The sequence below is a fragment of the Erpetoichthys calabaricus genome, chromosome 8, assembly GCF_900747795.2.
Source record: "Erpetoichthys calabaricus chromosome 8, fErpCal1.3, whole genome shotgun sequence".
NCBI classification, from domain to species: Eukaryota; Metazoa; Chordata; class Cladistia; order Polypteriformes; family Polypteridae; genus Erpetoichthys; species Erpetoichthys calabaricus.
Window position 1 is genome coordinate 83,611,140 of NC_041401.2, and position 72,089 is coordinate 83,683,228.

Here is a 72,089-nt window from a genome sequence, read left to right on the forward strand (position 1 = left end):
GGTTTATTAATCTCAAAATTGGAGAGGGGAATCTTCTGACTCAGAGACTATCAACAATAATCTTTGTAACTAATGTTTTGTAAGTACCCAAGAGGACTGATGGGGATCCCGGCCAGGATGCCAGAATAGAAAGACACATTAACTTGCTAGCTGGAGGAGGAAATAGCTTCATGCCTGGCTGGAGTAATATAATGGATGTACCAGCAGAAGTTGGAGGCTGGGAGAAGTTCCATCCCCCACTTGGCAGGTGGCAGTGGTCCTCTGGTAGCATCCCAATTTGGACACCCGCAGGGGTGCTTGGGAGTTGGAGTCCAGAAATGCCACCCTTTCGGGGTCTCTGCGTACCCGTAGAGGGTGCTCTTCAGGGAGAACCTCCCTGCTTTCCATATAACCTGGAAGTGCTTCCTAGAGGATAAGCTGGGGCACCGGAAGCATTCCGGGTTCTGGCTTAAAAAGAAGCCTGCTGCTTCAAATTGGGGAGTCAAGAGGGCAGTGGGCAACACTGAAATAAATAAATAAATAAATGTCTTTTATTTGAATACAGAATTACGTTGAGCATTACTGTCGCAGAGGTTTGGGGCTCAATGGCACCCCTTGCTGGTTGCAGTTTATTAATATGAAGAATTGAAAAGGTCAGCATACAAATGGTTGTCTCAATGGGAAAATTTAAAATGGAACAGAATCTGTTTTCAGGATGCAAAGAACAATATTTTAAATGAGCAGACAGTCCAAAATCCAGAATATTAAAACAACAATTTATACAATCCAAACAGAGCAAAGGGAATTCAAAAACTGGGAGATGAACAGCACAAGCATTATTATTATATTTTATTTAATATTATATATTATTAGACATAGCAAATGTTGGTACATCAATAACAGAGACTGATAACTAATGTTTGCAGAATGCACACTCAAAGCCAATATTAAATCTAGCCAAAGCCAGGCTCCATTTCCTATTTTTTTTTTCATTAAAAGCTCGGTCTCTTACAAAGACTTCCCTTTATGTTAAACAAAGATTTTTCACCACTTTAATTGCATGGTCATCCTTTATGTTAGGGCTGCTATAATGTCACAGATCAGATGGCATGTATATTACATCTTAGCAACCATGAAGATTACACTGACCAGATACATAAAATGACAGTACCCATGAAAATCACAGATATAAATTGGCAATACTCATACAAAAAATACAAAGTCATGATGCAAATTAAAAAATAACTGCTGGTGCCAACAGTGACTTCACCATCATAACCGTAATATGTACAGTCCTGACTAGTTGTGAAGGATACTTTAAATTAAAAACTGGCAGAGGAAAAATATCTTTGGCTGGTATCCTAGAGGGTTCTGCCTGTCCATAGGCACACCAGCACACTGATGGTCAAGAATTGATAGTCTTTTGGATTTCATCCTCAAGTTCCCAATCAACTATAATGGGAAAGGAAGTAGCACTTCATCGAACAAAGGTGGGAAAAAAATTGTTTCAAATGTAAAGCATGAAAAGGGAGGTGGATCTTAAATAGTGCAGACAGGGCTAATGTATACGAAACTGATCCAACCTACTGATGTATTTAATAAGGACCTGTTTATTTGAGGCTTCATTTTTGGAAAAGAACCGTTAACTGGGTATCCTCCATAGCAGGCCACACCTTCATTCCCACCTAATATTTGGGCAATTGGTGAATCTTTTGACGGAGGCACCATGTTCTCCAAGTTCTCTCAAACCTTACTCCAAACCCTAATGATGTCATCATTGACAACACTGGCAATATGGGAATTTTATAATTATAGAAATTGGTCATTTCTTTTGAATGTGACTTGTGGACAATTCAGAAATCTTCTACTAATGTAAAGTGGCTTTCTAGTTAGATTGGAATTCATCCATATTTCACCACAAATATTTTTTGCAAGTTTTCACTTATGCTGTGATTCTGACCATTTGCCTGATGTTAAATTGACTTTAATACCTAGTTTAGACCTAAAGATATACTGAGGACTACAATCAGAAATTATGGATGTTAGGAAACTATATAAATGGAAAATGTTGATGACAAATATTTCTGTTAAGTCTTGAACAGATGGAAACTATTGTAGTGGAACAAATGGTTGTCTTTAGAGGGGTCCAGATCTAAATGCATTGGAGCTGACTTGTCATAAATCTTTTAGGGGAAGAAAATCAAATATTACAATATAATCATTTTATGTGCCCACATTCAACAGCCTACCGTTGACACACTTACTGGTTGAGTTTAGAGATATGTCATTGATACTGAAAGATTCAGCAGCGGAGGAATGAAGTAATGTTTTTATTTAAATGAAGTATTAAAAACTCTGGTGTGTTTGAGGAGGCTTGTTTTGATACACAATGGAGAAGAAGTTTTAAATACTTGTTGAAAGGAATTTTGGCTACATTTTTTTTTTATTGATTTTTAATTTATATGGAACATTTGTTCTATTTGGAATCAGAAAAAGATGTTTTTGCTTGAAACCATGCATTAGTATTGTTGTTTATTTTAGATTTAGTGCTGTCAGGTGGTCTTACTCAGCAAGTGGGTAAAGATGCCACTCAGCCCCATTCTGATCAGTGTAATGTCTTGTACTCAATACATGTCTATTATGGTCTACTTTTTCTCTTTTAAATAACGGTGGCTACTTTTCTGGGAGCAAATGGTACTATATTTTCTGTGCCTCTTTGGTGGCCTATGCTACTTAGCCTAACTGGAAAAAGCTTGAACCAGATGTGTAAATGTGCAAAAAAAAAAAAAAAAAAAAAAGTTCCTGATTGTTTTGCAGAGAATAAAGGATTGTTGCCTTTAGATTGTACATGCCCACATACTCAAAGGGTAAACTTAAAACACCACAGGGCCAATGGAACTAGCCTCTCCAGCCAGAAACAGGCTTGAACGACCCAGCACAAACGCAATCTCTCATACTACAAAAAGCAAGATTTTTCTACATAAGAAAATGCAGGTATATGATGAAAAACTGCAAATCAATTGCTTAGGGAGAAAAAGTTGAGTTCTGTTATAAAAATTTAATAACAATTTAAATTACTGAAGGAAGCTTATACTCACCCGCCTCTTAATTAGGTACACCTTGCTAGTATTGGGTTGGACTCCCTTTTGCCTACAGAACTGATGGAAGCATCCCTCAGGGATTTTGGTCCATATTGACATGGTAGCATCATGCAGGTGCTGCACATTTGTGGGCTGCACACCCATGATGCAAATCTCCCATTCTACCAAATCCCAGAGGTGCTCTATTGGATGGCGGTCTGGTGACTGTGAAGGCCATTTGAGTACAGTGGACTCATTGTCATGTTCAAGAAGTCAGTCTGAGATTATTTGAGTTTAGTGATATAGCTGGAAGTAGCCATCACAAGATGGGTACACTCCAATCATAAAAGGATGGATATGGACAGCAACAATACTTGGATAGGCTATGGCATTTAAACAATGCTCAGTTGGTAATAAGGGGCCCAAAGTGTGCCAAGAAAATATCCCCCACACCATTACACCACCAGCAGCAGCCTAAATTGTTAATATAATGCAGGAGGAATCCATGCTTTCAAGTTGTTGATGACAAATTCTGACCTTACCATCTGAATATCACAGAAGAAATCGAGACTCATCAGACCAGGCAACGTTTTTCTGTTCTTTTATTGTCCAATTTTCGTGAGCCTGTGCGAATTGTAGTCTCAGTTGCCTGTTCTTAGCTAACAGGAGTGGCACCTGGTGTGTTACTGTTGCCTTTCTATCAGCTCAAATCAGTCTGGCCATTTTCCTCTGACCTCTGGCATCAACAAGGCATTTTCGCGCAGAGAACTGCAACTCACTGGATATTTTTACCTCTTTTGGACCATTCTCTGTAAACCAGAGAGATTGTTGTAATAAAAGTCCCAATAGAATATTTTCTGAAATACTCAGACTAGCCCATCTGGCACCGACAATCAGGCCACGTTCAAAGTCACTTAAATCATCTTACTTCCCCATTTTGATGTTCAGTTTGAACTTATCTTGACAATGACAACATGCGTAAATGAATTTAGTTGTTGCCATGTGATTGACTAATTAGATATTTCCCTGCTCATCCAAAACCTATCTTTTGGAAGTGAATATAACCTGAAACCACTTAAGGAGCTTGTTGTAGTGGTCTTGAGCCCACCTGGGCAAAAATTGGGAATTCCTACAGTATATATGAGTTTTTTTGTTCTACTCTTACCTGCAGGGAACAAGCCACTCCATTCCAGGAGGGAAACATGAACTCAGTTTTGGAAGAGATACCTCTCACCCCAACTGCATCACGCTGAGCTGCAAACTGTTCCAGGGAGTACCAAAAAAGTTAATATTCTTCAACCTCTTGCAAGAATTCTGGCTACTTAACCGCCACGTTTCACATCTAATGTGTCACATTTCTTCTCAAAGTTCTAGTATGCCTAGGTTGATCCAACTCTTGCATGTCATCGGACCAACCCCCAACCTTCCCCTTGTGGGTAGATAGTCTGCAACGTGGTTCCACATAGCTTTTCAGGCAAATCTGGATATATTTATATTCCGGTGCTCAAGATTGATATTTATATTCCGGTGCTCAAGATTGAGTAAAGGGTTCCAGTTCTACACAAGGTTGTCTTTACTTCAGTGATAACATTCAATGAGGGTAGGTTATTGACTGTATCTTGGTTGGACCCTTCCTTTAGACCATTTTGCTGTGTGTATTCCTTACATTAACCTTACCTCTTGACAAAATAGCCCTGAGGATCATTGAGGCACACAACTGATCCACCACACCAGGATCATAATCCTAGAAGAGTGTCAATAAAAATATAAAGAAATATTTATATTATACCAATCTATATTAATTGCAAATGTTATATAAAAATATCAAATAATATCCTCTCACCCTGGAAACGTTACACAGGGTTTATTATAATTTAAACTGATGTTTAATTTTTCCTACTAGTTTAACTTAAACTAGGCACCCGTCGCTGTTGTACCAATGTATCATTGATCAGATTACACAATAAAACACGAGCATATAACAAATTACTGACCACCCTCACACAACGAGTGTCTGCCATAACTGAATTATTGCTGGAAAAGGCTCGAGCTATCTGTAGATCGGATTTAGATAAGAGCATTAAATGAAATTATATTTAATTAAACACCTGGGTTAAAGACTGAACCAGAAAAGGACTGGAAATACTTTTTTAACAATAAAGCATTGAGCATGGTGGTGCAATTTCTTTTCTTCACTAAAATTCTATTATGCGGGAATTGTAGTTTTCAGGCAGGGGCGTTTACTCTCTCCTTTCTTTCTTTTACAATGCAGTAGTTCCCATAAATTACTACATTTCCCAGAAATCCATCCTCCTGTTCAATCCTAATGGTGAACACAGTCGGAAAGCTCACTCTGATTCGCTACATTGTCTCCATGCAGGAAGTCCGGGCTTCCCTTATAAGGATTGCTGCGTCATGCTCCGTGACACGCCTTTTAAGGATGATGACATAATCTTAGAGAATTGTAAGAGGGAGGGGTTAGGGGTGTCCCATCGGCACGCGCAGACAGCGGAGAGCAGCTGCAGTAGTGGGGAGCTCGGCTTGCATTTTACTGCATTGCAAGTGACATTTTCACAGTTCCTCTCAGATTTTCAGCGAAGCTACTAGTACTAAGAGAAATAAAAATGGTAGATCGCGAGCAGCTGGTGCAGAAAGCCAGGTTGGCTGAGCAAGCTGAAAGATACGACGATATGGCGGCTGCCATGAAATCGGTGAGTCGTTTCGTTGAAATTAGCGTTTCTTTTATCCTTAGCCACCCCCACAATCAGGTTTGGACTGCAGAGTACTCTTGGTTATACTTCAGTTACCGGACTCTCCGATGTAGTGAACATTGCAGCATGTAAGCTAATAGCACCTCGTGTCATGTATTCGGGCGCGAAATGTCAAGCCTGTCTCTCTCTAGTTCTCTCACAGTCAGTGCTTTCCGACCTACTCAACGGTAATGGTTCTTTGTGCACGGTGGGGACCAAAAATGAAGTGGTGGTTGCTAAGTGTATACATTTTTTGGTTTAACCCTAAAATTTGGGGCGTAGATGGGATAAGTGCTGAATAATGGGGAACGTGGCGCTTGCGGGAGGGGCACCCGGTTGCGGGCGCTGTTTGATGTCGGGGCGGTGCCTCCTAGTTCTACTGAGCTCAGCACGACTCCCCCCGCCCACCCTTTAACTTGGAATAATCAATCGATGTTTGCTTCATATACCTCATGTGGTCATTGCGTTGAATTAATACTAAGGATACTTTTATGAGTGAAAGTGTGTCGATTCAGGCTCTTGTCATTTAGGTGAAATACTGTGGTGTAATAAACTTATACTGCAGGATTTATGCCTCGTATTATTTTTTTTAATTCATTATTGTTACGATAGTGTTCGTACTGTGCTTATCCAGAATGCATGCCGAGTAATATTCTGTTGTGCGTGGCTTTGGGATTATTTTGTTGAGTACAGCGAATTATTGCATGGAATCTACTAATATAATCGAAATTTTATCACCCTAATCTATCCCTGTATTTATTTCTAAAAGTCAATAAACGAACGTTTCGGGTTCTCTGCACAAAAACGTGGGAGGCACCGCGCCAGCTCTTCTAGAAGCTTCTGCGGCTGTCATATTGCAGAGGAAGGAAAAAAGGCAGGGTTCACGAGCGGGTTCGTGTTGGGCCGCTTGTTTGTGCGTTTGAAATGAAGCGAGGCGTGGCGTGCCTACGCTCCGGTGGCATTGTCGCATATGTACCCGGTCGATGAATGAAAGTACACAAAAAATCAGAAAGACAAGGAGAACACAATTTGGAAAGAGTCCGAGCCGTACCACTCTAACGGAAAATGTGAGCACATGTAGGCAAATCATAAATGGTGCCAAGCGAAGCCGCATGCAGCGAGGCACCACCCATGGTCATGGGCACTCAGTCAAAGGAGCGGAATCAACTTCAGTATTACTTGACATTTGACTAAATGTACGACTTGAGGTCCCTTTTGATAGGATCCATAGGCCTCTGAAGCGGCAGATTTAATTTCTCAAATTACCTCGTCAAAGAAGGGTTGGGTACAGATGGACCTTACTGGCATGGGCAAGACATATTCTGCAGGGGTGCAAAATAAGACTTCTGGCCTGTTGTATCCTTCATTTTCAGTTCTTATAATATATAAGAATAGTCCTCACAGTGTAGCAAGTAATCCTGTGACCTGCTTCTGCTGTTATAAACGCAAAGCATTTTATTGTCACTACAAAGGCACACAAAGCTGTAGGGGAGAGAGATGTTTCGGCATGTGCTATAAACTAAGGAAACGGGCCGCAGAGGTTACATGTTTTTTCTCCGCCCACTCTGATGGTTTTTATGCCTGGTTTTGCTTAATTTGTTTTCCGACCATCTACACCGGTTTATCTTTCTTAGGTTAGCGATCACTTTTTATTCAGTTTCAGTCAGTCCACATTTTCCTGGGAGGAATCAGTAAAGAAAGTGGCACATTTCTAGTACACACATACCACTGTGTATTAATTTTTTAAATCCATTTCATTAAACCGCTGTCCAGTAATTGAAAGTGGGCAATCTTTCAGCAGATAAGTTTTATGTAACCTAACTAGAGAGCTAAATAGACGTAAAGAAATCGCTGTGATATTTGCCACAATGTAAACATTTCAGTAAGTTTCATTTATGTACTGAAATAATTTTACCTTGAGGAAAATTACTGCTAATTGTCACTTTATGTTCAGTTATAAACCACTGGTCAATGCAGCTCTCCAGAAATGAATTTGTCAGACTAGACAAATGGGTTGGAAGTGCATTTCTGTATACAAAATATTAGGACAAGACAGGGCTTGAATTTAGTTTTTTTTGGGTATTTAATGTAGTAACAAATGGGTGGATTTTATGGGGTGGTGGGTGTGGGTTTAGTGTGAGTTCAGTAAATAATTATGATGATCATGGGATGCACTGTTTAGATTAGTATAGTATTTATTCACCGATTTTCTTTTGTTTGGTAAATGCTAAATAATTGCCGCTTAAAATCACTAAACATGAATCACTAAACATGAATTAGTAAATACCAATGTTATTTATTTAATTTTTTAAGTCATCTAATTTACAAAAATCCACATGGATGCAATGTCCATGGTGTTAATCATGCACACAGATGTCTGTTTGGAGCGTGCATATCTTCCCCATGTCTGTGGGTTTTCCTCTGGGTATTCTGGATTTTCTCCCACATCCCCAAACACCAGCTACCTAGGGGAATTAGCAATAACAAATTGGCCCCTATGTGAATGTGAGTGTTCACTTGAGTAGGCCTTGCAATGGGTTGGCACCTTTTCCATTGCTGTACCCTGCACTGCCAAGCAGGCTGCAGTATCCTCGAAACCCTGCACTGGATTAAGTGCATGTGAAAATGTTCTGATTTATAAAAGATGTTTAAAACTTCGTTTGTAACAGCATGTTTTTCAGAAATTGTCAGCATGGCACTCTGTCAGTATTATACTACTGAAACATGCATTTAATGAATGTGTCAAATTCATTAAAATTTTAACTGTTGCAAACAATTCATACTTTAATTTTTCAAATGCCTCTATCCCTTATTATTTGTATGGTTTTTAAAACTACATTTTGTGAAATCAAATTTCCCAAGTTGAAGATTAACTGTTCTTGCTAGTGCCTGTGGACTCAACCAGAATTAGCAAGAAGTGGTCCTAACTGCAGTTATCTATCTTACTAAACCACAGTTAATATATGCACGGTGGACGCACTGAAGCTCATGCGCACTGCGGCCTTGGCGCCCGCACCAGAGTCAAACGCAGCGGCTTTCCAAAACGCGGCAGATTCCCAGAGTCAGTAGGTGGCGCCCGAACAACACAACCTCTGAGCGCCCAAACAATACAACCTGTACAGTCAAACGCAGCGGCTTCCTAAAACGCGGCAGATTCCCAGAGTCAGTAGGTGGCGCCCAAACAAAACAACCTGTAAACTAGACTTGCTCTAATCAACTGTGCCAGTAATGTAGATCACATGACGGTCATTCAGTTTGGCGCCCGCCCCAGAGTCAAACGCAGCGGCGTCCCAAAATGCGGCGGCGCCCGCCCCAGAATCAAACGCAGCAACTTCCCAAAACGCGGCGGCTTCCCAGAGTCAGTAGGTGGCGCCCAAACAACACAACCTGTGAGCTACACTTGCTCTAATCTACTGTGCCAGTAATATAGATCACATAACAGTCACAGACTCTAACCCAGCGGCTTCCCAGACTCAGTGGCTGGCACACGAATACCACAACCTGTAAACTAAACTTGCTGTGATCCACTCTGCCAGCAGTCGGTATCAGCAAAGGCAACGGAATCACGTCTCCACAAAACGAAACCGCTTTAGTACAGATATGCTTATGTAATTAAATGACATTTCCCCAGACGCACCCACCCTCCATGATATGTCATCCATCCAAATATCGGACGGAACAGAAACTGATTGCCATTCTTGGATTTCTGATTCGCTAGAGAATCCCGGGCTTACTTGTGTACTAGAGATTGGATTTCTGATTCGCTAGAGAATCCCGGGCTTACTTGTGTACTAGAGATTGGACAGAGGCAGTTACAGCTATACAAACTAGGATTCAGTCTCAAAGTTTCCAAAATTCTGCAGCTGCAGCTTACTTAAGATAATGATTCGGGTAATGGTGACACACATGCAAATAACTCCACAATCCAAGTATCTTTGTTTTAAAATTTTAGCTAAATTCATAGCAAAAACAGTTGACAAAAATGGAGAAAAAATGATCTTACAAAGCAAAGGAAAGTTCTTTTATATGATGTTTAAGGCATAGGTATCTTGTTACATTTTTTTTATGTTCCTAATCTGTACTTACAGGTCATAGGCCAGGGCATACCTTCATATGTTCATACAATTATCAGAAAATTGTATGGCACAGCAAAATGGCTCAAATAAAACATTCTTTTATTGCATTTCTGAGAAGGCTATATTGCATGTTAGCGTACAGGGGGTTAAAAAAAAAAAAAAACATTATCTTAGTAATTATATGAAACTTGTATTCAATTCAATTTAAACAAACAGTTATTTGAATTTTAACATCAGTTTGTCACATTTTAGTTATAATAATTTAGTATGTAACAGTTCATTTTCAGCAAAGAAGTGTTCTTTCTAAAGATCCCCACAACCGCTCATCCCTGCCTTGCTCGTAATGCAATAGATATTGAATCACAGAGTGTTCTGCCCTGTGCTTCAAAGCAGCAGTACGAAGAGAGGCATACTAATGTCAGTCTAATATAAAAAGTCAGAAACACACACTCCTTATTTTTATCTTAGAGTGAACATATAGAGCTGTTTTCTTTTTATTAACTTTTGAAGACTTACAGCAGGTACAAAAATTGCCATCTAGTTTGAAATGCACCTCAGTTTTTACTTGTTACAACTGTAGCTGGCACAACATGTGCAATGGTTTTCCTTCCACATCCCAAAGATGAGCAGGTTACATTTAACTGAGTAATCTAAATTCTCTCTGTATGAATAAGTGTTGGAGAGTGTGTGACTATACCCTGCAGTGGAGTGACACCCTGTCTCTCTTTGGTTTGTACTTCAAACCTAGAGGTGCCCAGGGTAGGCCCTGGCTCCTCATTAAGCCAAGAAGTGGTTTAGCTGGTTAGAGTATGAATAGATGAACAACTGTAGCCACTTTTGTTGCATTCAGAAGATGAATGCTGTTTTTGCTTATTGGGGCAATGTATGGTGTTTAAAAAACCTGCAGTACAATTCTCAGTCATGTCTAATTCTCTTGTTCATCTGCAGGATGCTACAAATTGAAACAGCTGAAACTTGTAGCTGATTGATCACATGATCATGCTCTGCAGGAATGCACAAATAATGTGTTTTTATTTCTGAACTTGAACCATAGTAGGGTAAAACTAACAATACAGAAAGTCAAGTGGCTGTATCTTCAGATGTGTGACTCATGTACAAGGGCAAAAAATCCTCATTCTTTGAACATTCTGAAAACAACTGTATTCACTTTTTCTTCTATTTCATTTGCTAATCGTAGCTGGAACATTGCTTTCATTATCTGAGCTTTGGACGTCCGACATCTTGGGTTGAAACCTCTGAGCTTATTTTGATTGACACTAATCCTCAGAGAGCATAAGGTATTCTTTTGAGGTTAGTATTACAGCACTGAAGTGTTCTTGTTATAAACTTTATGTATAACTTTTCATTTTTGCCCTTCTGAAATTAGAAATGTGGGTAACACATCAATCTAACATCACAAATATAGCAAAAATGATGTATATTATAAACCTTTGTGTTTATTGATAAATAGATAGTGCTTTGTTTGCCAAAGTGGTAGACAGTGCTAGTCTACAAAGAGCTGTCTATGGAGATACAATGCCATTGTGGTTTACATGCAGCAACCAACTGTGAAATATGGATACCAGCAAATTGGACAGGGTGAATGGGTTGGGGGCAGTTGTACTTTAGCTATGGTATAGCTATTGATGCAAAATATGTGCACTACTTATAGGTTTTATTCAGAAAAGCAGAATCTTGTTTTATGTGTCTTCTAGGAGCTCTTGTGGTTTGTGGAGTCATGCTCTGTATATCTGACCAGTCTTGCTATTGCCCGTCAGTAGTTGTTAGTCACTGCATTAAAGTGTTTATTATTTGAGAGCAGTTGGCCAGCGGTGAAGCGTGTAGTGTAGGCATTTCAGACAGTGTTCAGAATATAGCGCTGGGGCTAATAAGTTTACTTTTGAGCGTGATGTTGCATTTTTGGATCTACATAAAACTTTCCCAAGAACAAAACATGTTTAAATTTTGTTAGTGGAAAAAGACAAACTGAACACTTGCTGTTTGTACTATGTAGTTTAGTCTTGACATATATGATGTATATGCATTATGTGATTTATAGCACCATGGTTCAATTACCCCCTTTGCTTCAACCTCGTGTTTCTCGTAATTTAAACTTAATGCTATATATAACCTTTCCCTTTTTATGAATTTAGCAATAAGCAGCTTGACGTGCTAAGAAATATACAGTTGAGTAACTGAAGAGTCATTTAAGGACAAACCACATAATTTTTGAAGCACAAAGTCTATAATTATCTGTATTTATAGAAACTGAAGCTGTCACTTTAAAAATGGTGATCACAGGAAAACTAGTAAAACTGTCACCTCTTCAGTTCATATTGTTGTCTCCTCTCAAAATAGTGAAAAAGAACAGATAATCTTGTCCGATTGTAAGTTAAAAATGTTAGATGAAAGGTTCTGTCACACTTCATGGATATGCGAAATACGAATTTACATCTGCCTCTTCCTGTTTACTGATTTTACATCAAAAGACAACATCATGTAAATATTAATTAATTAGTTAATTTGTTTGATTCATATTGGTTTTGATTTGGTTTTTACTGGAAGTAAACCCATTTTGTTTTAAATTTTTCTTACTATAATATGATTTGTAATGTAAGTAGTATGCTGTTGCATTACATTTTGTTCAGATTTAGATGGTACCTGTGGTGATTCTCATTAATTCATTCTCAAATTGTATTGTATTCATGCCTAACAGTGTGCAAGTTATCAAAAGACCACTTTGATAGTTTGTCCTAAATACAAACATTGCCATGGTAATGTTTGCTTTTTGTTGCTGTACATGACCGCCCCTGCTTAATTAGAATATATGAAATTTAAAAAGATCAAACTATTTCGAACGCCAATGGCTAAGTTGTTGCAATATTTCACATGGAGCTTTTCAAACAGCTGATATGGATACTAAACCTATGGATCTTGTTGGTTTGTTTCAGGTTTTCTTTGCACACTGTGTTCAAATTATGTTTTAATTTCTTTCTGGGTCACTGATTATATGTTTCACTAACTATAAAAGGTCTGTTGGAACAGATTAATCGATATCATTGAGAACTTCAAACACCTGAAATGAGAACTACAATATGCCGCTCAACTCGCCTTATGCACTGAACACTGAAGGGGACTAAATCACTTTGCATTTTGGGTGTGACATGCATTTTAGTTTAGGACTACTCTTGATTGTTCTTCCCTGGAGAGTTTGTAGCTTTCCCATATTTTTATTACATTAATTGCACATGTAATTCTTCATGGATATACAAGCACATTTTAGAGTTTGACTATAACAACCCCTGATTTGTATTTAAGGTAGTTTTTGATACAGACCATCAGTTCATTAGCCTTTGTACATGCTTCCATTTATTGCCTGGAGCATGAGAGTGTTGTATTAATATAAATGTCCAAGTCCTTTTTAGCCTTCTTGCTCATTTTATATTTATAATTCATGACACATATGTAACACTATGGTACAGCTGATGTGTGAACATTATTTTCTGAGAAACTGCTATTGACAGCATAAATGTACAGTATGAGCTATAACAAGCTTAGCTTTAAACCAGTGATTACCAAGTACCAGGGGAATCCAATCAGTGAAATAATAGAGCAGTGATTTGGAAAACTGTCCAGAGAGGAGCTTGTCCTAGTTTTCTCGAGGATGTTGGCATCTTTAGATTGTAGTCTCCTGATTCACTCTCAGGTGGCACCACATGGTAGATATCAAATGTGTGTTTTTTTTAAAAAAATTTTTTAATGAATATTAAAAAAATAAAAAAACTCTTACCGTAACTATTGTTTTATTTCATAAGAATTAATTTAAAATTTAAAAAAAGGGAGGAAAATTAATGCTTACGAAATAATACAATAGTTACGATTAGAGTTTTTTTGTTTTTTTTCTTGTATATGTAGTTCCAGTTCTTTAACTGAATACTGGCCTTTTTATGTTGTTAGAGAGAAGACCTTGATTGCTTACAATACTTTTGATTGATACTGTAGATAACACTGACGGAGAGAAAACAAAACTTTTCACAAATCTTGTTAGATTTTACTGTGTTAAATCCAAGAGCCTTTCACTTATAGTTGGTTATTTTATACAGTAACTGTCAAAGCGAAACACAGTGCTTTAAGTACATTTGTCAATTTTATGTTGTAAACTTTCATGGTAGATGATCATGGGGTGCTTGAGCTGAGGAATGAGTACAAATCAGACATCAGCTATTTGGGCACTCATTCCCAATAAAGCACAAAAATGTAATGTCTCTTGTCAGTCCTCTTTAACTTGGCCCTTAAACAGGCATCATGATCTTGGATAGGGACAGTGTGCGATTGCTTGTTGCCTATGGGTTTTCTGGCTTCTTGAAAGCCCTCCACAGTCTCATTCTCCCTTTTGAAATGAAGATCAATCACATCTTGTACCTGGTGAGTTGCCCGCCCTCAAGTGTTTGAAGAAGTACAGCATATTTCCACCCAGGCCTCCACTCTATCTCCCTTGCCTTGGTTCCTCTGCCTATTATATTTCCAGGTCCCCTACCATGCTGTAGCAGCACCTGCTGTGCCATACTGGCAGGTTTAGTTGCTGTTTCTGTATTAATTTAAGTCTTTTGCTCTCTCAGAGGTTGTTTGTTGAACTTTGTCCTGTCATACTGAGATGGCCGTAGCAAACTCTCTACTTCTGGGCACTCCCTCATGATGTATTTTTTTTATTTACAAAAATAACATTTTCTCTGATTCTCTTTTTGCACAGAGACAAACTGCAACAAATCAGAGTTTGAATTAAGTGAAGATATTGTAAAAGTGTAGTTGTCCTTTCTTCACTCCTGTGCTATTGGTAACCATGTGCTTCTTGCAGCCTCCGGGCCTATTGTATTCTGGCCTCCTTCCGGACAGTTAAGTCAGCCACATGTGCATAGTAAACACGTAGGACAGGAGAGAACAAATCCATACTTGCCAAGGTAATTGAGAAAGCAGGAAAGAAGAAGGACATTGCTAGTTGTAACTATTTGGTTATTGCCCAGTGTGCTCTTCTTACACAGAAAAGGGAGCTTTTATGGTTTTCATAACCTTTTAGGAAAGACAGTCAATATAGTCACTCTGTCATTATCCTCTTTAACAGCACTGTAAATATAAAAAAATTATCTGTTGGTAGTTTGAATTAATTACCAAAATGAAGGATATTTATCTGCTTTTGATTCTCATTTGTTTTAATATAGTTTTATTGTCTTGTTTAGTCTAAATAAGACAATATTCTGAACGTGGTTGACAACACTCTATATTTAAGTCAAATACTGACACTGTAAGGTTTTTGTTTTTACCCAGAAATGGTGAACTTTACAAAATACAGGCTTCACACTTCAGATGATCCTGAGCTTTCATTTGGTTTTGAGTAGCTTATACCAGAAAAGAAAGGTAATACTTACATTATTTTAGCAAGGTAGGAATTATAGACCAAATTTTTTATTTATCAATTTAGTTTTCTTCAACTTTTTAAAAATGTGACACTTACAAAAAGCACATAGTGCTTGCTGCCTGCTCTCTTTATCCCCTATACACACATTTTTGTTTGTTTTTTAAGTGTAAATTGTTATTATTTTAATGGTGCCTATCATAGCATCTGGAACCTTTCAGTCCTAGAATTAGTAGCTTCCCTTTTTAGGTCTGCTTTTGGAATCCTGGCAAATACTTTAATAAAAATTATTATCATTTGTATTAGTTTGCAGTGGAAATTAGGTTTGTTTAATGGCCTTGGGGTGTAAGTTAATCGGCCTGATGCAAATTGTATTTCCTTGGTCATTATGTCTTTAGTGGTTTTATAATAAATTGTACGCAGATCACAGTTAGGGTATCGAAGAGTTGCCATGAGAATGGATTTAGGAAAAAAGAGAAAAACAGAAAGTTGCACAACATTCTAAAGATTATAGTAGCATTTTTGCTTAATTACAGTAAATGAGGTACATTTTGTACTTTATAATGAATAGGGAATCAGACCAGCATACTTTTCTTAATTGGGTTACCACTTTAGGGAGGAAGTGTAGGCATTATGCAGCAAATGAAATCTGATCTATGGTTCCAACTACTGCTTTTCAAATTGAATTGAGGCCCATTTTACATACTTAAATATAATTACTGGGAAAAGACAATTAAAACACTGAGTTAAAACATAAATGTTACTACTTCATCAATAAGCAAACTTGTATCCAGACAATCTAACGCACAGAAAATAACAAAAGCATGGGAAATTGAGCATGACTAGTGGGGTTGATCTTTCTGGCAGTTTATTTGCCTTTTTTGGTTTCCTTAATTTTAGTCAAGTTTGAGATGCTAACCACATGAGCTGCAACACTATAGTATGAAGAAATGCCTACTGATACAAGGAACATTTGTTAAACTCTTGAATGTGCAAGCTGCTATTAATACTAGAGCTGCTTCATACGAAGGTTATCATTTCGTAATGCAGAAAAGCAGTGCAATGCTGCTCCTTTCAGCATCATGTCTGTTACTTGATAGTTTTTGTACATGCAAAGTCTTTATGACTTGCCAATCGCTGGGCATTGTTTTAAAAGGAACCAAAATATTTTAATTGTGGGACTTCTATCACTGTTGCATTTTTGTTATGGACTTATCAATACTAATGAAATAATATATAGTGTAGCTTTGCACACTCATTGTGGAGCACTGATTTTGAATGATTGACAGTAAAATTTCAAAATAGATGATAGCTTTCCAACTTGACTTACAAAATGGACATCTGTGAATACATTTTTTCTTGTGTGTTAGGATGCTTTTTCTAACATTTTGCTTCTGCCAGTCATTGCTTGTGAAGTTCTTTTAATGAGTTCAAATGGATCTACTGTACATTCCTTTCTGTTTCAGATGTGAGCATACAGACAAATGGTTTCATTGCTTACAAGCTCTCCCCCCTTGCCCCCCAGTATATACACATTTCTTGTGCTATAATTCTTCACCTACATGTTTCATACATTTGTAATCACCTTGATGAGTCTGTTCTCGTCTTTTTGTAGTTGCACATCCACCTTTTCAATACAGCTAAGCCAACAGCATCAGCTATGAGGCAGAAACCAATTCTGAATTGTGTGCTAGTCTGCAATTACCTACATTTGCTCATACAGAAAAAAATTAAAGCATGTTTACCATGTTTTTTAATAAACACCAATAAAAGAAAGCTCCAACTCACTTTTAAATATAAACGTAATTCATCCAAGTGTGATCAGATGAATAAAGTGAGCATGATATATACACACACACACACACACACACAATGTTGGCATTTATCATCCATTACAATGCTATTTGCTTTATTCGTCTATACTGTGAATGATCATTTTTTGAATAGTGCCCTAAGAATAGTTATTTTTCCTTTTCTTAGCATTATAAAAACTGTACCGACTCATGAAGTCTCTAGTATCTATGGACTTTCCTTTAATAACTTCCATTTTAACCCTATATAGAATTTGTAAGCTATCTGAGGTTAGTTTATTTACCTTTGCAGCAAGCATTTTGCAGTGTGAATGAAAGTGAAAGTCTCACCTTTCTTTGTGGTGTTAAAGACAAATGACTGTCACAAATGCTTTATTATCTTTTTGGGTCCTGTAGTATTTTTAGCTAATGGTAGTGATGTGCTTTTCTCATCTGCAATTATTGATGACTTTACAGTGGTAGCATTAAAATGAATGTTTAATTTTTTCTTAGTGAAAGATTGACCCTGATATTTGTGCACAATAGATACATGCACCTTTTTATGAAACTTATTTAGTCAAAACAGACACCTTTAAAATATATCTTAAGCATCAAATGCTTTGTGGTTTTCCTATCTTTTATATGAGAGGACTTCAAGATAGTTGGGAATTTTCCCTTACATACAACCCCATTACCCTCTTATTTAGATGCCTCAGTTGATCTCCATGGGAATAGGAGCAAAAGGCAAGTTTTATCCACATTGCCTTTCTGACACTTAATATCATTTTTTATACTGCATCCAGTTTAATGCTTCAAAAGTATTTTTATGACTTTTATTAAGATGCCTGATTAACGGTTGGAAAAAATAAGGAAAAGAAGAGCACGGGCATGGATACTTATATTTAAGACTTTCTCAGAGGCTAGTTGTGTAAAAGAATGAGTTCTAGTAAGAGCATAAAGGGTAGCTGGGATGAAACCATGCTATTAAATTTGGTCAGTTTCTTTAATATTTTCAAAAAATATTCCAAGCTTAGAAATATGTCATTTTTAGTGCTGGGCAATTTAACTCTTTATTATCGTGTTAACACATAAAATAATTGTTGCCGTTAATTAATTAATCGCACGTTAACACAGTTTTTGTTTATTATTTTGAAAGTCTTAGTCTTGCTTTGTCGCTAGCGATTGGTAGAGATCAGTGCTGGAAGGAAAGTTAGCTTTGTTGATTTGACCTCGTTTCTCTGTGCGTGCATGAGTAGCGAAGAGCAAACAGCTTCTAAAATGGCATGTGGAGAGACACCAAAGTTAATGCTCAAAGCAGAATACTCCATGGAGGACTTTTTTCGTATTATTGCTAAATCAGACTCTGATTTGTCGGACTCCAATTTTGATGCAAGTGATCTGGAGATGTAGATCGAAAACGAAAGTGAGGTACTGGCATCAGCTGATCGTGGTGCTGAACACGTTCGTGTAGCTGATGCACCTATGGCAATGTTCACCTGGGAGGACAGACACTTACGATGACAGGAGGTACAAACCATATTGCTTCTCGCTGCAACTGCCACCCCTACAAACCTGTCTCGCAAAGACAGCCAGGCAGCCAGCCCACCGTGCATTCGTGCTGGCCATCAAGCCACCCTTCTCGCAGCCGCTGCAAACTGCCAACAGTGGGCACAACAGGCCACAACAGATGTGTTATGTTGATTTATGTGTGAAACTATTGCTTTGTGCACTTTTCAGAAAACTGAGTTTTTTGGAAAAATGTTAGCCCTCAAAGAGTTGCTACTGAACATAGACTGTTTATGCTGCTCCCTAATAAAAGAAAATGTTTCTGCTGGTATCTGTTCAGATAAAAAGAACACAGATTTAGAAATGTTAACTTGCCGTTGCTCGGAAGGTGCCTGTTATAATGTTGTGATCGTGGCTCTGGACTCTGAGGGTAACTTGTTTTTCTATAACAAACTAAATAAAACGTTAATGCCCTCGTAGTGGCAAATAGCTTTGGTTTTACAGTGGTGTGAAAAACTATTTGCCCCCTTCCTGATTTCTTATTCTTTTGCATGTTTGTCACACAAAATGTTTCTGATCATCAAACACATTTAACCATTAGTCAAATATAACACAAGTAAACACAAAATGCAGTTTTTAAATGATGGTGTTTATTATTTAGGGAGAAAAAAAATCCAAACCTGTGTGAAAAAGTAATTGCCCCCTTGTTAAAAAATAACCTAACTGTGGTGTATCACACCTGAGTTCAATTTCCGTAGCCACCCCCAGGCCTGATTACTGCCACACCTGTTTCAATCAAGAAATCACTTAAATAGGAGCTGCCTGACACAGAGAAGTAGACCAAAAGCACCTCAAAAGCTAGACATCATGCCAAGATCCAAAGAAATTCAGGAACAAATGAGAACAGAAGTAATTGAGATCTATCAGTCTGGTAAAGGTTATAAAGCCATTTCTAAAGCTTTGGGACTCCAGCGAACCACAGTGAGAGCCATTATCCACAAATGGCAAAAACATGGAACAGTGGTGAACCTTCCCAGGAGTGGCCGGCCGACCAAAATTACCCCAAGAGCGCAGAGACGACTCATCCGAGAGGTCACAAAAGACCCCAGGACAACGTCTAAAGAACTGCAGGCCTCACTTGCCTCAATTAAGGTCAGTGTTCATGACTCCACCATAAGAAAGAGACTGGGCAAAAACGGCCTGCATGGCAGATTTCCAAGACGCAAACCACTGTTAAGCAAAAAGAACATTAGGGCTCGTCTCAATTTTGCTAAGAAACATCTCAATGATTGCCAAGACTTTCGGGGAAAATACCTTGTGGACTGATGAGTCAAAAGTTGAACTTTTTGGAAGGCAAATGTCCCGTTACATCTGGCGTAAAAGGAACACAGCATTTCAGAAAAAGAACATCATACCAACAGTAAAATATGGTGGTGGTAGTGTGATGGTCTGGGGTTGTTTTGCTGCTTCAGGACCTGGAAGGCTTGCTGTGATAGATGGAACCATGAATTCTACTGTCTACCAAAAAATCCTGAAGGAGAATGTCCGGCCATCTGTTCGTCAACTCAAGCTGAAGCGATCTTGGGTGCTGCAACAGGACAATGACCCAAAACACACCAGCAAATCCACCTCTGAATGGCTGAAGAAAAACAAAATGAAGACTTTGGAGTGGCCTAGTCAAAGTCCTGACCTGAATCCAATTGAGATGCTATGGCATGACCTTAAAAAGGCGGTTCATGCTAGAAAACCCTCAAATAAAGCTGAATTACAACAATTTTGCAAAGATGAGTGGGCCAAAATTCCTCCAGAGCGCTGTAAAAGACTCATTGCAAGTTATCGCAAACGCTTGATTGCAGTTATTGCTGCTAAGGGTGGCCCAACCAGTTATTAGGTTCAGTGGGCAATTACTTTTTCACACAGGGCCATGTAGGTTTGGATTTTTTTTTCTCCCTAAATAATAAAAACCACCATTTACAAACTGAATTTTGTGTTTACTTGTGTTATATTTGACTAATGGTTAAATGTGTTTGATGATCAGAAACATTTTGTGTGACAAACATGCAAAAGAATAAGAAATCAGGAAGGGGGCAAATAGTTTTTCACACCACTGTATATTTGATTTGATTACATTAATGTTTAAGTTGAGATTTGCAAGAAATGTTTTAACTGCTGTTAAGAAGCACTTTATTTGTTTAAAGTGTTTGCAAACCAAATACATGCAATACACTACGTTTAAGTTCATTATTGAATTTTGCACACAACAATGTGATTGTTGTGATTGTCTGCAATTAATCTCAGACAACTATGCGATTAAATAGTCATTTTATTACTTTCAACTACACTAATGAATAGTTCAATGAAACTCTGCATTTGTGGGAAAGGTTTCTTCCATAAGCTTCCATTTTTACTTCCATGTTGCAGATTGGGCTTAACAAGTTTGGGGTACAGTTTAAGTTTAACATTCTGCTAACCTTTTTAATAATTTTTGTACATTGTCTGGTAAAGGATGGTGGTGAGTTTGCTAGGATTTACACATCCTTCTTAAATGTGTTTCTGTTCCCAGAGCCCCGTTATGTAAGTGTGTGTGTGTGCGTGTGTGTGTATTGGAATACTGGGGCGCACAGCTCCCCAAACCCGGACACAGACAGGCACAGAGACGCAAGTGCAAAACAACACACACTTTATTTCCTCGTGGGGCTGCTTTATTCCCGTCTCCCCACTTCAGAGCACAGTACACAAACACACAAGCCGTAATTATGCTCAGTCCCTTCTCTCTCTCCTCTTCTCCTTTCTTTCTCTCTATTTGTCTGCCACCTCCTCTCCTCTCCCAGCATGCTTTGTCCTCCACCTCCCGAGTCTGCCCCCCCGCACGGAGGGAGGTGGCCTCTTTTGTAGTGCACCCAGAAATGCTCCAGGTGCTCTCTGATCCTCTTCCAGCAGTACTTCCAGGTGCGGCGGAAGTGCTGCAGTCCAGGGCTCCTGAACTGTCCAGGCGCCCCCTGGTGGTGGCCACGGGCCCCAGCGGGGTTGAGCTTCTAAGCTCCAAACCCGTGGCTCTGGTGCAAGCCAGGGGTTTGCCCTCTCGTGTTCCAGGGGAGGTATTCCCCTGAATATGTCCTCTTCCCCGGTCCTTCAATCACAGGAGTGTCCCGGCCGTGCAAGAGCCCTGGCAGTCCGCCCCAATATCCTCTTTAATAAAATCCCGTGTGCGTCCAGGTGTCCATGTGTGTGTGTCTTCTGGTGAAGTGCACATGCGCGGGGCACAGTGCGATGCGCGATATTACTGTCGGAGAAAGTTACAAGCGTTTTACGGAAATTCAAACCAGTATTACTGCGAGAGGGAATTAAAGGTACACAATACAGTGACTCATATTACAGCCACATACAAGCCAGTATTACTGTCAGAGGAGATTAATGGCATATTACCGACGCACATGCCTGTATTACCGCCAGAGAAAATTAAAGGTATATTATGGATGTACAAGACAGTATTACTGTCACAGAAAATTAAAGACACACAATACACGGCGGCAGCCCATGAAGAACGGTCAGCTCAGCAAGTAAACATCAACAAAAGAAAGGCTGCAAGAAAGAAAAATACGACCAACAAAAAGAATGAGGTCAAAGTCCCTTGTCATTTAATATAGACTGTTCCTACTAATGTTTATGCACTACTGTTCTAGCGCCCGTTATTGTAACAGGCTAAATGACTAGTGTGTGTGTGTGTGTGTGTGTGTATATATATATATATATATATATATATATATATATATATATATATATATATATATATATATATAAATAATATTATAAAAAGAAATCCTGTCCCCTGTCCTGATAGTCTACGATACGTGATTTTTCTTGGAAGATAATTTAAAGACCCACGAGACGAAAGAGACCTGCCACTGTGCGTCTCATGGGAACATAGAATGAGAGTCTTGCAAGACACACCCTACTTACAAGCAATATCAAAAAAAACAAAAACAAGTCAGTAGTGTAAAGGCAGTCATGCAGCACACACAGCTCCAGGGCTCTCAGTGCATATAAAGTGTATAAGGTCAATACGGTAGAAATGAAATGAATAGGGTAGAAATGAAACGTCGATGATTAAACGAAGAAGAAAGAAAAGCGCTGAGAAAAGAGACTCAAATGCGTTGGACAGAAAAAAGAGCAAAAAAGAATAATCGAGGTGCAAATTCAGAAAATAAGGAAAGTAATTACCAGCCCGGAACAAGAGGAATTGAAAAAAAAGCACGTCCAATCCGGCTCTTAAATAAATGACAGTGAGTAAAAGACAAAGTAGAACTTCATAGAGATGTTTACAAACGTTGGTGCTAAACACATGCAGAGCAGTTTAGAGACTATGAAACCAGGGAAATTAGAAAGGCTCAAAAAAAAAAAAAAAACCTTGGCGCTATACACATGGGGAGAAAGTTAAAGGATATGAAAGTAGGAAAATTAGAAAATATAAAAAAGTAAAGATCGCAGTAGCACAAACAAACAAAGTGCCTTATTTAACTATGCACCAGTCTAACTTTGGTTTTGCACAATAATTACTACACTATTGCACCTTAACACTTAATTCTACTTTATTCACATAATTGTACTTATTTATTATGTTCTACTATACTGTTATCTTTCGATCTATGGCTTTTTGTTAATCTAACTGATATTCTTCTAACTTTGCACAGTTTTTGATAAGCGGATCAGGATGCATTTCACTGCGTGCTGTCCTGTATAACTATGCATGTGACAAATAAAGAATCTTGAGAATTTCAAAAACGGAGTTTACCTCGCATGCATTTATTGGTTACTTTGTTAATGTATATATATGTATCTGTCTGCTTATTTAAAAACAGAAATTTACCCCAGGAGTCAAAAACGTTCTGTCTAGCCCTTGTACAAAAACCTAGACAAAAGCTGGAGTATCACCTTGGTAACCCCATGTACTTTTGGAACTGTGAGAGGAAAATAGCACGACTTTACAGACAGGAGTCCAATGCAGAACTCTACTTACTTTGTTACTTTGTAAAAAAAAAAAAATTATTAAATGCTGATGATGTAGATCGTTTTGTCTGTGCTGAAATTCCAAACAGAGAAACCTATCCTGACCTCATTAAAAAGATTCAGCATATTGGGACTCGCAAGATTACAAATATTGTTTTTACAGAAGTTCTGAAATAAAAGTGAAACTAATGAAATAGCAACAATTCAAAGAAAAAAAAATCTTCAAAGTGTGTATCCGGAAAACCAAATACGGGGGTTGGCGAGCGAAGCTCCCTAGTATATTATATTGTGTGGTATGGTGGGGCAATGAGAGTGCTGCTGCCTCACAGTAATGTGACCAGGGTTCATGTCCTCCCTGTTTTACCCATGCCTACTTGAGTTTCCGCTGGGTGCTCTGGTTTCTTTCCACAGTCCAAAGAAGTGCAGGTTATGTGAATTTGCGATGCTAAGTTGTCAAAAGCCGTGGTTTGTGTGTTCATTCTGCGATGGACTGGTGTCCTATCCAGTAATTATTCCTGCCTTGTTACCTTTGCATTCTGGGATATGATCAACCTCCCGCAACCCCACTCAAGATTAAGCAGGTTTAGAAAATGGTATACACAAAATTGCTCTCCTCCCAGGTATACCGTGTAATTGTGCACTGCTTCCTTCTTGAAAGCTGTGAAGTCAGTTTTTTATTGGTGTCAGTGGGTGCCGGAAGTATTCCCCCCCATGAAGTTCCAATCACTTCGAAGCATGTATATTCATTCCACCAAGTCTATGAAATGGACATTTTTTTAGCACTGCAATAGCAAGTTTCAGTCCGGGAGATTAAGAAGTAAGCTGACATATACCTCCATTACCGAAAATCCTGAAATGCTGGCAAATGTACCGTTTTAAAATGAGGATTTTGTCTGTATTTTCCAGTACTGGTATACCACACAACCATACTGTTCTATAAATAGTGCTGCAAAGCTACTTCTGTTTCTGTATTTTTTGCACTTAATTCCACAATAAACTATCACAAAGATTTCATAAGCTCAGTAGCATTAGATGCTAAAAATTACAAAAAAATACATGTGTTTGTGCCTCAATGAGGGTGTCATAAGCATCTGGATTTGTTTTTTATTTTATGCATGTAAGCACACTTTATCACTTTTCCATGTGAAGCAATATTGATCAACTACTATCAAATATTTTAGTTCCCACTCTGTCCAGTGTTGGTGGCCATCTTGTACCTGATGCTGCCTGGGTTGTCCACATGACCCTGAGTTAGATAAAGTGGATAGAGATTGATTGATTGGAGTTTTACTTCCTGTGTGTAAGCTTTTAAATTTATGCGCATTAAACTTTTATTTGCCACATACATAATTAAACTTGCATTTTCCTAGGTGCACTAACTTTTCTAACACTAGGGTATCTTGTGGCCCACCAACTTCAAGTAGAGGAGCATCAAGATGTTTTCAGTTGGGCAACTATTTCCCAAGATTTATGTAGTGCTGTGACGATGTGGGTTCGCTCCATGCTCCCATTGCTTTTGGGAGCCCTTGAACCCGACACCGTCGGTAATGTCACCGATGAGCTAAGCAGTGAGGCACAACAATGAAGCAAGGGGATGGTGCAAAAAGTGCTAAAGTGCTTTTATTTAAAACAACAAAACAGTTTTCAAATAAATAAGTGCAGTGTATCAAAATAAGTCATTAAATAAGTAATCTATTAAAATAGTTGAAAAGTGGAGGCTACAATCCATTAGAAAAAAATCTTTTAAAAACGAGGCTAAAACAATGGCTGGAAGCTGTCTTTTAAAATCATCCCGGTGCGTTTCTACTGGTGACTCCCCTGCTTCTCCCGTCCAGGCAATACACCAGGGGAGCCACCCTACCTGCATCTGACCTTCTCTGCCTTCTCCTGGAGGTCTGTTTGCCTCACCGATCCCTGGCTGCAGTGGGCTTCACCAGACCTTGACATGGGCTCCCCCAACGACCAGGGTGCTCACGCTGGGGGGGTTGATTTCCCAAGTCCCGACTCCCACTGTCTTCGCTGGCCTTATGCGGCGAGCCATTCTCCTTCTGGTCACTCCCGCTCTTCAACTTGCTCAGCCGGAGCAACCACTACCGACTGCCCTTGGTGTTGGCCAAACACCCCGCTAGGGCTCACTGCTCAGCTGCCCGTGAGCCTGTGCTCGCTCGTTCTCACTCTCTTGCACCGGCTTTCCACTCCCCGCTTCCTGCCGCTTTCTCCTGCAACCTCCATTCACTTTTTTCTTTTCCTCCTTTTTCATTCTAGCCACCTCGCGCTTCTATTTATCACGGGGACGTGGATCAGATGTGGCAATTAGCAGCTCCTGGGAACAATTACAGATGCGGATGACTCCTCACTTGTGCACTTAAGCGAGGATCGCCCGCATCACGAATTCCCCGGGAACCGATCCACCACACTACCACGCCCCCTTTCTAAGCCGCGAAGGTGGCGATTATTTATTTAAATAGTGACCTTCTTGACATGAACTGTGGACCTGCTACTCCACAAGTGCTTTCAATTAAACCACTAGTCTCTATGACATTCCCATATCAATTCACATTAGCTCTGTATGGTTTTCTCATTTTATGTTGTTTTCAAATAAATCCCAAGTGTAATGATAAGACAGATTCCTCAAGTCCTTGTCTACAACTTCACTAGTTGAGTCCTCCCTATTCTCGGTCATAACTGGTTTTGTGGGTAAGTGTTTTTGTAGCTGAGTTTTTCTTTGCTGGATCACAGCAGCTTTAATGCAACACCAGATCTGTAGTAGCTTGCAAATTTAATTTTTTTCCATGATCTGTTATTTATTTGCTGTAAAAATCAGGTCATTTACAGATGTATTGTTTCATGCCACTATCATAATTATAATGGTTTGTTCCTTAAATTTGAAACTCTGCTCAAGCCTAGGATGACATGTGGCACCTATGTGTATGCAATATGCCAGGTAAGCAAACTGGGGATAGTAATCTTTGTTCAAGTATTCAAAAATAACAAAAGGAATTGGAGTATGATTATTTTAGCTACATGTATTATTGTAGAAAACATATTTAAATTAATACCCTTTTATTAGGTTCATTTTTAGGACTTTCCAATATTTTGGGTATTTTAAAGCACAAACTTTAATCCTTATTAATCTTGGGCATACACTGCCAGCAACCTCTATAGATTTGGACACCCTTTTAGTACAGATTTATATTTTACACAAAGAACCAAATAGTACTTTGCCAAATTTTAGGTGCATTTTCACTATATTGTGATAGCCTGTCTGACTGCATGAAACAACTCTGCCCCTTGAGGACCAATTATGTTGAAACATGATATACTTATTCTTCAAGGAAATTTATCGAGACTAATTTTGGTTCTTTACCAGAATTTTGACATTGGTATCGATACCACTTTTCGGATCTCATTTCCAGCACCAAAACATTTTCAAAGCAAAAACGGATAACTCCAAAACACCCTCTGTCTTACTTTAGCCTCTCTGGTTCATCACACAATTGCCCACCCTCCTGGTGCACCGTTCCATCATGTTGCACTATAAACCACTTCCCTTTTGATAGCCAGGAAGTCCTGATCATATCAAAGTAATAAAGGGGGCCTCTCACGTTGAAGCACAGTTTTATTTTGTATAGTTTATGAAACAGGCGTTTTTCAACAACTGCAATAGCAAGTGTTTAAGAAAGGTAACATTTACATGTTACACCGGGACCAAAGATCCCATGACCATGTACCATTTTAATATTTGGGCTTTTTGGTACTTTTCCAGTACTGGTATACCGTGCAATCCTAGTTGAGACAGTTACATTTTCATTGAGACATCTTGAACAGATCACTCTGTATACAGTTTTAAAATTTCAACACTCTCCCAGTGAAAAGCATTGCCGAATTTGCAAACTCATCTGACTTGAAACAAACAAAAGTTCTGTTCGACTTCAAGTATGAATTAGTTCGCTGGTGCAGCTTTAAGCTGACAATAGTTACACCAATTTGTATATTTTTCTCTTTTTCACCTCCGGTAGCTGCGACTGATGGCAAACAGATCCCCAGTACAAGTTAATGAAACAAGAGCTGATGGTGTGTACGGGTAGGAAGTCACTGTCACTGGCTGTTTGAGTGCACATGCTAGTGCAGTCTGATTGCAGTGTGCAGATACTCCTGCATGCATCTTCCTCCTCCTGATTGTTTAAGTCTTAACAGGTAAGTGTGATATGTGGCCGGCCGTTCATCCCGGCCAATACCCCCAGGCCACCAGGTGGAGCCCTCCCTGCAGCATGGAGGTGCCCCGAATGCCAGCAGGTAATTCTGGACAATGCAGTTTTTATCCCCAACCCTGCTGGATGCCGTGGGGGCCGCTAGGGGAGGCTACAGGGAGGAATAAGGATTATTTGCCTTGCGCCCCGGAAGTACACTCAAGTCACATGGACAGGAGGAATGCCGTGCTTCCGGGGTGAAGAAAGAAGGATTTTTATCCGACCCGGAAGTGTTCCAGGTCACGTGGACAGAGAGGGTGAAACGCTTCCAGGTCATGGACTATAAAAAGGGACTGTGAAAGACCAGAGCGTGGAGCTGAGCTGGGTGGAAGGGTGGCAACGCATCTGGGAGTGTGGAGGATTGTATTGATTGTTTGATTATTGAGAGTATTGTGGAGTGTAGGTGCTTTGTGCACTTTAATATTGTCAGAATAAATAATTATTGGACTTTTACCTGGTGTCTGAAGACTGGTCAGAGGGTTCAAGGGGTCGAGAGGACCTCAAACTGTCACATAAGTTAAATGATCTTACTAGCCGTAAACATGTATAATGCAAGCAAGGAAAACAAAGGTTATTTTAAATCTTGAATGAAATACCCTTTAGCATGTGACATTGTGCACAGAGCTTATAAAGTTTTAGTCAGTGTTATTTATCTTATGCTAAACAAGCCTCACAGCTTCATTATTGACACATTATGATGATTTACTATTTAGTGTCATTATAATTTACTAGGGTGGCCAGAAATCCAGGTGACAGGGGCTTTCCCAGTTTCAGGCTATGAGTCCTAATAAATAAGTTAATAATATCAACATGTTTTAACAGTCTGCCCATTTAATAAACCACTTCTCTGCTGAAACAAACCAACACGGCAATATATCTAGAAAAGCATGTAAAAACTCCAAAGGGGACCACCTCATACCCCAGCACCCAGTTTGATATACAGGTAGTCCCCAGGTTGTGGACATCCGACATACGAACGGGGCTGCAGCTGCGACGCATGCGTCAAAGTAACTGCCGCTCAATCATCTTCAGCCCGGGGATGGTGCAAGCGGTGGCTGGATGGAGGCTGGAGGGGGTCGATATCACTGCTTGCGCAGTGTAGTGTCTGTCGGGTGGCAAGTGGTTTCACTGCTCGCCCACCACACACGGCTGCCCCGTTCGTTCTAGGTGGGTGGCTGATAATGCTGCAAGTGGTGACCCGGTTGTGGGTGAACGGGGAGGCGGGGGGTAGCATTGTAGTGTGCCTCGGATGGCTGCGTGTGAAAGGGGTCAGTGGTGCGGCGGACACTGCAGGCAGCATACTGTAGTAGAGGTGACTGATGTGTGCTGGTGATGAACTGCCCGTCGCTGCCCTCATTCATTCTCAATAGCAAGCCTGCTTGTAATGTTACGCACATAGCAAGAGGTCCAGATCTAATTCTGCAGATCCAGAGCGTCCGGATGACTTTGATTTATGCGGGGACGATTCCAGTTCGGCGCGAAGACGATTCTTCGTGTCATCAGTTCGCACACTTCTCGATGGTCCGGGATTTTTCGGGTGATTTTCTGTGTAATAAACTGAATAAGTTATAGCGTAATGAAAAATGCAAAATTAGATCTGGACCACCCTATACATCAGACATGTTGACGACTGGTGCCTAATCTGCTGTGATAGCGTGTACAGTGCTGTACAGAAGAGCTCATGTTAACCTTTTGTCTTCACCCTTCAAGAATGTCTCTGAAACACAAATCTGATGCAAGTGCTGGTGCTACAGTAAAGAAGAGAAAAACCATCACCATTGAAAATAAAGTAGAAATAATAAAAAGGTCAGAAAGAGATGTAACTCCATCATTCATTGGCAGAGCACTTGGTTATAGTCGGTCAACAATAACATTTATTAAAGTAATGTACCTGTTCCGACTTGCATACAAATTCAACTTAAGTACAAACCTACAGTCCCTATCTCGTACGTAACCTGGGGACTGCCTGTAATATACGTATAATAACACAGTCAAAACTCTGATGGGGGGAAGCTTCATTAAGAACTTGTGTTAAATTTGAACAGCAACAGCTTCTCAAATATGACCAATAAGCAGATAATTACAGACATTTATTTGTGTCCACATCAGACATTGAGAGGAATCTTATGTGTTCATTTGTGAAAGTGTGTGTTTGTTTATTTTTACCTGTACCTGGAACCCTCACTTTTGATAATGTTATAAACCAGGCATTAAATGAATGAGCATGTGCTTTATGCGTGGGCATACATGCTACACAAATATCCCAATTTAAGACTTTGAAAATCTGGTTACCCTATAATTTACTAATGGAGGTCCACATTTACCTAGTACCCTTAGTGGACAGTAACTGTAATAAAGTTTGCCTTTCACTTACATTATGCCCTAACATTAGACCTATATAAAACGAAAGACCTGTGTGTGTGTGTGTGTGTGTGTGTGTGTGTGTGTGTACACGGAGCAGTTTGCTCAACCCATGCTCAATCACAGCCACTAGATGGCGCTTACATGCATCTCACTACGAAAGACTTGTGTGCTGAAGTTTTCAGTAAAAACATTGCCTGGAGGTATTTTCTTGAGACGGAGATTAGTAGGACTCATATGTCAGCAATACAGTTAAGATATCGTATTGCCAGTGCCTTCTTATGAAAGCCATCGGGACAGCAAGCACAGGTGGGTCCACATCCTCTGCCATGGGTCATTCTTAAGAGTTAGCTTGATGCCTCTTCAAGTTTACGAATATAGTAAAACTGCTAGGGACTCTTCGGGTTGTTTTTTGTCCTGAAGACCACACACAGCTAGTTTGTCATAACTGAATAGCTTTGCATGTCCTGTTTCATGAAAATTACAACAGCCAGGCAAAGAAGGAATTATCTACAAAGGTATTTTATTTTTTTACTTAGGTTATGTTCACTGCCAATTCCTAATTGTTACTATGTGTGGATATGGGGTGTGTGTGTTTGTGAGTGAGAGTGGTTCTTGTGATGGACTAGAGTCCAATCCTGGTGAGATGGCCTTTGGACCCTGCAATACTGATGGATTGAGAAGGTTTTAGAACCTTCCCTACTGAACTCTGAGAACCAAAGTCCTTCCATAGCCGTCAAACACACCTGAATGTTACAACGTGTACATTTTCTAATTTGTTTAAAAAAAACGCTGAACCCAAATTTCAGCTCATTGTAATCCTTGGTTCAGTGGCATGTGATAGTTTACATGGTTTCATTCTATAATACAGGTAATTTCTTTTTTTTCTGTCCTCTGTGTTTTGATGACCAACTGATGAGCTTTCCTCATTTTTATGCTACTGTTTAAGCTTTATTGATCGACCACTCAGATATTGAGCAAGCACCTGAATATTGTACAAGAGGGTACATCATAGAAGTTTAGTAGTTTCAGTAAAGGGTCAATAAAATAAAATAACTGCTTAAGAGCAGTGGTTTTTTGATAACTGTTGGGAGCATTTCAATAATTTGCTGAATTTCCTTTTCAGGCAAATAAAGCAATATCCAACTATGTAAATTTCACACATTGCTTGTAACTTAATCATATATGAATAGGATTATCACATAGAACACACTTCTAAGAATACAGGCATTAGAGGATGTAAAGGGATACCTAGCTGAGAAAATATTGGAAAGATTGCAGCTTGGTGGGACAGTTAAGGCAAATGGCTGCACAAGACGTTGAAAAGAGAGGGAGGAGGGGACAGTAAGAAAGAGCTCAGTATGTACTTCAGAAGAATAATAGGTAAGGGAAAGCAATGCAAGGGATAAGGAGTTGGAAGGGAGTCTGGAGTATGGTGAAAGTTCTCCAGGGTGTTAAACGTTGGGTCATCTAGCAAATGTCAGGTAGGCCTGATCTTCTTGAGAAGGGAGAGGAAGACTGACTGAGGCCTGCAGAAATTTAACTGGAAGCTTAGAACAGCTCCAGGTTTGCAGGTGGCAGATAGCACATGGCATGCACAGGTGGAATGTTGCTGAATGAAGGCATGTAGACTCCTACAGTATTAGGCTGCCTTCCACATCTTAGGTAAAGAGACACTGAAATCAAATTGTTCAATTAATGCTCTGTTTTAGATAGCCGCAACCTTGTGTAGGACCATTTGGTTTACATTCTTTCTGCTAACTCTATCCATGTCTAACAGTGACAGGGGGTGGCATATTCCTAATTCCTGTCTTGAACCCTGGCTACTGTTCAGATGTTTGTCTTTAAGCTCCACAGGCTGTGTGTTTTAAGAACTATTCCATTGTTGAAGGAGTTTTAGGGTTAATTGCAAATTACTTTTTTTTTTTTTTTACACCACTCTTAAATCAGTAGCGAGATTTAGATTCAGAACCAACATTTATTATAATTTTTTTCCTGGGATTATAAAAAGGTTTATTATTAACTGATTTTAATAAGATTAATGGTCTTAAATAGACTAAGATACATTGCCTCTAGATATAATATAATTTGGACAGCTTCATTAACATAACTGGCCTTGACAGTTTTTTATAATTCAGACTTCCCTGTGTGTTTGCACACAACAAACACAAGATGAATGCTGTTATTCTGCCTTGTTGCCAGGGAAACCATACTGAGACACACCTACAGTATAAGGTATATGAATCTGTACCAGAAGCAAGATTTTTCAATGAAAATGCAAAATTAAAACTCAGCAGTTCTGCAGTATTACAGTTTATGTACTGGAAAGGGATTTGGCAGTTTTAAAATGTTAAGTGTTGTAATTAAGTTCTATAGTGTGTGTATTCCTCTTTTTATTTGAAAGAAAAATATGCTGATGATATATCCTAACAGTATGATACACCGAATAAGAAAAACCTATTACTCGGTTCATCCCACTTAAATCTTTTTTTCTTAATTTTGCAAATGGATTTCAAATATCTAAGTGTCCATATTAACTCCAGATTTTTCAGAGGATGAAGATAACAGTGTACTCTGTAGCCACATTCTTCTTGGTCTTTTGCTTGAAACATGGAAACTTTCTTGTTACAAGACCTGACTTCTTTTTTCAGATTATTGTAGCTGCCTTTAATGGAGTAAACAGTGCTGGAGTTTTTCATAGCCCAACACTGGCAGCCATTCAAGTCTTGACTATGAAAAGCTCAAACCTGCAGTGTGAATACAACATTTATTTTTTTAAAAATCCTAGATTTCTGCTTAGACAAACTCCTCTCTCCTATCATCTTATGACACAACATTAGATTAAGCAGTGTTACACAATGGATGGATATGATTAACACTCCCTAGGTTGTAAAAGAGGATGTGTACAGACGGGACCTTTATTGGTGGGGCGGCCACTATAGCAAAAGGATAGATGGAGAATGTCTCCTGGAGCCATGTGTTCCCCCGATACACTGTGTGGTAGCCTCCCTCTGGCATAGCTCCTGTCTGTACTCCCACAGAGCAGTGTGGGAGTTGTGGTTTTGGTGGAAATCCCTGTTGGGGTCTTTGGGTACTACTAGAGGTAGTTGCTGCGGGCTAGCTCCCCTCTTGGGAGGAAGCTCAGCATGACACGGAAGTGCTTCCAAGTTATAGTGCTGATGTGCTGGAGGTATACCCAGGTACAGGATAAAAAGGATTGCACCACCTTCCCCAGGTGAGTCAGTCGGAAGTGGAGTCGGGCAAAGCTCACTGTGGAGGAGAAAGTGTATGAGAAAAAAATAATAAGGAAGAAGAATTACTGAAGGGGAAGACCTGTACAAAAGTATTGTTGTTAATACAAAGTACCGCATATACTTGAGTATAAGCCGACCCAAAAATAAGCCGAGGTACCTAATTTTACATACAAAAACTGGAAAAACTTATTGACTCCAGTATAAGCCTAGGGTGGGAAATGCAGCAGCTACTGATAAGTTTCAATAATTAAAATAAATACCAATAAAATTACCGTACATTAATTGAAGCATCAGTAGGTTAAATGTTTTTGAGTATTTATTTCAAAGAAACAGTAAACTAGCTCTGTAAGTGGAGAAGAGGGTCAACAAAAACAATATGGTATCTCTCTCTTTTGCTCGCTCTCTCACTCGCGCGCACACGCACATGTGTGTGTCTCTCTCTCGCGCTCAATGCACAGAGAGAGACTGAACACGTGTGGAAATCATTGGCGTGCAAAAAATGAAAGGGAAACTGGCTTGTTCGTATACCGGGGGGCAGCGGGACCTGACTCAAATATAAGCCGAGGGTGATGTTTTTCAGCACGTTTTGGGTGTTGAAAAACTCCGCTTATATTCAAGTATATACGGTACATTAATTTAAGAGTAGTTTAGAGTAGTTGTGTGAAGGGTTTTTGAGGCCACCTATTGGCCATAAGGCAAATTGAATTATTCTGAACAATATGTGTGTGTGTTGATTTTTTTAGGAGTATTGTAAACTCTGTCTACTTTTTAGATATCTTAATAAGGTACAGAGTTCTGTCTGGAAGGGTGAATAGACCCAGGTTTCATTGTGGGGATTGTTTTATCTTGTCCACCTCAAAACTGGGACTTCTGGCATCTGTTGCAATCAAATATAAATATGGAGGCGTTTGGTATGAGAGATTTCTGTTCCAGAACTTAAAAATAACGACATGTAGGTCATATCTCAGAATATGAAAATAATTAGAAATACTTTTTTTTTTTTTTTTTTTTTATTACTCTTTTGAACATCACATTCTGTTGACCTATATTGGGCTATTAGATCTTTCTAGCTTTGTCCATCTCCCCTCTACTCGTAATGGTTATGTAAGTATACTTTTCAAAAGAGTAACATACTTAAGAGATTGATTAGCTTAGTCTGGATTTATACAACCAAGCAGACTGTAGAAAATTTTCAGCTGATATAGTTTATGGAACCCTAGCAGAGCCTTTGGGAGCAGGAGATGGATGACATTATCAGTGACTACACTAGTGTCTCACAATAAACCGTTACATACATTTTGTTCCATTTTTCAGGGTCCTTCTACTGTACTTGCCAGTGAGAAGCAAAGCTTCATCTGAGTGCCGTCTTCATTAAAACCTAATGTTTTGTTTTTTTCCTGTAATTCTTGATCTTTAAATGCTGACTTATTATTCATTTCTATCTGGCAATGTTTTAGATATATTCCTTTACTTTAGCTGATGTCCTGGTGAGAGGTTCAAAGGAAATCTTCAGTTACATCACTGATTTGAACTCAAAGCCATTTTTGACAGTTTTTTCAAAGTACAGTAGTGTAAAAAATTGTTGTGATACTTATTGGTGGTCATAAAGTCAGAGTGAGGAAAAGTCATCATTTAACACAATAGAAATGATTAGTCTGACCACTGCCAAGGAAATGTGCAGAACTGTTACCTCCTTTTCAAGTTCCAGTTTGTCAGGTGTACAGGTACTGCCAAAGAGAGATTGAGGCCTGAATTCTACATGGAAAGTATCTGTAGCCAGTTACTCAAATAAAAAAAATTGCTTGTAACATCTGAAACTGAGCAGAAGAATAGTTATACCTTGAATTCTTTTCATCCATCCATCCATTTTGTAATTTTGGGTTACTGTGTGTAGTTTACATGCTTGTGTGTAATTGATTCCAGAATCATAAAGTTGTGAGTGTTAGGTTAGTTGGAACCCTTTACAAGGATAGACTTCGGCTCCCTGTGATTCTAAACAGAATAGTTTATCATTCAAGTGCCTATAGATTGACTCTGCAGCTATTCCTGTGCTGCTGCTTATAAAGAAACATGCAATGATCTTCTCCAGGTTCAGTACATAAGTATAGTTATTAAAATACAGGTCATTTTTTAGTTTTGATCCTCACAAAAAAGTTCACAAATACAAATTGATAACGTGTCCAATTTTCATTATTCTTTACTTTTGTTTGGACCGATTTCAGAAATTCTAAATGATGTAAAATGGCTGAGGTAATAGAGTATATTCATTATACTAGAAAAAAAACTGGTTTAACTCCCTGAATATTATTTTTTATAATTTTTTTTAAAGATTTTGATAATTATACTCTAGTAATAACATAGCAGACTCTTTTGCTGGGTTAGATTCTTTAGACCCTCTTGAATCGTTGAAACAATCAATATTTGATGTAGCCCATTATATTACTGAACTTGTATACTGTATTAATTACTAACTCTTGTCAACAGACATACATTATATGGTTTTAAAACCCCAGTCCCTGTAAAGAATGGAGGCACCTTGACCTACCCCTTAAGAGCTACAACAGGGCAAAGTGGGAATCGGGGATGGCTTTGTACTTTGCATCATTCTGCACATCCTAAGCAAAATCTGCCAAAAGCTGGTAGCCCTCCCTAATGAAAAGATCCACTGGTAGGTATGTTTCCAACCTTATTTTTCAAAATGGCGCTAAGAAGTCAAAATAAATGTATTTTTACATAAGTGGAATATGAGAAGGGTAGACTCTGGACTTTTTAGTTTGACTTCAAATTCAAGTTCATGTTTTATTGTCATACAGTATATTGCAACAACATTCTTACTTGCATGTCTCCCTCAGACTAGTTACATTAATACGTTATCAACACCAGGCAAAAAAGACAATGGATACAGCATCATACATTATTACCATATAAGCCAAAAACATACATTTGTCAGTATGAATGGTTGTTAAGTAAATTATTGCAGCAACCTCTGGAACTGCACCAAATCAGACACAGATGCTGAGAAAAATGTATCTTATTTTTTAGAGACTAACTACAGCATAAGGAGGAAACTTTTTAGCTTGGAGAGAGTCTGTGCTTCACCATCAAGTGGAAAGGCACAAACTGTGGAAGGGAGAACAGAACTGAAAGCTGCAGTAATAATGACAGTGTTCACTCTGCTTACTCTGAATGCCAGTCTATTTTGAACAGTCTATTTAGTGGATATAGCATAGTGAGTTTAAACCTCACATCTGTTTATTGTGTGTGTAGAGCTCATACAATCTCACTGTGTCTGTGTGGCTTTCCCTCCATACCCAAAGATGTCTGGTTATTAACAAGTCCAAATTGACCTAGTGTGTATATGTATGTAAGTGAATCCTGTCATTAAGTGGCACTTTGTTCAGGGCTATTTCCTGCTTTGCACCCCCTACTATTGCAGTAGTCTCCAGTTCCATGTGACTCTAGACTGAATGGGTTATGTTACAAAAAGAGTGTGTCTGTACTGTGATGCATTCATGACCAGATCAGAATTTGTTTCTGCCTTGCACCATTCACTTTCATGCAGGTGGATGCCATTAATCGGTTAGCAGTTTATTGACAATTTAAAATTTGACGCCATTCAGTAATGTAAAGAATAACAAACTAGTTGTTAAAAACAGATCAGTACATGGCCAAGTAGATAAGATTTAAAGGGCACCTAAGGTGCATCTAATTTGTTAAATAAGAGAAATGGCAAAAGAAAAATATTAATTTTCCAAAGCCTATTACTTTTGCAGATTTGATATGACTGCTGCGACTCTATGAAGCAAATGGTGTACACCTTAGACCTACTAGCGTTAGGTCTGGTTTACAGTTTCTAGCAGAAACTGAACAAGAAGTAATTAAATTGATAGCTAATGTTAGTGCCTATGCAAAGTGTTTTAACTTTTCAAATTAGATTTCCATACAGTAAATAATGCATTGCAGGAAAATTATTATTACAACAAAACTAATTGGATTATAAGCTATAAAAGAATGGAATGACATTGTCACCTTGGTAAATTATATTCCCCTTTATAAAAATATCAATAATGTAATTTATCAGTATAAACAAGGGGGCTCCGCCCCCTGCTCGCTTCGCTCGTCTACCCCCGGCGTTTTGAACCCGTGCCCGCTGGGCAGCCACGTGTGAGGATGACGCACGTTTAATATGGAGCGTTCACTCGTGTCACTGTGGGGCCCCCCACTGTTAATACGGAGCTCCGTCCATACTATTATGCGGTGCATTGTGGACTACTGCGGACCCCATAGTGTTTCCCGTTTCAGTTTGTATCTCGGTCAGTCGAGCTTTTGTTTTTGAAGCTTTTGAATTCCGGTCTTCATTATCTGTAACCTGCTGTCCATGTGTTTGGCCCCCTCGTTTAACCTGTTTATGACGTTTTACTTTGCTTTCTACTCTGTCTTTCGTTTCTGATCTCACTTTATTCTGCTTTTGTTTCAATGACACCTGGTCCGTGGTGAATATATTTTCCCTTTTTCGAGTAATAATTTTCATTTGTTTGCGATACTGTGATGTTTATCGTACTGTTAATAATGCATCACTGTAATGTGATTCACCTATGCTGTATAGTTTGGACGTGTGAGGATGACGTATGTTTAATACGGAGCGTTCGCCCGTGTCACTCTGGGTCTCCCCACTGTTACTACGAAGCTCTTTCCGAACTATTATGCGGTGCATTGTGGAGCACTGCGGACTCTGTAGTGTTTCCCGTTTCACTTCGTATCTCGTTTAGTCGAGCTCTTTCTTTTTGGAGCATTGCCTGCCTGGTCTGCGGCATTTTAGACGCACGTTGTAGGCGCCTGCGTTCATTAATTATATCTAGGCAGGCGCGTGTTTGTATCTCGGTCACTCGAGCTGTGTCGTGTTGAATCCGTGCCTGCTTTGCCTACGCAGTTTGAGACGCGCGTTGTAGGCGTCCATGTTCATTAGATCTGTCCACGTGAGCTCAGTGTCGAAGCTGTGTTAGTTGTTGAGCTGTTTGGTTTTGGAGCCGACACAGTTTTGCTTCCACGGTTTCAGACGCGTGTCCGTACCATCTCGGGTTTGATGTATGAACCTTTGTGGACTCCGTAGTGTGTCCCGTTTCACTCTGGGGCGGGACGTTGACTCCTCTTGTTTTACTATGTCTTCTCCTGCGCCTTCACCACGCATTAGTGCCACTCACAGTATGGCAGCGACGCCTGCGCCTTCCGTATTATGTCGGTTTTTACCATGCTGTGTAGGCGCCTTTGCCTTTTGTACTTTACCGCGCCTTCTGACGCACGATGTAGGTGCCTGCACCTTCCGGGTCCGCCTCCGCTGTGTCGTGTGGATGTTTAACTGTCGTTGTTTCTGCCTTTATATTCTGTATCTCGGTGTGCATGTGTTTCGTGCCTAGGTTTTTTTGAAGCTGTTGCATTCCAGTTTTCATCATCTGTAACCCGCTCTCCATGTGTTTGTCCCCATTCTTTAATCCCTTTATAAAGTTTTACTTTGTTTCCTACTCTGTGTTTTATTTCTGACCTCGCTTTATCCTGCTTGCGGCATGTCAGACGGTTCGTAGTCTCTCCCGTTTTGCTCTGGTGCGGGGGGGGCTTTGTGTGGCGCCTGCGCACGTGCGTAGTCTCTCCCGTTTCACTCGGGGGGGGGGGGGGGCTTTGTGTGGCACTTGCGCACTATGTCTTTTGCGTCCACGGGCAGGTCCCTGCGTCCATATCCGGTTTACCATTCTCATTTAGTAATATGGACTAGCCAGTGAGCTGCAATGTAGCTTGCTAAAATACGCCCCTGACTTGTGATCAGATCACTTAACTGACCTGCAGTTGTAATTTGGGCACGTATTTCTAAAGCACGTTGGCTGTGTATCCATAATAGTAAGATGCTACTTAAAGTTCACTTATTGTCATTATCAAGAGATGTGGGTTAGTAAATTTCAGAATGCTAAGATAAAATATCAAGTTCTAAAGGATCTTAATATATCCAGTAGTATTCAAATCCATCATTTTTCTGGGCCTGCTTTTTCCATTTAAAAAAAAAAAAAAAAGCTTGGAGGCTGGAGCCAATCCTGGCAGCATTTTGTCTTAAGGCAGAAGCCATTTATAGATGTAATTAAAATCTATTGCAGAGCAATCCCATGCACACATCTGTAGTTTCTGATACCATCCTCTTTAATAAAATCCCTGTGTGCGTCCATGTGTGTGTGTCTTCTGGTGAAGTGCACATGCGCGGTGAGACACTTCAAAGCAGATGCTTCAAAGGCCGCCTGACGCGTCACACAAGACAGAGTGGGCGGGACCTATAAAATATCGTGCGGCCGATCCAATCGGATTTCGGTAAATGAGGTAACACCTAAAACATAAGGCATGAAAAATCCAATTGGGTATTGAGACGCGGAGACTAGCTTCCCCAAAGAGGTGGGATTAGTGTTTGTTGTTGTGCAAGTGTTCACTCTGAGGATGTCAGATTTGCGATTAAGAAGCATGGCCCAGGAAAGTGTAAAGTGTCAGTTGTTGAAGGGGTTTTCCTAAATATACGAATTTTCATGATATTACAATAGGATGACTTTTAAAATTTGATTTATTTTCGCGCACATAAAATCCGTTGCTGGGGAGAAGCCACACATAAAATAATCAGCTGCACGCCAGCACAGATTAAAATACTTGCTGGGGAACTGCACAGTACTTGCTGGAGAGACGCCACAGCAAGCTAAAATAAAGAGAGGCAGGATAGGAGATCTTCAAACGGAAACAACTTATCAATCAACAGCCACAGAGGAGAGGATAAGTGTAATATTAATTATACTTACTGTATTGTCATATACGTTTCTATTTTATTTTTATTATTATTTTACTTAAGGCTTCTTGCAAAAATATTTCTGTGGCCGTAAGGTAGTCGGTGCCTGTCGTGGCGGCAATCCCCAAACCCGTTGGTGGACACCAGCGGTGAAGGATGCCGTCAAGCTGAAGAAGGAGTCCTACCGGTCCCTTTTGTCCTGTGGGACTCTGGAGGCAGCTGATAGGTACCGGCAGGCCAAGCGGAATGCGGCTTCGGTGGTTGCTGAGGCAACAACTCGGGCATGGGAGGAGTTTGGGGAGGCCATGGAGAACGAGTTTCGGACGGCTTCAAGGAGATTCTGGTCCACCGTCCGGCGTCTCAGGAGGGGGAAGCAGTGCAGCGTCAACACTGTGTATGGTGGGGATGGTGCGCTGCTGACCTCGACTCGGGACGTTGTGGGTCGGTGGGGGGGGAGTACTTCGAAGACCTCCTCAATCCCACTAACATGCCTTCCAATGAGGAAGCAGAGCCTGGGGACTCGGAGGTGGGCTCCCCCATCTCTGGGACTGAGGTCACTGAGGTGGTCAAAAAACTCCTTGGTGGCAGGGCCCCAGGGGTGGATGAGATACGCCCGGAGTTCCTCAAGGCTCTGGATGTTGTAGGGCTGTCTTGGTTGACACGTCTCTGCAACATCGCATGGACATCAGGGACAGTGCCTCTGGATTGGCAGACTGGGGTGGTGGTCCCCCTCTTTAAGAAGGGGGACTGGAGGGTGTGTTCCAACTACAGAGGGATCACACTCCTCAGCCTCCCTGGAAAAGTCTATTCAGGGGTTCTGGAGAGGAGGGTCCGTCGGATAGTCGAACCTCGGATTCAGGAGGAACAGTGTGGTTTTCGTCCTGGTCGCGGAACAGTGGACCAGCTCTACACCCTTAGCAGGGTCCTGGAGGGTGCATGGGAGTTCGCCCAACCACTCTACATGTGTTTTGTGGACTTGGAAAAGCCGTTCGACCGTGTCCCTCGGGGAATCCTGTGGGGGGTGCTCCGAGAGTATGGGGTACCGGACCCCCTGATAAGAGCTGTTCGGTCCCTGTACGATCGGTGTCATTGCCGGCAGTAAGTCGAACCCGTTTCCAGTGAGAGTTGGACTCCGCCATGGCTGCCCGTTGTCACCGATTCTGTTCATAACTTTTATGGACAGAATTTCTAGGCGCAGCCAGGGTGTTGAGGGGGTCCGGCTTGGTGGACTCAGGATTGGGTCACTGCTTTTTGCAGATGATGTTGTCCTGTTTGCTTCATCAGGCCGTGATCTTCAGCTCTCTCTGGATCGGTTCGCAGCCGAATGTGAAGCGGCTGGGATGGGAATCAGCACCTCCAAATCCGAGACCATGGTCCTCAGCCGGAAAAGGGTGGAATGCCTTCTCAGGGTTGAGAGTGAGATCCTGCCCCAAGTGGAGGAGTTCAAGTATCTCGGGGTCTTGTTCACAAGTGAGGGAAGAATGGAGCGTGAGATCGACAGGCGGATCGGTGCGGCATCCGCAGTGATGCGGGCTCTGCATCGGTCTGTCGTGGTGAAAAAGGAGCTGAGCCATAAGGCAAAGCTCTCAATTTACTGGTCGATCTATGTTCCTACCCTCACCTATGGTCATGAGCTATGGGTAGTGACCGAAAGAACGAGATCGCGAATACAAGCGGCTGAAATGAGTTTTCTCCGCAGTCATCCGGGAGGGGCTCAGAGTAGAGCCGCTGCTCCTCCGCATTGAGAGGAGTCAGATGAGGTGTCTCGGGCATCTGATCAGGATGCCTCCTGGACGCCTCCCTGGTGAGGTGTTCCGGGCACGTCCAACTGGGAGGAGGCCCCGGGGAAGACCCAGGACACGCTGGAGGGACTATGTCTCCCGGCTGGCCTGGGAACGCCTTGGGATTCCCCCGGAAGAGCTAGAAGAAGTGGCCGGGGAGAGGGAAGTCTGGGCATCTCTGCTCAAGCTGCTGCCCCCACGACCCAACCTCGGATAAGCGGAAGAGGATGGATGGATGGATGAAAAAAAAATTAAGACAAGAAACAGAATGAGGTCAAGGTCCCTTGCCATTTAATATAGACTGTTCCTACTAATGTTTATGCACTACTGTTCTAGCGGCCGTTATTGTAACGGGCTTAATGTCTAGTACAATCTAAAATTCTAAAATCTTTGGAATGTGGGAGTAAATTGAAGAACATGGAGTAAACGTGCTTTGATAAGGAGGAAGGAACATGCCAATGTATACTGATAAGCCGGAAACTGAAAACAAGTCTCTGGAACTGCAAGGCAGCAGTGCTAAGCACTGCACTGCTTCCATTCAAATCCAAATGGGTCAGATGACTGCAATGATCATCAGGTCTTTTAACCTTAATTTATACATTTAAAGACTATGTTTTGTCAATTTTGTTTAATTGTAAACTTGCCCTAATAATTGTTAGATTGAGTCCATTATAAAATAAGGAAATATTGTGAGTGGTCTCCCCTAGAATTTCTCGTATTTGAGGAGTTAACCGCAAGACAATGATTGTATTTTTATATTATGTATGTCAAAGAACCAAAACATCAAATCGAATTAATAATATATTGAACAATTATTTTAAAAGTAAATTTGAATAAATTGGACTCTGCAGCTGCATGAATAAAAGGTAAAGTACCACTTCCGGTTAGCAGAAATAGTCCAAAAGTTGATAGAAATCTATGTTTTGTACTTGTATGCAAAATTTGGTTGATCTAAGTGAAACCGTACTCAGGTTATCGTGTTTACATACACACACACACACAGACATTAATTCCAAAATGGTATTTTTGGACTCTGGGAGGTCTAAAAAGTCGAGATTTGTCAAAATCTCAAAGTGGAATTTTTGGAGGATTCCAATACCTTCCCAATACTTTTTCCAGTACCTTCATATACAAGAAAGTCAGGGAGGTCTAAAACATCGAGAGTCATCAAAATCTCGATATCAAATCTTTGGATGATTAGAATACTTTCCCTATACTTAGTATACGAGAAAGTAATAAAAATGGACATGCAGTACATAAAATTTTATGATAGTGTCAGATTCTCAAGTGGTGTTTGACTTCCCTAACACAAGGTAGTGTATAGTTATCTCTATTTTGAAATGAACACCAAGTAAGGTTTTTCATGTTGTGTGTGTGTGTTTTTTACCCCTGTGATGCATGTTGGAGAATGTAAGAGTTTATATCTGTCTACATGTACTCCAAGAGGTAGCAGTGTATGTGTACTTCACTGTACAAGTATATTACTGGGTTCTGTAGTGCAGAGCAAGGCTTATTACAGTACACTAAGGCAGCCCACAATTATTTGCTATTTTGGAACCTGTAAAAGTATAACCTGGGTACACATGTTTGAAAAACAGTGTCGGACTCCTCATTTCATGTTTATTGACCCATTCTATAGCATAAAGAGCAGAGAATGTGTTCATTAGACTTGAAACCTGAAAAGAAAGGTTAAGGTTGAAATCTGTATTCTTTAATTTTAATAAACGCGCAAAAGATTTGTTTTAGTTTTAACATTCCAAAGCATGGTTCTCTTTTTTTATTTTGGTAATCTTAGTTTAGGATTTGATATTTTCAGCTACTCACATACGGTAAACATGCATTTCCACTTACAAACCTACAAAGACAGTTGAGTTTTAGTTTGCCATTATGTGACATTGCAGATTCTTACTTGTAGTTGCCTTCACAGTACATAAAAATTAGCACCACTTAAAGGGAAGCAGAAACAGTGTATAAAGTGAAATAACGAGGCAGAAGGCAGCTGTAAAGGATGAGCAAAAAATGACATCACAAGAAATTTCTGTCCTTTTGGATTGCTGTACTAATTAATTGCATACTGACCCTTCTTTCTGTCGCCCCTAGAGGCCCAAGACTGTCACTCAGTGTGCATTTTGTCTTAGCTAATCAACTGAAAGTCGTGTCTTCTTGACTGAGGTTCATTAGTGATGATTGTAAAAATGAGCAGAGTGCAAAAAGCTTTGTGGGGAGAACAAAACTTATTTTTTTTTGGCTGCACATACAGTGGTGTGAAAAACTATTTGCCCCCTTCCTGATTTCTTATTCTTTTGCATGTTTGTCACACAAAATGTTTCTGATCATCAAACACATTTAACCATTAGTCAAATATAACACAAGTAAACACAAAATGCAGTTTTTAAATGATGGTTTTTATTATTTAGGGAGAAAAAAAATCCAAACCTACATGGCCCTGTGTGAAAAAGTAATTGCCCCCTTGTTAAAAAATAACCTAACTGTGGTGTATCACACCTGAGTTCAATTTCCGTAGCCACCCCAGGCCTGATTACTGCCACACCTGTTTCAATCAAGAAATCACTTAAATAGGAGCTGCCTGACACAGAGAAGTAGACCAAAAGCACCTCAAAAGCTAGAGATCATGCCAAGATCCAAAGAAATTCAGGAACAAATGAGAACAGAAGTAATTGAGATCTATCAGTCTGGTAAAGGTTATAAAGCCATTTCTAAAGCTTTGGGACTCCAGCGAACCACAGTGAGAGCCATTATCCACAAATGGCAAAAACATGGAACAGTGGTGAACCTTCCCAGGAGTGGCCGGCCGACCAAAATTACCCCAAGAGCGCAGAGACGACTCATCCGAGAGGTCACAAAAGACCCCAGGACAACGTCTAAAGAACTGCAGGCCTCACTTGCCTCAATTAAGGTCAGTGTTCACGACTCCACCATAAGAAAGAGACTGGGCAAAAACGGCCTGCATGGCAGATTTCCAAGACGCAAACCACTGTTAAGCAAAAAGAACATTAGGGCTCGTCTCAATTTTGCTAAGAAACATCTCAATGATTGCCAAGACTTTTGGGAAAATACCTTGTGGACTGATGAGTCAAAAGTTGAACTTTTTGGAAGGCAAATGTCCCGTTACATCTGGCGTAAAAGGAACACAGCATTTCAGAAAAAGAACATCATACCAACAGTAAAATATGGTGGTGGTAGTGTGATGGTCTGGGGTTGTTTTGCTGCTTCAGGACCTGGAAGGCTTGCTGTGATAGATGGAACCATGAATTCTACTGTCTACCAAAAAATCCTGAAGGAGAATGTCCGGCCATCTGTTCGTCAACTCAAGCTGAAGCGATCTTGGGTGCTGCAACAGGACAATGACCCAAAACACACCAGCAAATCCACCTCTGAATGGCTGAAGAAAAACAAAATGAAGATTTTGGAGTGGCCCAGTCAAAGTCCTGACCTGAATCCAATTGAGATGCTATGGCATGACCTTAAAAAGGCGGTTCATGCTAGAAAACCCTCAAATAAAGCTGAATTACAACAATTTTGCAAAGATGAGTGGGCCAAAATTCCTCCAGAGCGCTGTAAAAGACTCATTGCAAGTTATCGCAAACGCTTGATTGCAGTTATTGCTGCTAAGGGTGGCCCAACCAGTTATTAGGTTCAGGGGGCAATTACTTTTTCACACAGGGCCATGTAGGTTTGGATTTTTTTTTCTCCCTAAATAATAAAAACCACCATTTACAAACTGCATTTTGTGTTTACTTGTGTTATATTTGACTAATGGTTAAATGTGTTTGATGATCAGAAATATTTTGTGTGACAAACATGCAAAAGAATAAGAAATCAGGAAGGGGGCAAATAGTTTTTCACACCACTGTAGTTTTTGTATGATATGCACTCTCACAAAAAAACGCAGTAAGTGTATGCATCCAGTTGGTACCCATTTCTGGATTAATACTATCTACAGAGAAAATGGATGGTACGTGTCTACAAATAAAGTTTAATGATACTGATAGCTGACATGAAATACATCCTTGCTCATTGTTCATTTCTGGTTGAGAATGAAAGAACAATAGCTTGCCTTTTAGTCAGTGGAAAGTTGAAGGTGGAAATAGTAGCAGTTTTATTTTTTTTTATTTATTTATTTTTTTTAAGTACATAAAGATACATAAAGTCGGTCCTGTAAATGAAGAAATGGGATAAGCATAAAATACACACCACATCTTTCCAGTTATATGTGCTAAAGCAGGCATGTGCAACCTTGACAGGACTATGGGCCGGATTAGAAAGTAGAAAGATTACGCGGGCCGGAGTACTTCAGGATATATATGTATTTCTGAAAATCGAAAATGCAAGAAGGCCAAAAAAAAAACAACAAATATTTATTAATATATTATTTAATAAAAACTCTTTATTAATGCGACGATTGAGATTGCATGGTGGTCACAAGCTTATCAATATTAGGAGATATTGTGGACGTGGAAACTCGCAACGTGTTTTCTAGGTGCTCATCAGTAATTCGCGTCCTGGTTTTGGATTTTACGAAGTTCATCCTTGAAAAAAGTTGCTCGCATTTATAGGTGCTGCCAAATAGAGTCATTCTTTTCTGAGCAAAAGCTGTGAGCTTTGGAAACTTGTCACGTGGGAAATAGTTTTTATAAAAGTCAAGTAATTCAATATCATTGAATTTTGATTTCAGGACAAGGTTCTCTTGTAGTTCAGTTAATTCCATTTGCAATGAAAGTGGAGCTAGTTCGACATCAACATCAAATGGACAAGAGAAAATTTGCAAGTTTGCTTCTTGATTTTTAAAATCACGGAACCTAGTGTTGAATTCTCCACTCAATGAATTTAATTCATTCGCAAACGATTCACAATCAAAATCTTCGTGGTTCGCAAGTGTGGGAAAATGATAAGTATTGCCTTCCTTTAATTGGCTTTCCCAGAGTCGAAGCTTATTTTGAAATGATTTTATGTGTCCATAAAGCTCATGAATCATTTGTCCCTGAGTTTGTAATTTAGCATTAAGTTCATTTAGATGTGTTGTTAGGTCGACAAGAAATGCAAGATCACACAGCGAGGGTTTGTTTTCTAGCTCAGGAATAGGTTTTCCTTTCATGTCCATGAAAAGAGATACCTCATTTCTCAAATCATAAAAACGTTTCAACATTTTTCCCTTGCTAAGCCAACGCACTTCACAATAAAATGTAAGATCTTCATGATCAGAAAGAACATCAGCCAGAAATTCTTGAAATTGGCGGTGATTTAGCGCCCTGGATTTAATGAAGTTTATACATGCAGTTATTGTGCCCATCACATGTGCAAATTTAACTGATTTTGCACATAAGTTTTGCTGGTGTATAATGCAATGCAATACCGACAAATCTTCGGTACTGATTTTGTTACTTGATAATTCGGTTTTTATTTGGGCAACAACTCCGATGTTTGGTCCAATCATCGATGGAGCTCCATCGGTGGATATTCCGCATAACTTTTCCCACTTTAAATCAAATACAGTAAAAACAGTTTTTACTTCCTGGAAAATGTCTTCACCCCTTGTTGTATTCTTCATTGGTTGGAGAGCAAGCAATTCTTCCGTACAATTGAAGCTAGCATCAACTCCGCGAATAAATATAGCCAATTGAGCGGTATCGTTGGAGTCTGTACTCTCATCAAGAGCAATGGAAAATGCTTCAAAATTTGAAGCAATATTTTTAATGCTTAATTTTATGTCACTGGCCATTTCGTCGATTCGTCGGGTTATTGTCCAACGAGAAAGACTTATCTTTTCCATTTCATGGCTTTTCTCTGGACACAGAACATTCGTGACTGCAGTAAGGCATTCCTTGACAAACTCGCCTTCAGAATATGGTTTTGAGTGCTTCGCAATTTTTTCGCTAACAATAAAACTTGCACGAACAATATTGTCAGCTACATCAGTATGTTTGCGGAATAACATCTGTTGTGCCGATACACATTTTTTCAAATTTTGTATCTTATCTGTTCTTAGTTTACCTTTGTAACTGTTGTAATTAGCGTGTTTTGTATTGTAGTGTCTTTTTAAATTGTATTCCTTTAAAACTGAAATACTTTCCAAGCATATCAAACAAAGAGGTTTTTCTTTCTGCATTATAAAAAAATAATCGTCAGTCCATTTCTCTTGAAATGTACGACTCTCAGCGTCCACTTTTCTCTTCTTTGTTGAAGCCATCTTAATTAGGGTTTGATCAAAAATTCACAAGTATTTGAAAGTATTGAAATGTAGGCCGATATAGCGTGAAACTCGAAACAACATGCAGAAAGGTACAGCACTAGCAAAAACCATGAAAAGACTGCGCTATGCTACACACGACAGCAGAGCAGAGAGATGCAGCAGAGTCAACGACTACGTGACTACGAGCTCTTGCACACTTTAAACGTGCGACAGTTCCGGACGTGCCGTAAAAGAGGGGGAAGCACAATATAAAGTACAGTGGACCCTTGACTTACGAACTCAATTCGTTCGCGAGGGCTGGTTGTAACTCCAGTTGGTTGTAAGTCAAGACTATTTTTCCCATAAGAAATAATGGAAATACCCATAATGCGGTCCGAACCTCCCACTGCAACACTTACTTAACCTTTTCATAATAAAAAAAGGGTTGTATAATGTGCATAATTTACCAAAACACCAATAATTTTTCTAATGTACTAACCAAAAAGTAATAAAAAGTGCCTAGCCTACCAGAAACAACAATTTCATACTGTACTCACCATTTAATTTGACATCTTTGGGCTGCAGGAAGGGAGGAGGATGATAATGAAACTGAAGGCTTTTTAAAGGCTTTCTTTAACTTGCGCTCAGGCATTTGCAATCATTTCAATAGCTTCTTTTGCGTTAATTTTAATCTCCTCCTGCCTACAAGTTATTCTGACGAGAATTTTTCTCAGCATTTCCTTGCGATGATACAAGGAACTGTTTCTGAACTCTTCTGAGACCAACCCCACTCCCCACTCCCCACTCAATGGGAACGACATGCTGAAGTGCGTCCTGAAGCGCGATTGCCGCGACTGTGGAAGCTTGCTTGTCCATTGCCGGGCAGGGATATCACATGCATATCACCCATCGATATCTTTTCTGTTTGCTTTGGCTGAGAGACTCAGCACAGCTTTAAGCCGGCTGTTGCCCCAGCAACAGATAAACAGTCTTCCATACGGAGTTTGGACTTTGGCATGTCTTCTAGTTGGGGGAGGTCCCAAGAGAGTTTACAAACCTGACATTTTATTGAATGAGTGCCGCATTAATAGGAATGTTTCTGTTTGTTTACAATCGCGCAAGCGGATACACGTGACCGCATTCAGGTCGTAACGCAAGATGTTGGTCGTAAATCAAAATAAAAATTTTGGTCGTAAATCAAGTTGTTCGCATGTCAAGCCGGTCGTATATCAAGGGTCGACTGTACTTCAGAAAGCACTGGCCGCATCATACTATCAAAAATAATCCAACAGTACCACAAGAACAAACAGGCATCACCAAGAGGGTTAACGGGCCAGATTCAATGATATTTGGAAAAGTCGTTGCGGGCCGTATAAAATCAGTACGCGGGCCGGATTTGGCCCGTGGGCCGTAGGTTGCACATGCCTGTGCTAAAGAGTAGTAGTTGTCGCTTTTCAGAAACAGTTTCATCCCAAGAACTATAAACGCACTCAATCAGTCCATCAAGTGCTCCTTGTAGAACTGTTTGTACTTATAAGTACAATTACCCCACTGTAAACTTGCACTACAGTTATAATATTGCACAACTTGCGCCACTTTATAAAGCGCATATGATGATGATATCATTTTTAAGATGAAATGCAGCAAAATGTGTTGCATATAGTATACAGATAAAACTTTAACTTCATTTAAATAATCAGTATTGTTAATAATTAAACATGTGAGGACACGGTGCCGCAGCGCTAGCTAGTTCACGGATAGTTCCTGCCTTGCGCTGTATTATTGCTGGTGCCAACGTGACACTGGAAGGATAGACGGATAGAATAATTAAACATGTACTACGAAGATATTTCAATGTTCCTTAAAAGTTTTGAAGAATCGGCGTTCTAAGCTTACAGATGGCTTAACGTCTATTACAGAGCTGATTGTGTGGCGATTGCGTATTTGGAGAAAGAAAAGTAAGGACAGGAATTGGAGGTTAGTACGTTTGAAAGAGACAGTACTTCTGTAATAAATTATTTCATCGAAGGTCGCGCATGGCGCAGCAAGCCTCTTGTGTGAGATATGAACAATCACTGCGCCACCGTGTTCCCATGTTTAATAACATGCTTTTATTCCTATCATCATGAAAAAGATATCACGTATACATCTCAGTATTTTAATTATTCAGAGAGCTGTAATATCACGAATGTAATGGATTCTGTGTCCTGTCAGAGAAAGAGAAAGAACGGAAGCACGTAGTGATTCACACACACAGAGCACATAGAAGATCAAACACAGAACAAAGCATTTAACGTCCTACTTTAGTTACGATGGGATTTGAGAAACTAGTAAAATAAACGATTTTAAGATGAAGTTTATGATGTTCTACTTTAATGACAAAATAAACTACGTGATTAAAGTGGAAATTTTGAGAATAAAGTTGACTTTTCGTGCTTTTTTCCCACTGTGTGCCTATTTTTTTTTTCTCTGTACCCTAATAAGCTTTCATATGACACTCAGACGGTCTGCTACGAGTCGCTTTTACACGCCGACTTTGATATGTGACAACTTCTTTCTTTATTTCGGGCACTGTGCGACTTTGTGAACTTGAGCTTTCAAGTTTCTCTGACACTATGTCACTTGATCAACTTTCTTTTGTTGATTATACCACTGTTTAAACCAACAAATAGTATGTTTTTCCTTTGCCTCCACTTGGTATTCGCTGAAATTCTTATATAGTTCTTATATGTAGTGGAAGAACGTGAAAGTTTGCGTACGCACAGATTCTTGCATCTGGATTTTTCTGTGCATACACACATTCCCGCTTTTGTGCTTACACCATGCTATAGTGTGAGTTCAATGCACAGCGTTATACATGAGGTCCCAGATGAACAGGAATATGTAAAGTGAGGTTAAAGTCAAGAAACATAATTCGTTAAAATGGACTGAAGCCAGTTTTTCCTTGTGCAGATGTAACTTCATGCAAAAGTCTAAAATGCTGTAAATCATGATTAATGCTACAGCTATGATGTTGTTAGAATGCATCACAAGCCATTAGGAAGTAGGTAATTTCTCACTTTATCACTAATCTTTCCCTCATAATAGCTGGCAGCTTTGGGGTCTAGCGAAAAACCTGGATGGTGTAACTGTCTAGCTCGTATTTATAATTACTGAAATTGTCATGTTTATGAAATTAATTACATTTTAGCTAAAAGTGAGTAAGTCTACATTTATTTCAAGGTTCAATGAAAAGAGAAATAGGAATCTGTTTAGGATTATCAGAAATGGTAGAAAAAAGAACTGAAGTAGTTTCACTGGAGGCCATTTACTGCATGTTCTAAATTCAAACAGGTTTCTGTTCCCTTCACCTCAATTCAGCATAGATCTCCACATTCTTCGTGACAGATTATTTATTTTTTTTTACATATTTTGTGAATGAACTGTACTGGTTATGTAAATATAGCACACCTTCTAAAAAATCTATTTTCCGCATAATATCAGTTTGAATGCACTTTGTATTGTCTGTTTTACTGGAATAACCCTCTGGGTAAAAAAAAATTTAAATATATAACGTGTTCTCTCCATCTGGGGGAACATGGTGATCCTATTACAACATATACTATACTTTCTAAATTATTATTCTGTGCTAGTAAATTAGAGTTGCCAGAGGTGGCTGAATTATATTGTGTACGCTCAGTTTTACAATACATTTAGCAAAAAAACTGAATCTGAAGTTGTTTTTTATCATCAAATGAATTGGAATAAGCTCATAAAAGTCTGAAATGAAAACATTATATGCTGGCAAATGTCTGAAAAATACTAATGAAAAAGTAAAGATTATTCCTAAAATGAAGAAGTAAAAAAAATGTTAGAGATACACAGGTTCTGCTGTAAAGGCTTCCCAGCTAATATGTTATGTCTCTACCTGCCCTTTCTTTTTTTGAGTGTAAGAATAGCCTTTACCTTTTTTCTTTGGCAGATAACATGCTAATGCAGCCCATAGTTATGAAATGCCAGAGGTAACACTATTTGTGCATTAAGTGCTATTTAGATCTTATTTATTCATCAATATTTACATTCTATTATAGTAGTAATAGTAAATTGTAAAAATAGTGCTAGAAATCGTAATAACCAATAACGTGTTCAACATTACAGACCCTGTGATAAATGGAGCATATTAGTTTCAGAATCACAGTATGAGAGCATATTTTCTGCCACTGTTATATATAAAACAGAATTCAAAGGTTTGTCTGTCATCAGTATCTGTTAGTAAAAGCTGAGTTTATGTTTGTTGATCAAAATAAGCAGTGATCGTGACAAAGCTCATAGTCTGATCACCAAGGTAATCAAGTTAGGTGCCTTTCCAAAAGGTAAGCTTGACTCTTATGGACTGATCTCTCAGATTTCTTCTGTTATATTTTCAGACAATTCTGTAGACTGAAATACCCGTCTCTTAATCTGATCTGCTAAGCAATCAAACACTGGCAATGAACTGGACATGTGTCCACATGCTTCTTTACAAAGCTAGATCTCAGGATCCTGAGGTCCAAGAAAAATTTGGCTGGATCACAGCTTCTTTTGGATACTGGGAACAAGTCCATAGTGATAGAGATATTCTAACAATCTTGGGTTTCTCTTTGTAAACTATTGACGTGTGGTAGAAATCCATGCAATGTAATATTACTTAAATGTGTAGCTTTACATGCATTACATTTCACATTCACATATTGCTTCAAATAAAATGATGCTGAACTGAGTATTAAAGGCAGAACAAAACCACTTCCTATGAAAAGTTTTTAGATTAAAAAGTAACTTTTAGTTTTGAATATTGTATCCTTGATATAGAGATGTGGATGCCTAAATTCCATTGTAGTTTTCCATCATTACCTTTTTAGGTAATTTGAAAGTAAGAAATGAACAAATATTATATAATATGAGATCCTGATGTGGAAACCATATTCAGCTGAAACACTTTTACAGTTTAATTATAAAAAAAGAGGTTGTAATACAGTTATGTATTTTGCCAATATGTTTTAATTTCTAATTAAAATCTTGTGTTTCTGCAGGTGACTGAATTGAATGAAGCTCTTTCAAATGAAGAAAGGAATCTTTTGTCAGTAGCCTACAAGAATGTAGTTGGTGCTAGGCGGTCTTCTTGGAGAGTCATTAGCAGCATTGAGCAGAAGACATCTGCAGATGGCAATGAGAAGAAAATTGAAATGGTACGTGCCTATCGTGAGAAGATTGAAAAGGAACTGGAAGCAGTGTGCCAGGATGTCTTGAACCTCCTAGACAACTATTTGATCAAGAACTGCAGTGAGACACAATATGAGAGCAAGGTTTTCTACTTGAAGATGAAGGGTGACTATTATCGCTATCTTGCTGAAGTGGCCACAGGAGAGAAGCGGGCAACAGTGGTGGAATCCTCCAAGAAGGCCTATAGTGAAGCCCATGATATCAGCAGAGAGCACATGCAGCCTACACATCCTATCCGACTTGGGCTAGCATTGAATTACTCAGTTTTCTACTATGAGATCCAGAATGCACCTGATCAGGCGTGCCATCTTGCTAAAACCGCATTTGATGATGCCATTGCAGAGCTGGATACCCTAAATGAGGATTCTTATAAGGACTCCACCCTAATCATGCAGCTTCTTCGTGACAACTTAACACTCTGGACAAGCGATCAACAGGATGATGATGGCGGGGACGGCAACAATTAAGCCAGAGGACTTGGCAGCTGCAGCCAACGCTACAACCGCAATCTTTATTTTTCCACGATAAAAAGGGGGGAAGACTTCCAGTAGTACCTTCTTATTGATTGCCTCTTCAACATTTGCCAAAACACCACTAGTGGAAAGTCAGAGTGGCTGTTGCTGGGTTCAAATGGCAGCCTCGCACTGGCATATGGACTGTTCTGTAGTACAAAAACAGGTGGAGCTGCTTATTTAACTTATTTAAAGTAAATAGATAGAAGTAAATTAATGAAAGATAGAACAAAATGTAAAACTTGAATGTGAACACCTCAAATAAAAAAAAAAAAGCTCACAAATGATGGTTCCAGTAAGCATACAGGAGGGTTGAATAGTCCACAATTTTCTTATAGCTTTTAATAGTGAACTTGCAGTTTCAGTCGGGGAGGGTGAAGGTAAGGTCATTTTCGTTCACTTAATAGACTCCTGAAAATGTGTGATCTAGGCACTTGGTGAACAGAAAGAAATTTAAAATGACTAGTTTCTGCACTCACCCTTTTAACTGTTTCTGATTATTTACTGGAACCATATCTCTTTGGGTTACGGCTTCTATAAAGACAGAGTATAAATGTGTAATATGAGAAATGATCTTACAGCAGCTTCGAGGTAATTTTTATTTCAGTTTTTGTTTTGTTTTTGCTTTTATTTTTTAAGAGATGCACTTGCCTATGATTATATTTCTCCAGTGTAAAAATGATTACTGCTCCATTACTCAGTGACATCATATAGTGCATGCTGGTGACGTATTTAAAGACAATAGCTTGGATTTATTAACTTATAATGTAGATGTTATGTATTCCTGAGAAAAAAGAAATAACTAGTGTTCAGACTGAATTTTTTTCTTTTTTATTTTTGTTTATTTTTATTTATTTTTATTTTTAAAATTTGCTAAAGTGCGCTATACCAAACAGTGATCGTTAACAATTAATTGATCTGTTATGGACGTTGCTCTAGTGACATGCAATTCTATATTTGATTTATTAAAGATAAAAGAATAAAAAAAAACACCAGTTTTAGCTTAATCTTAATGTCTGGTGTTTGTCATGGTGAAATTATTCTAATTATCACGGTGTAAATGATTTCTATGTTGTTCTTAGAATTAATTTTTTTTGTTTGTGATTTTTTTGTCATGTTATGCAGTGAACTATTTAAGGTTTGAACAGTGATTAATTTTTCAGAATCAGTGTTTCTGTAAGGAATTATTTCACACACGGACCATTTCCTAACCGTTCCTTCAATGATGGAGTATCTTGAATGTGTCTTTATGTAGCGATCGCACAAGAGCAAAATAAACTTACAGTTCTGTTCTACTGCACCACATTATGATTGTTTTGGTGACTTTTACATGACCCTCAAATTGCCTTACTTGTGCTTGTTAATGTTGATGAACGGTGTCTCACCAAATATCCAAAATATAAACACTCTGGGAGAGAGTTTCTCATTTTTTACGAAGGTTAACAAAGCCGTAGAATCAACTAACATAAACCTGTTGGTTCTGCATGTTTTGAATCCAGTCTTATGTGGACTTTAGTACTGAAAATGGTTTCAAAGGGGAGTATGAAATATTAAGCTTGTAGACATGCAAGAAAACATTTTTAAGCCAATTAGCTTAGTATAACTTTATCAGTTCTCATCCTGACAGGGTTCATGAAACAGTGTTTAAGTGATATTCTGTACTATACATCTAAATACTTTGTTTCATATTTGTACGCTACTCTGTGAGGGGAAAAAATAATTTTTAACGTTCATATTAAGTCTGCTTCAACCTACAAATCGTCAGGTTCTTCTTAGACACTGTAAAGCAGAAACAAAAGTGTTTTGGTGTTAATTCTGATTGAAGACTTGTTAGAAAAATTTAAAAAAGAAGAGAGAGAAAATCAGTTTTAAAGAATTGAAACAACTTGCCACTAAAAATGATCCTGTTGAGACTTTCTCTTGTGAAAAAAAGAAAAAAACTTGTTTGAAAATTTGCAGCATAGATTAATTTCACTTTCACCTAACAAGTCAAGATACCACTTTTTGGGGAGAATGGTATGCAGTAGAAAGCATACAGTTTGAGTGGAACACTGTTCTGGTTTAGCTTTTGAAGTATATCCTTAATCCCCACCTCTCCCTTTTGTCCCTTACACTGAGGTGGGGTCATGGACAACCCACTGAATAAGAAGGTAGGCCTAATTGGAGGTAAAACATTAATGACAATCAAGTGACAACAGCCTTTCATGCCAGAGTGATGTCCTAGTGTGTGATTAAAGGTATGGCATTAATTCTTGCTTTCAGACTTGTACAAAGATCACTGAGTACTGACAATTTAAATCCTGACACAACCCTGAAAGGGAATTGGAGAATATAATGAGCAGACACGGGTAAATTCAAATTTATTGCAGCATACTATCTTTCTAAGAATATTTTACTATGTATTTTATAATACATGTCTTTTGTGACTCTCCTTATGAAGTTAGTAAACGGATTGGGAGAGCATGAGGGGCCATGAGCTCGCTGGAAAAGGGGTGTGTGGTGCTCCTGATACATATATATATATGCAGAAGGATGGTAGTCCAAGCCTTTAGAGACCTTGTGCTCCATATTTTGCTATATGGTTGTGAAACATGGATGCTGTCCAGTGACCTCAGTCAAAGACTGGACTCCTTAGGTACTGTGTTTCTTCGGAGAATCCTTGGGTACCGCTGGTTTGGCTTTGTATTAAACAAGTGTTGCACAAGGAATCCTGAATGAGGCACCTTACCTGCTTTTTGAGGGAGCGTCCGTTACGGCACTATGGCCATGTAGTGCAATTTCCCAAGGGTGATCCAGCTTGCAGGATCCTCATTGTTGAGGACCCAAGTGGCTGGACCTGATAAAGGGGACACCCACATAATACCTGGCTGCGGCAGATAGATGGTCATTTCCAGAAGGTGGGACTGGACCACATATCTGCCTGGGGGGGATACTAACCGGGATTCCTAGCTGTTTCGTCATGTGGTGAATGCAGTAATGTGCTGTACCAGTGCATGCTCTCCACCCTAACTTGACCTGTACTTTTATAATGCTATAAAGAGCTGATTAGATAAGATGCCAGTTCTTAACAGGGCACACTAACGTGCACTAGTTAAAAATTCCATTCACCAGAACTTGCTTAACTTTGGGATGAGAGAGAGAAACTGAAGTACCCACAGAAATGTGGCATGAACATTGGAAGACAAGTGCAAACCACACAAATACGCAGTGGGCTATGATATAAACGTACGGTTATAAGGCTGTAGAAAGAACCAGTATATCTCAGAAAACTGAAACTAAACTAGAACTCATTTTGGGAAAGAAAGATGGAAATGTTGCCAGGTGAATGAAATATCAGATTTTACATCTAAAAATAACCCATTATTGCTTTCCTTGGATACCCAGAGCTAATCAGTTGAGAAATGTCTTTAGAAATTGCCTGATGTTTTGCTGTGTTTATTTAAAGAAAAAATAAATGAGTGAACAGTTTTTATTGTTCTCTTTAAGGGTTCAGTCACTGCCTAGTTCATATTTATATATAATTATTATTATTGTAGCAGAGATGAGTCTGCTTTAGCTTTCTGGAGGGCCCACCATTCAGAATTAGGCCTGTTCATTTGCTATTTTCAGAGAGCAAACCTGTGTCATTACATCATATATTTATGTAACTCTTCACCTTGGATCCCATTTAACTCTTTCCGTGCTTAATTTTTCAGTTTTCTTTAGCCATTGCATTATTTTCAGTCACCTTCAACCTTAGTAACTTAAACTTGACATTAGTACATCTGCAAAATAACTTTTGGCCCATTTGGAAAAGGATCCCACCTGCTGCTTTTGGGATAACTTGTCCATCCATGGTCATGGCTGGGTTAGGTATGTTGAAAAATGGATGGATACAGTTTATCACCATGCATCAAATCTCATTAGACAAAATCCATCCATCAATTCGTCCATTTTTTCCTAACTCACTTAACTGTTTGAGATCCCTGGACCTTTCAGGTAAAGGATTTATTAATGAAATTGATCTAATAATAGAAACATAACAAATAATTTCATAAGTGATACAGCTTGACATTAGTCACTTTTGTATTTTGCTGCTGCCATTCAGAATGCTTCTCTTTTGAGGGTGCCTAACTTATGGGCTGAGAAGGTACTCAGTAAAAATTCTACAAGAATGGTAAATGAAAAAGGAGAAACTACCAAGTTTATTCTAATTAGTCTGGACACAACTAGACTTCTTAATGCTCTGTTTTTCTAATCGAGTCCCAGCATTTCAGATTTTTCTGCAAGCTCTCTTATTAGCCTGGTGTGGTATCTGCAGAAATAAGGATTGTGTCTAGAACAGATACCATCACGTTAGCAGGTTGGCATGTTTTGGGCAAACATTTGCTCCTCATAAAACAAATCGGCAAGTTAAAGGTTAAGACTGGCTGCAGTCATGGCCCCCTGGAGCAATTTTGCTAAAGAATGAGAAGACTCGGTCTACTAAAGCATCCAATAACTGCAGGCCTTGGACTTGGAAGCAGCCAATCGGTGTCTTGTTGCCAAGGCTGAAAGAGGAATCACACCGCTGAAAAAGCACCCTGCTGCTCCTGGCTGACACAAAAAATAAAGGATTTGAGTAGCTCTAAACACCTGGCAGACGTAAGCTTAATACTTGTAGCACAGCAGTCACATTCAAGTCTTTTTAAGATGTGGGTGTGCAGGTATTTAGTATAGAATAAAATATTGCTGTATATGCAGTAGAAACATACTGTACAAAAATACAGGGAAACCATTGTTGCCATCTACACCTTGCACTCTGCTTATATTTATCCACTTGCATGTAATTTATATGAACATCTCTATACTGTTATAGATGAAAACCTTTGTAGTCCCAGCAGAGTGTACAACCTTTATGTCTAGTGTCTGGGCCTGAAACTCCACTACATTGTGCATGGAATTGTGTGTTCTAAGTTTTCTTAAGAAAGGTTTCAAGGTCTGTAATAATGCTTCATAAATAGGTACCATGTTACCATTGAAAGATGTTTACAAAGGCTCTGGGGGACACTACTGCCTGTTTTGGATGTATGGGAGATGCTTATTTTGGCATAAACGGGCACAAGATAGGTACTTTATTTCACCCCACAAGTACTTTAAATTTGACAGTAGACCCTTGATTAGTGATTAGAAATGCACAAAGAGGGAGATGTCAATATATAACCTTAAGTATAAATTTTACAAACGTGGAGACATGCTCAATACAAATGTGCATCACGATTAATAAAAACGCCTTAATGGTTACATGGGTATGGACACAGAATTTGAAGGGTTCAGAAATTTTATTAACTGAAAGCATTATTATAGTGTTTATAAGAATTACTTAACACTTTAAAATCCATTCAGCTTTTTTTTCCCCAGCACCTCCAGAATCACTGGTATGAGACAAAGCCTACATATGATATATTGTTCAACTCGTATTGATGTCTGGTTATGCAAGGCATCACATTTTTGAGTTTTGCCCCATATTTGTAACCCTCTATACCCAAAAAACACTCATTTTTCAGGTTATCTTTGGACCATATTTTGTGTAGGAAATTACACCCTTATGATATTGAGTAAACCAATGGGTATCTGCGGCAAAAATTATTGAAGAACTTGAAGTTGTACATGTCACATCAACCATATGCAAAGGTCCACCACATAATGGGATATGAGGGTTCAAGTTACTACTGTTCACAAAACTTCAAAAAAATTAGGATTGGTAATATAATCATGTGGTGTGTCCTTTCATGCTATTTTGATGTTACTGACCACAAATCTATTTTGATATTTGGTTCTTTACTGGCGGTTATAGCCCACTAAGAGTACCTTCTAGAAGGAAACATAAGCAAGTGGGGTATCATTTTAGACTATTTCAAGCTCAGTGATTATGAATAAGATGTTATTTTTGATTTTTGATCCTATATTAGAGATCTAGCCTTCTATGGACCTCTAGCAGTGGGTGAAAAATTACAAATTTCTATTACAATTGAGAATACTGTATTTAGCCCTAAAACATTTCAACAGAAGCACACGATTTAGTATTTCAAATGTCTGATGCAGCTATTCTTGTTTATTATGTACTTCAACCTCATGAATTAAAGCATTACATTTTTATGAACACCCTGCACTAGGGTGGCATACACTAATTTAGACTTTTAAAATACCTTTAATAAGCCAGTTTATATAATTGGTATTGCAATGTTTTTAGAGTTGTTTGATCTTAGTGATGATCACTGACTGCTTTGCTTTAGAGCTCGTGTTGCAAACTCAAAAGTGCAAGTGTATAAGTTGATAAAATCCAAATCCAAGTAAAGAAAATGTGTTGCAATCACCATGAAGCAAAACGATGTATAGACAGCACTGTTGGTCTTCATGTTTCAATAATTGATATGAAAAAGGTGGAAACTGAAGCACTCATAAAGAATAAAAGTGTACTTAGAAGCCTTATTAGTGATGCATAAGACACAAATAAAACTAAAGTTCTGAAAAGAGTGTAGTAGTTGATGTGTCATTTGTTGAAGGTAAAAAACTGCTATGATTTTAAAACTGATTCACTGAGGCAGGCAGTGTGGTGTAATGGTTAAGGCTTTGGACATCAAACCTTGAGGTTGTGACCATGAGCAAATCACTTGACCTGCCTCTGCTCCAACTGGAAAACCAAAAGAAATGTAACCAAGTGTCATAATGTTGTAGGTTGCCTTGGATAAAGGAATCCACTAAAAAAGTAAATGTAAGAAAACAACATAGCAACCAGACCTGGCACTAGAGGAGGATCATTCAATGAAAGGATGGTGTTCAGCATCTGGGAGGAATGTCATCCCGCATTCGTTAATTATATGCAGTGCTTCACTAATATAGCATCTAATTCTTTAACTATTTAATTAATTTATTTTTTTACTGTTGCTATGATTTTGCACTCCCTTCACCGGTTTTAATGTGTTCCATGCACATGCATCCTGAGTTCGTAAGTTACCAATACAGAAAGAATGAGCTGCCAAGTAATAAGAAGAAGAAGCAGCAAAACATTCAGTAGCTGGCATCACAAATACACAGTTCATTCACAAACTAATGATTCTTGTGATTAATGTCATGAAAAATATGGGAAGCCATCATGATGCGAAAAACTGCAATGTTAGTTGGTAGCCCATCAATATTACAGAAACCTTGCTTGAGTTCCACTTGTGTGGCTACTGCATAAATTAGTTAAGAATGGATTTGGACAATGACCTATAAACAATATGAAGAAGTTTTAACCCATGAAGTAAAGGTAAAGCCACATGCCAGGAATGCTTCCAAATTATTAGGATGGGAAGGGGCTCCACAACAGTTTTTCTGCACTGGCTCTGAGCTTCCAGATGCCCAGGAATTTGCAGATAAATGACAGGTTATACAGTTGGACTATGGTTTGATGTGTCTGTTGATGTATGTAGCATTTACATGTTTTACATATGCCTTTATGTTTCCTCATTAATCTAAAGAAATGTGGTCAAGATGGGTTCTGGTTGACTGCTATGCCATACAAGATATATTCCTATTTTGGTGACTTCAGTCATGTTAAGTTCGGACACGTTGTCTATACGGAGTACGGATAGATTAGTGGGTGCTGAATTAATAAATGCTTCAATGATGCATGGCTCTTTTTCTACCAAAACCTTCAGCAATAATGATTGTTTTTTTAGAGGCAAATTGCCGCACTGTTTGAAAAGTTTCATAGTATAGTCTACGTTTGTGTATATGCTCCCCATATTTTAAACACATACTATATATATATATATATATATATATATATATATATAAAAATACCTGGGCTATGGGGAATGTGCAGATATCAAAGGAATAAAGATGGTGCTAAGACAATTATGGCCACACTCACTAATAACTGGCGAATTTAATGCTGCAAAGCAAGCTTAAGAAGAATATCTTTGTACTGCAGGAAGAAGCTGGACTAACCAATATAAAGCACACTGGAGTAATATGCAACCTCTGCACAGATGGTGGACTGGATCTGAAATGACACTGCAGTTCCTGGAGCCATAGGAGTAGCGGCACTAACCATTATGTCGTCATCCCTAAAAACGTCCACGTTAAATATATATATATATATATATATATATATATATATATATATATATATATATATATATATATATATATATATATATATCATTTGGCAAATTGCCTTTGCCCAACGTTACTTTCTAAATTAGATCGGTCTTTTGAAAACATTTTTAACAACTGGAACAAAGCAATGAAAAGTACTGTTAAGTTTTGAATCTGAGATTTAACCGGCAGACTTGGAACACCCAGGTCACCAGACACATTACCTAAATAAGCAGTTTCAAAAATAATTTTATACCACTTCAAAACACACACACACCAGTCTGTGCAGGGAGAAATCCTGTGTGCTGAAGTGAAGTTCTGCTTATCGTCCTACACTTAAACAGCCCGGATGGTGGAATGAAGGTGTCGAGTCTGCGCTGTGGGAGTGTTCAAAGAGGCGGGAACAAAAGGCGGCGGAAACCACTGGTTTCTATGGAAACCACTGGACCTGTGTCATCATGGATGTCGTAGCTTGCTTGTGCGTATCAACCTTCGTTCACAGAGGCTTTTATTATTTTACATATTTTACATTTTCCTTATCGATATATAACCATCTCACACTCTACAATAGGCAGATTTAAAATAATTAATCCGACGCCTGTAGCGACCATTAAATTCGCGTATTTAGCAGTTAACTTTGCAGGAGCCGTCGCTTGGGTGCTGCCTGTATCCACTGGCCATTGTTTGGTTTTGAATTGTCTTATAAATTGAGCTATTAATTACGGGAGATTCCGAGGAGAATATAAATAAACAAAACTGTTATATTTGTGGAGAAATGGAATTCAGCTGTCTCGAAATATCTTAATAAGAACAAAACTGATAAATCAATACATTTTCTGCAGCAGGTAAAGTTAAGGGCTGTTGTAAAGCAGAAATCGCGACCATTCATCCTCTGGCAGACGCGCGAATCGCTTGAGAAAAACTTAAGAACTGAGTAAGTAGCGGTGAAAAAAGATAAATATACCGATCTTGAAATAATTACAAATTATTTCAAGATCGGTATATTTAAATTTTTTTAATAGATCAATGATTACATATCCGTTTCTAATCATTCTTAATAATGGAAGGATAGGTATAGTCCATAGCCTCTAAATATAATTATATACAGATGACAAGCAACTATAAAATTGAACTTAATAAGTGCATATCTTGTACTCATTTGTGTGATTAATTACAGTTAGGTCCATAAATATTTGGACAGAGACAACTTTTTTCTAATATTGGTTTTGTACATTACCACAATGAATTTTAAATGAAACAACTCAGATGCAGGTGAAATGCAGATTTTCAGCTTTAATTCAGTGGGGTGAACAAAACGATTGCATAAAAATGTGAGGCAACTAAAGCATTTTTTTAACACAATCCCTTCATTTCAGGGGCTCAAAAGTAATTGGACAAATTAAATAACTGGAAATAAAATGTTCATTTCTAATACTTTGTTGAAAACCCTTTGCTGGCAATGACAGCCTGAAGTCTTGAACTCATGGACATCACCAGATACTTGGCTACCTCCTTTTTAATGCTCTGCCAGGCCTTTACTGCAGCGGCTTTCAGTTGCTGTTTGTTTGTGGGCCTTTCTGTCTAAAGTTTAGTCTTCAACAAGTGAAATGCATGCTCAATTGGGTTAAGATCAGGTGACTGACTTGGCCATTCAAGAATTTTCCACTTCTTTGCTTTAATAAACTCCTGGGTTGCTTTGGCTGTATGTTTTGGGTCATTGTCCATCTGTATCATGGAACGCCGCCCAATCAATTTGACTGCATTTAGCTGGATTTGAGTAGACAGTATGTCTCTGAACACCTCAGAATTCATTCGGCTGCTTCTGTCCTGTGTCACATCATCAATAAACACTAGTGTCCCAGTGCCACTGTCAGCCATGCACGCCCAAGACATCACACTGCCTCCACCATGTTTTACAGATGATGTGGTATGCTTTGGATAATGAGCTGTTCCACGCCTTCTGCATACTTTTTTCTTGCCATCATTCTGGTAGAGGTTGATCTTGGTTTCATCTGTCCAAAGAATGTTTTTCCAGAACTGTGCTGGCTTTTTTAGATCTTCTTTAGCAAAGTCCAATCTCACCTTTTTATTCTTGAGGCTTATGAGTGGCTTGCACCTTGCAGTGCACCCTCTGTATTTACATGCAGTCTTCTCTTTATGGTAGACTTGGATATCGATATGACTACCCCCTGGAGAGTGTTGTTCACTTGGTTGGCTGTTGTGAAGGGGTTTCTCTTCACAATGGAAATGATTCTGCGATCATTCACCACTGTTGTCTTCCATGGATGTTCAGGTCTTTTTGCATTGCTGAGTTCACCAGTGCTTGCTTTCTTTCACAGGATGTACCAAACTGTAGATTTTGCCACTCGTAATATTGTAGCAATTTCTCGGAAGGGTTTTTTCTGTTTTTGCAGCTTAAGGATGGCTTCTTTCACCTGCATGGAGAGCTCCTTTGACCGCATGTTGTCTGTTCACAGCAAAATCTGCCACATGCAAGCACCACACCTCAAATCAACTCCAGGCCTTTTATCTGCTTAATTGATAATGATATAAAGATGGACTTGCACATACCTGCCCATGAAATAGCCTTTGAGTCATTTGTCCAATTACTTTTGAGCCCCTGAAATGAAGGGTTTGTGTTAAAAAAATGCTTTAGTTGCCTCACATTTTTATGCAATCATTTTGTTCACCCCACTGAATTAAAGCTGAAAGTCTGCACTTCAACTGCATCTGAGTTGTTTCATTCAAAGTTCATTGTGGTAATGTACAGAACCAAAATTAGAAAAAAGTTGTCTCTGTCCAAATATTTATGGACCTAACTGTATGTGTCGATGTGTTTGCCTAGTAGTTTATGTATGTATTTATTTATTTTTTGTATATAATAATGATGGATTGGTGTTCTTGATAGACTGGTACAGCATTCTTAAACTGGATTAGAAGGGTTTAATAGTGAATGGGTGGACAGTGCTCCATTAGTGGTGAGCATTCAAACTGCATAAGAAACTGGAAAGTCATAATTACAGGCATATAAAATAATACAAATAAAGAAAAAGAAATAATAAGATTTAAGAGGTAAACACGTGCATTCACCCATCTATACTGTATATGTTCACAAAGTCAGATAAAAATGCATTGACCCAAAGTGTAAGACTGTACAAGCTGCTACTTTTAATATTTGTAAAAACAAAAGACAAACAATAAGCTAAATTTTAAGTGCAAAACATACTTGTGATTGAAATAACATTATTAGTAGACCTGGTATATCAATTAAGGTGCCTTAAGTTTTGAAACTTGGGGAGACTTTGACACAGTATATTAAAACAGACAAATATTAAGACTGACAACTGTAAGTCTGGTGAGAAATAATGTCCATGAGAGAACAAAGCATTTTCTCAAAAAAGCCTGGAAATTAGGAGAGACTATAGATAATAGACTGACTGATGGTGGAATGGGAAATGGAAGAAGTAATCCTTCTCTACAATATTATTGATGATTATTTAAAATGAATTGATAGATTTGCCTAATCCACACAGTTCATCTCTGTACAGTTTGTTAATACAGATGAATGGACAAATGTTTTTTTACTGCCTTCATTTGATATAATATTGTATAACTGTATCATCACTGTATGCTATATAGTATGCATGTCAAGTTCATTGTGAAAAATCCTTATAGACAGATAATACTTTATTGTCCTCAAAGGGAAATTAAAGCTTTACAGATCCCCCAGCAGCAAACACACACAGGAATCTGTGGGTTGGTTAATGATGATAACAGAGCTTGCCATCTAGTAACAGACCTGTCAGTGGGAGTAAGATGGATTAAATTGTGATCAGATTATGCCCAGTTGTGCCACAGGTTTACATTTAAAGGCAGTTTCAATAACACCCCTCACCAAAATAAGGTGGTTGCAGCCCATAGAGACAACCAAAGATGCAGATAGTGAAAGATTGGCTGCTCAGTTCTTTTAAAGAGCTGTGGCTCTAATCCTGGAGGTGTTCCTGGTTACAAGTCCAGCAGCAGAACCTGAGTCTAGGCATGGTTCTTGCATTTGAGGTGTACTGGTCCAGGTGACAGCTAAAACAGAGGGGAGGCTTTACTCTTTGGTGATTTTGAAGTGCATTTCTTTTAAGATGCTTTCCTGTAGTGATATAAAATTTTTGATTACTCAGCTGAGAGTTTTAAATGACACCAACAATTTCCACATGAATCACAGTATGTTAAGTGCAGCTTCAAACAGTCCATCACTGATGGTGTATTTATGGATATGTAACTCTGTAATGAGCTTATGCCTGGTGCTACCAACATACATTTCAGCTCCCATATCTTGATCTTTAAAACATAGGTTCAGATTTTGAATGTGTGAATGTCTTTGGGATTAATGAAATTCACATTTAATGAACACAGATATGGAAAAAAGCAATACCATGTACAGTTTAAGTGTACATAAATTTCTAAAGCAATATATATCTTTATAGAATCATGGACTGAGCCATTGATACGACGGATCTCGTCATCGGTGTGTAGTTTTGTGAGTGTCCTTATATCGAAGTAAAGGACGCCCGACTGAGCGATGGCCATTTGACAACTTTCCAAAGAAGATTTGTTTTGGGATCCGAGTATTTGCCATGCGCACCACATGTCCTACCCACTGCAGCTGTGCAGCTTTGATGACTGCCTCGATGTCATGCATACCACTTTTACACAGCACCTCTGTATTTGGGACCATGTCTTGCCACTTCACATGAATGATTCTGCAGAGACAGCGTAGATGGAACTGGTCTAGTTTCTTCAGATTGTGGTGATACAGTGTCCACATTTCACATCCATATAATAAAGTCGTTAGGACAACGACTCTATATACTGCCAGTTTCGTGGACAGTGTAACTCCATGTTCATTCCAGAGGTGATTCTGAAGTTTACCAAAAGACGCGCTGGCTTTGGCAAGTCTTGCAGAAATATCGTGGCCATTGCCCGCAGAACTGCTCAGGACACTGCCTAGGTAAGTAAACTTGTCTACATATACAAGTGCTGTCCCATCAACAGTCACTGCTTGTTGTTGGAGGTGACTACTGAAAGATGCCTGAACCATGACTTCTGTCTTCTTGAGACTGACTGAGAAGAAGATGCTGAACAGGAGTGGGGCAAGCACGCAGCCCTGCTTCGTGCCATTGGAGACCATGAATTCCTGTGACATTTTGCCGTCCTCATCATGAAATTAAGAGACAATATTCACCAGATTTGTGGGACAGCCAATTTTATGCAGAATGAGCCAAAGTCCTTTTCTATTTACACAATCAAAGGCTTTGGTGAGATTAATAAACACAGCCATCAGATCTTTGTTTTGTTCGTGGCACTTCTCCTGAAGTTGTCTTGCAGCAAATATCATGTACATGGTACTAGGCTCAGGACGGAAACCACACTGACTCTCAGGCAGTATGCCATTTTTGGACACGTGCGTGTATAATCTGTTCATGATCACGCGTGCAAGTATTTTGCCAGGGATAGATGATAGGGCTATGCCTCGATGATCATCACATACTGAGCGATCTCCTTTACGTTTGAATATGTGAACCATCTATGCATCATTGAAATCTCCTGTCCCCAGATCTGCACAAACAGTCGTGTTAGTTTGCATGCTAGCTGGTGGCCCCCATACTTAAACACTTCTTGAACGAGAAGTCCTTTCCAGTCGCCATGCATTTGATGGCATGTAAGACTTCATGCTCAGGTAGGGGTATACCAAGTTTGTCAGCTATCTGCCACTGTGGTATTTCAGCTGGCACTCTCTCATCAAACGAGGATTCACGGTTTAGAAATGCTTGAAAGTGTTCGGCCTCAACGTTCCAAGATCTTGTTCTGATCCATGATTAGTAAACTGCCATCTTTGGATTGCACAGGTACACTGCCAGAGTCGCATGGTCCATACAAGGCTTTCAGGCTATTGTAGAATGCCTTCATGTCATGACGATTTGCTGCTGCTTGAAGTTCCATAGCTTTAGCTGCCCAACACCGTTCCCTCATTGCGCGAAGCTGGGCTTGGGCCTCTTTTCTTGCAGCAGCATATGCCTGTCTTTTGTCAGTGCAATGTTTGTTGTTAATCCAGAGCAGATGTATGGCATGCATTCTATCTAACAGCACACGGGCTTCAGAATCCTTTTCATCAAACCAGTCTTTGTTGCCCATTTTACGGAAACCGACCACATCCTGCAACTCGGCTATACACTGTGTTCTTAAACTGGTCTCAGTCACCACAGCCTTCACCAGTGTCAGCGAACTTGAACGTAAGTTCTAATTGTAGCTTCAGCTGTGTATCTGGGTTCTTAACTGAAGCCACATTTAATTTCCTCACTGCTGTTACACAACACTCTCTGCATGGTAGGCGGATCGACAAAAAGACGGAACAACGTACTAGTCTATGGTCTGACCAGCATGATGTACCATGCATGACCCATGTCAAACAAACTTCTCTGGCATCACGATTCCTTACTAATACATAATCAAGCATGTACCAGTGTTTTGAGCGAGGGTGCATCCATGTTGTTTTATGCTTGTTTGCTTGCTGAAAGACTGTGTTCATAACCACCAGTTTATGTTTGGCACACAACTCCAGTAACAGGGTGCCGTTTTAGTTCTCGTTACCAACACTACGACACCCAAGTACTCTTTTCCAGGTCTTATAATCATGGCCTACACATGCATTAAAGTCTCCAAGCACAAACAGCTTGTTCTTAAATGGGACAGTAGAAATGGTTTTGGTCAGCTCTGTGTAGAAATACTTCTTTGTCTTCATTAATTGCTGTCATTATTGGTGCATAAATGGAGAACAATGTGGCTTGCCCCCTTTGAGGCAGATCGAATGTCATGGACATCAGGCAAATTGAGATGACAACTGGTGAAGCAGACAGCTTCGTAGCTATGGACTGTTTAATAGCAAAACCAACTCCACCCTGTCTGGGAATGCCTTCTGGTTGTTCAATGCAGTAAAAGGTACAGTATATCCACCTCCGACTTCTGTGAACTATGAGTAACCAGAAATACGTGTTTCGCTGAGTGCAGCAATATCGACATTGTATCAAGGGAGCTCTCTGGCAATTATTGCTGTCCTTCGCTCATGACTATCTGTTTTGTTGAGATGGGTACGGACATTCTATGTGGCCAAACGAAGTGCTGGTCGCTGTTGGTGATTAGTCTTACTCTTGCTCAGGTTTCGACTGCAAACTGGATATCCAACTGGTCACGGTCTACCAGTAGGAGGAGATGGAAATAGCATTTGTTTGAGGAATCTTTTATATCCTCGCCTTATTCTCAAAGAGAGCAGTGCTATCCCTAAATTGAGCTGCTCTGGCACTCAAGCAGGACACGGACGTTGCAGTAGTTCCAGGTCTACAACAAGTGGCCATCACACTTCGGCCGCCTACGTGCAGGTTTGCGACTAGACACTCCCAGTGGTATCCTCCACCTGTGTCCATCACCACTCTCCCATCGCCGCAGGACTTGGAAAAGACGCAGGACACCACCAATAATATACCTTCACTTGGAGTGGATTATAGTGAGAGATGCTTGTGCAACAAATCCCACTCTCTCTTGGCACACAAACCAATGTCCACAGGCACGAAGATCGCGACGTGTGGTCTAATAAGTATGCCCGCAGCAGGCTGACCAAAATTGCAGTCGAGTTGACGTGCCGAATCGGCTTTCTGCCCATGTATTCTGTCAAAGCTGCCTACAATTACTTCACCATTGCCTGTGTTAGCCACCATTTTCAGGGTACTCTTTGAGTCTGTGCACTTCACGTAATGCCTGAAGTGGTACTTCAGCCGAGGCCTTCTCCACTGATGGCATAGCCTCAAAGAGCTATCCCCTACTTGACATTACACCCCCACACCACTGTGAGGTACAGGTCTGGTTTTGTGGAGGATCTTTATAGAATAAAACATAATTATTCTTAATAATGTAAAGCTATAGTACAAAAAATCTGCATTAACAACAGGGAGAGAAGTGTTTCCTTAGTAATTAAGGATCAGAAAAGAAGATGTATATTGGATGTTGTGGTAAAAGTATTTGGATAGTATTGATAAAAATATCTCCTTATTATTAGTATTCTCCTTTGAACTGCTTAGATCTCCCTTGCCCTACAACCTAAAGCCTTTAGTTTGAAGGACAGTCTAAGAAAGATAAGACTAAGCAGGGGTGTGTCAGGGATATCTGGGATGGTCTGAATAATATCAGCAACTTTCAGTTTAATATGTAAGTATTTTTGCTGTACCACGGCTCTACTCACAGTGTGTTAAATACCGTAAAGTGTCTTATGAGCTGTCAGGAAATCCCTATGGTGTTTTGTTACTCAAGCACAAAAATAGAAAAGTAGAGGGCAAAAATAGAAAGTAAATAATAGCAGTTCATTAAGCATTAAATTGTCAAGTTCCAGAAAGACTAGCCGGCTTTATGAAGTGCACCTGACATATAGTTAATTTTACTGCTGCTGTTATTTCTGGTCCAGTGCAGCAATATTTATAAAGACGTCTGTATTTTAAGAACACATTGTCAAAATGTGTCAAGGCAATTCTTGATTTTTTTTTATCTTGGCAAGGTACATCATTTTACAGCCTTTTTATATTGAAGTAAAGAGATCCTCAGAAGAGGTTGAGTTTTTAAGCTTGGCTTCATCTATCTACTCAGCGGCCTCTCTGTCTGTATACTGTGGATAGGTAAATACTATAGATAAGGCACAACAGCTTGCTTACTTCTGGTGCGTGGATGTTACATGTTGGCGTAAACAAGAGACATTTGTGAGTAATATTTCTAGCTTTCTACTCATTTAAATATACTTTAACTTCCTGTTAGTGTAGCTGTAAAATTACAATATTTACTTCTGACGAGACCTTGTTTATTCAGCTTGTAAAATGGTGGAAAAATCAGTATCACTCAAAGAAAGCAGAACATGTCATATTGTATTATTTTCTCACCCCTTGATGCGGTTGTCGTCCACTTTTATGTTTTTGGATATCATAATAAGGTTTCCACAGCTGTTTTTAGACCAGAACACAATTATTTTGCAGACATCATCACATGAAGTGTTTGTCGGAAGAGAGTATTTCAAATAGCGAATGGCTGAGGCAGCGCGTGCTTGATTCTGTATACTGGTAATTCTCTTTCCGATCAGCTGCTCTGAGTGGTGCAGTGAGAGTAATATGGAAAAAGATGATCCGCTGTGGCAACCCCTAACGGGAGCAGCTGAAAGAAGAAGAAGAAGAAGTGAGAGTAAAAACGCTAAAGCAACTATGGTATTTAGAATACTTTGGCCACTCCGTGGACCATTATATTGTTACAGGTTAATTACAATCAGATGCCTTAAACTAATGAACAATATGTGGTTAATTTCAGTGTATTTGGTAAAGCCGGCGTTGTGGATGTAAAAAAGAAAGGGAAACCACCTGGGAACAGCAGCACTGCTGTGACGCTGGGTGCCGCCAGTTTGCAAAACCGAGTGGAGAACGTACGCCAGGGTTTTAACTAGCGTGAAAATATGCATGGCTTTACGCTAAGTTTAGGTTTTATACATCGTGATTTGAGCGTGGAAATGGGCTTACGCTACATTTTTGTGCGTATGCACCGTTTATACATTGAGGCCCCTGGTCTCCTATGCCTGTCTGGATTAGGCCTCACTCCAAATGGAATACCTTAACCCACAGACCTACTTTAGGTTTGCAGGCCCAAAAGTGTATTACACAGGCCTTACCCTGAAAAAGACAGCGCTTGAATGGCAGCTTATGTTTCTCTAATACCGGTATATATCTTTCAGCATTAATAGTGCCTTCCCATATGTGTATCCTTTGCAGGCCATGTGCACTAATGCACCCCATACTATCATGGCTTTTGAACTATGCACTGTTAACAAGCTGGATGCTCCCTCTGCTTTTTAGCCTGGAGGACAGGACACCATGAATTCCAAAAAATTTCTAGTTTTCATTTGTCAGACCACAGGACAATT

At 39.3% G+C, this 72,089-nt stretch overlaps 1 protein-coding gene across 1 annotated transcript; it reads left to right on the plus strand.

The window, feature by feature from the left end:
* The first annotated feature begins 5,530 nt into the window (after positions 1 to 5,530).
* ywhag1 (3-monooxygenase/tryptophan 5-monooxygenase activation protein, gamma polypeptide 1) lies at positions 5,531 to 55,297 on the plus strand. Its single transcript, XM_028806998.2, has 2 exons — positions 5,531 to 5,770; positions 53,291 to 55,297. Exons 1-2 carry the CDS (start codon positions 5,684 to 5,686, stop codon positions 53,945 to 53,947), a joined length of 744 nt encoding a protein of 247 aa, XP_028662831.1. The 5' UTR covers positions 5,531 to 5,683; the 3' UTR covers positions 53,948 to 55,297.
* The last annotated feature ends 16,792 nt before the right edge of the window (positions 55,298 to 72,089 follow it).

Coding starts and splice junctions, on each gene's coding strand:
- ywhag1 (XM_028806998.2), top strand. CDS start 5,684: ATGGTAGATCGCGAGCAGCTGGTGCAGAAAGCCAGGTTGGCTGAGCAA. Junction 5,771..53,290: donor TGGCGGCTGCCATGAAATCG/GTGAGTCGTTTC, acceptor GTGTTTCTGCAG/GTGACTGAATTGAATGAAGC.